Source organism: Polypterus senegalus, chromosome 7 (assembly GCF_016835505.1).
Source record: "Polypterus senegalus isolate Bchr_013 chromosome 7, ASM1683550v1, whole genome shotgun sequence".
Classification (NCBI taxonomy): Eukaryota; Metazoa; Chordata; class Cladistia; order Polypteriformes; family Polypteridae; genus Polypterus; species Polypterus senegalus.
Genome location: NC_053160.1, coordinates 185,770,075 through 185,842,163, shown reverse-complemented (window position 1 = coordinate 185,842,163; position 72,089 = coordinate 185,770,075).

The window sequence follows — 72,089 nt, the reverse complement described above, 5'->3', positions numbered from 1 at the left end:
TTCAGACTGGAGTGAATTCCAAATCTCCCATTAAACCAAGTGGCACAGCATTGGCTTACGGGTAGACAGCCCACCCCTGACACAGACAGAGCCCACAGGCTACCCCCAGAAAAAGTGCCCAGATTTGAACCCACGAACCCCATAGGCTCTGTCCCATCTAATGATTTCATACCCGCTCGAATGTTTCCAGACTTTGAAGCTTTTCAGTCAACGTTTATAAAATAAAATGAAAATTGATTTGTTTGTCTGCTTATATCTTTTTGGTCTAGACTGATAAATTAAAAGTTTTCGACTCCAAGAAGCATTTGCAGCCAGGCAGAGCAGAAAATCAGATGCCTAATTCATCGTGCCATATTATCCATGTGGCATTTGATGCTAAATATAGCATTTTAATGACTTTGGCCACATTTTTTTTCTTTTTAAAGTTGGCATTCGCTTGCAGTCCTTCAATGACTTTTCCTTTAACCTAAAATTTCTGCATGCTACTGTTTACCACATCTGCCAACTCCCTGTTTTTATGTTTTAGAAATTAAACTCACTTTCCAGTAGCTAAAGCGGCCGCTACAAGTGTGCCGGCTCGAAGAAAACCACGATAATGCCGAAGGGTCTGTAATCACATTTAAGTATCGGCCTCCACATATGGAGCCAATGTACGACGAGGCCACACAAGCTTGGGGCCCATTTTTCCATGAAACAAGTTTCCAAAGTGGGCTTCTCCGTGTCTTCTGCAATGCGTTTGAAGTTTCACAATAGCCGCCCTATTTTCTTTTATGATTTCCAAAACTTTTTAGCCCTAAATAACTTCATTTTATTTCCACAGGTATGACTTTATTATGACTACTTTCTTTTCGTCATTAACGTGGTGCACTGTAACATGCCACTGATATGCCAACCCCCCCATCTTCCCAAACCCCAAGTTTTTTAATGAAGTGCAGATTGAACCGTAGCTTAAGGAAAATGTGAACAACAAGCCACGCTGGAGTGTGGGGGCCGTGATGCTCAAGTCAAAAGAAAAGCTGTATTGTGTGAAGTGGTGGGCCGCTGCAATTGTATGGTGGACTCCTGAGTGTGTGACACGTCCAAGCCTGAGGAGACAGCAAGTGCTTTCTAGGAACGGCTTTCTCTAAAGCATCCTATTTATATTTATATAGGCTTACCGAAAGTGTAACTGAGTGTCACGCCTGCGCGTCAGTGGGCTGCCTTCCAGATTCTACTGAGGTATGAAGTACCACCGCAAAAGTGAGAGTGGGGGCGGCACCTGTTTCTCCCCGAGAAAACGCCCACTCAGGGCAGTTAACTCCGCCCCCTGTGAGATTGAGTGGCAGGCACTGTTGCTAAACTCTTCACCTGTTTCTCCCTGAGGAAACACCCGCTCAGGGCAGTTAACTCCGCCCCCTGTGAGAATGAGGGGCAGGCACTGTTGCTAAACTCTTCACCTGTTTCTCCCTGAGGAAACACCCGCTCAGGGCAGTTAACTCCGCCCCCTGTGAGAATGGGGGCGGGCACTGTTGCTAAACTTTCCACCTATTTCTTGCCAGAACAAATGGCCACTGAGGGCAATTGACTCCACCCCTGTGAGAATGAGAGCCGGGTGCTGTTGCTAAACTTTTCACCTGTTTCTGCCTAAGAAAACACCCACTAAGGGCAATTGACTCCACCCCCTATGTAAATAAGGGGCAGGCACTGTTGCTAAACTTGTCACATATTTCTGCCTGAGAAAATGGCTACTCAGGGCAATGGATTCCTCTCCTTTCTGAAGAAATTCCTCTAAAGCCGTACATCCCTGGTCTCGGACTTCACAAATGAGGGAGTGAAAATGAAGCCCATGAAATGACAGAGCAGTGAATCGATAACAGTAGTTTGGCTTTTATTTATAAACTAGCAAAATACCCGCGCATCGCAGCAGAGAAGTAGTGTGTTAAAGAAGTTATGAAAAAGAAAAGGAAACATTTTAAAAATAACGTAACACGATTGTCAATGTAATTGTTTTGTGACTGTTATGAGTGTTGCTGTCATCAAGGATTTGATTATCATTTGTTTCAATCAGGTTCGTATTTGGAGGATGTGTTGTGTTCAAGTTACATTCCGTGCTTGTCTAGTCTATCCCTGACCATCTCATCTTCGTTGTCAACCGTTGTAAAGATAACAGGTTTCATTCACTGCAGTGATCACTACCCAAATCGGTACTCGTGAATCTAAGATGTTCAACAGGCATTCCCGGTATTAAGTTGTGGATTTGCCTGTGAATATTTAGCAGAAGCGTGTCTATGAACGTAAAAAAGTTTCTTTCGCACTTTCGCTGAGTTTGTGCCAAACACTATTCTATCCCTGACCATCTCATCTTCGTTTGCATAAGCTCAGTCCTTCACGAGCAATTTTATCTCCATTACAAACTGAACAAAAGTCTCGTTTATACCCTGCGTCCTCCCAGTAAACTTGTATCTCGCGAATATCGTATTCAGAATGGATGAATAGTAACTTTCTCAAGTTAAATAAAGAGAAAACTGAAATCTTAGTGATTGGCAATAATGGATACAATGAGGCTATTAGAAATAAACTGGATACATTAGGATTAAAAGTCAAGACGGAGGTAAAAGCTTAGGGGTAACTGTTGACTGTAATCTGAATTTTAAATCGCATATTAATCAGATCATTAGGACAACATTTTTTCACTTAAGAAACATAAGTAAAGTTAGACCGCTTATATCACTGAAAGATGCTGAGAAATTAGTTCACGCGTTTGTTGTCAGTCGACTAGATTACTGTAACGCACTCCTCTCAGGACTACCCAAAAAAGACATCAATCAGTTACAACGAGTGCAGAATGGAGCTGCTAGAATCCTAACTAGGAAAAGAAAATCCGAACACATTTCTCCAGTTTTAATGTCACTACACTGGTTACCTGTGTGATTCAGGATTGACTTTAAAATACTGCTGATGGTTTATAAAGCCTTCAATAATCTGCACCATCTTATATATCGGAGTGTCTGACATTTTACACTCCAAATCGTAACCTTAGATCTTCAAATGAGTGTCTCCTTAGAATTCCAAGAGCAAAACTTAAAAGAAGTGGTGAGGCGGCCCTTCTGCTGTTATGCACCTAAAATCTGAAATAGCCTGCCAATAGGAATTCACCAGGCTGAAACGGTGGAGCACTTTAAACAACTGCTGAAGACACATTACTTTAACATGGCTTTCTCATAAATTCATCTTAGTTTAATCCTGATGCTCTGTATGTTCAATTAATTATCATTACTATTCATGGTGGCTCCAAAATCCATACTAACCCCTACTCTCTCTTCTGTTCTTTTTCCGGTTTTCTGTGGTGGCGACCTGCACCACCACCACCTGATCAAAGCACCGTGATGTCCCTATACTGGTGGATCAAAGGCCAGAAGTCCATGTGACCGTCATCATCAAATCCTTCCATGAGAACCCTGAATACAATGAGGACTGATTGAGATCATCGATGTGAGGTAGAAGCCTAGAGGGGCTGGGTGGTCTCGTGGTCTGGAGTTATTTTTTTGTTTTTTCAGCCCTCCCTGACCATTGGACATTACTTTTATTCTATTTTAATTAGTGTTCTCTTATTTTAATTCTTACTTTGTCTTTTTTCTCTTTCTTCATCATGTAAAGCACTTTGAGTGGCATTATTTGTATGAAAATGTGCGACAGAAATAAATGTTGCTGCTTTCCATGGCGCTTCCTGTGTTGCTTTCTTGTATGCATTTCAAATGTGTTTGGTACAGTTTGACATTGACATGTGCATTTATTTGCCTGGCGGATGCTTTTTATCCGAAAGTGACTCACAATAGAGGTGAACATACATGAGTAACATCAGTCTGGAAGAGTGTTTGGGAACAAGTGCGACAGGACAAGGGGACAAAACTGATGACTGCATGCGAGTTACGATTCCCAGATTTACAAAACCTAGCAGGTGGTATCATATGGAATACCATGTGTGCCAAACTGAAGCAAATAAAATGGCAGTTGTGAATAAACATTTACATTTAAAAGTTCAGCAATATATATACTGTATATATATATATTGTGGTCCCCGGCCGGGGCTGGAGCCCGCCCGGGACGCCCAGGAGGACGAGAGGAGGGCTTGTGCCTCCTCCAGACCGCGAGGGGGCGTCCGTCCTGGTTCTGTTGGGAACCACGAGTCGAGGGCATGGAAGCCCTATCCTGTAGGGGCCCGTGGTCACCGCCAGGCGGCGCCCCGATGCCGGTTTATCCCGTGTGGCGAGTGCCTCCTCCAGACCGAGTGGGGTCGTCCGTCCTGGTTAGGCAGGGGGTCTCGGGTACAGGGCTTGGAAGCCCAGCCCTGTAGGGACCCGTGGCCACCGCCAGGCGGCCCCAGGGCCTAATTATCCCGGGAGCCCGGCACTTCCGCCACACCAGGAAGTGCCGGGGGTAAGACTTTGTGTGGCGTCCGGAGAGCTACCAGGAAAACAGCCGACACTTCCGCCACGCTGGGGCGTGGCCAAGGAGCGGATACTGGGAACACCTGGGGCTCATCCGAGAGCCTTATTTAAGGGGCCGCCTCCCTCCAGTCATTGGTGGAAGTTGGGAGGAAGCAGACGGAACTGGAGAGAGAGGACGGGAGGCGGCCAGGAAGGCACAAGAGACTGTGGGCCTGGACTTGGGGAAATCGGTGCAAGAGGGCACTGGGGGTGCACGTGAGAAAACTTTGTGTAAATAGTGTAAATAAAAGTGTGATGGGTGACAATATGATGTCCGTCTGTCTGTGCCGGGGCCAGCGTTCACAATATATATATATATAAACACAGTATATATATATACAGTGGTACCTCGGTATACGTCTGCTTTGGAATAAGTCCAACTTGGTATACGACCTTTTGTTTAGAATACGACTCACGTGCTAGAACACCGCAAGCCTCTCTCGAGACAAAGCCACGACTGCCCACGAGCGTCAGTACGCCAGTTTCTAGCATTTAGTGAACAGCCCGCGCTATAACTCTCTGTGAATTTTCATGTGATTTTGTGTTTGAATTGATTGTTGAAAAGTATGAGGGTGGCATGCGTATCCGGGACTTGGCTGCTGCATACCGTATGCCGAGAACAACGGTATCTGTGATTGTGAAAAACAAAGACGTTATTAAAAAGTAAAGTGACCTACACACCTAATTGCATTTGTGTTTATGTATTTTAGTATTAAACAGTGTTTAAATTATTTTAGGGTGGCGCAGTGGGTAGCGCTGCTGCCTCGCACTTAGGAGACCTGTGGGTTCGCTTCCCAGGTCTTCCCTGCGTGGAGTTTGCATGTCCTCCCCGTGTCTGCGTGGGTTTCCTCCCACAGTCCAATGACATGCAGGTTAGGTGCATTGGCGATCCTAAATTGTCCCAAGTGTGTGTGCGTGCCCTGCGCTGGGCTGGCACCCTGCCTGGGGTTTGTTTCCTGCCTTGCGCCCTGTGTTAGCTGGGATTGGCTCCAGCAGAACCCCGTGACCCTCTAGTTGAGATATAGAGGGATGGATGGATGGATAAATTATCTTATACAACCCCATCAGTGTATAATATGCCAATAGGACTTTTTTCAAGGGAACTGATTAATCATTTTCTCTTTATTTCTTATGGGAAAAATGTGTTTGGTATATGATGTCCTGTTTGGTATAAGTCAAAGGATCTGGTAGTACGTACGAGTCACATGGACAGGAGAAATGACGTACTTCCGGGGTGAATTAAAAGATTTTTTATCTGACCCAGAAGTGATAAGGGCATCATGGACTGAAGGATGCGAAACACTTCCGGGTCAGGAAATAAAAAAGGACTGTGGGAACTCCCAGACGGCGAGCTGAACTGGGTGGAAGGGTGGCAACGCATCTGGGAGTGGTGGATTGGTTATTGTATTGATTGTGAAGAATTTATGAGTACTAGCCAACCCACGGCGTACCATACGCTGCATAATCAGGCCGGTTTTTTAATGATTTTTAAGCACAGGGAGAAAATGAACATTTGAAAAATCGGTAATGTAATAAATCAGCAAGAAAAGCAACATTGAAACAATACACGGAACGAACCAACACACAATCGGCCGTGCGGCGCTCAGGCGCGGAGGGTGGAACGGGAGGAGAGGAGAAGGACGTCCACTCCGCTCCCTCCGTCATGCTAGTCTGCTGATTTCTTGTTCAGTATGCACTGCCCGCTCATGTGCCCACCTTCAACTCGTCACTGGAGTCGTTGTCGTCTTTGCACGGTCCAGATGCACCTGTGACTCACGTAGACTTTTCATTGCTCTGCCCGGTTTTGGCTGCCTTTCGATATATAATCCACCAAGACACGGTGGTAGCGAGGTGGGAGGGCGGTGTGTACAAAGTGCAGGAGCATCTAAGAAGATGCATGTTTGTCGCGGATGCGAATCGCTGTATGTAGCGTGTACAACACTTTGCTATGGTGCACGCGGTCGTGCGTCGTAACCGAAAACTCATTTTTTAAAGACTGCTCACTTCACTGTGTTTTAACCTCAGTTGTAAAGGAAAGTAAAGGATCCCATGGGATACCCCTCGCAAACCGTTTTACACACTGCATATGGCGATTCACCTTCGCGAGAAAACATGTCTCTATGAACAGTCAACGTGGCTCAGAGCTGCATGTGACCTCTACGACAGACGAATATAAATGACGCCGGTTTTTCTGTGTCGTCGCGTCCGAGTTGGTGGGCGTGGCTCTGTGAGTTGTTGTCGTATCCAATGGTCTTGGAGTTGGTGGGCGTGGCTCCTTCCTGCGTGCGCCATAGGTGTCTCACTTGTCGGCGGCTTAGTGAATCCACGCCCCTTCCGGCGTGCTTTCCATGGGTGTCTTGCCTTAGTGAATTATATATATATAGATAGTGAAGAGAAGGGTGCTTGTGCACTCTATTATAGTTCAAATAAATAATTATTGGACTTTTACCTGGTGTCTGACGTATAGTCTGAGGGTTCAAGGTGACGACAGGGCCCTAAACTGTCACAATATATATATACAGTATATATAAATATATACTTATATATATTCTCGTGGGTGGCCGGGGCCCTCGCCCTGTCGGGACGCCTCTTCCTTGAAAGGACGGGGAACAAATATGGACAGAGCATTACCTCCCCACAGAATGCTAGATGGAAGTCCCCCTGGGTGGCAGCACTGCCCCTGACTCCCACAGGGCTTCATGGGAGATGGAGTTGGGTACAGCCAGGGGGCGCTGCAGCTGTTCGTGAGCCTGTGTGGTGCCTTCTCCAAGGGGCCAACGGACATTACTCGGTGAGCCAGAGTCAGGAGGAGGGAGACAAAGCTTGCTGAGAAGGAGTGAAGGAGAATAAGAAAAAGAAGGAGCAAAGGAATTGCTTTATTGTGTGCTGTGCTTGGGACTGTGTGTTTTACTTGTGGGAAAGGGGAAGACGTTGCCCACAAGTCAAGACACAGTAATAAAAATGCTTGTGCTTTTGTAAGTGTGCCTCCTGCATCTGTCTGTGTCGGGTTGGGTGGCTGGCTCACCCCTTACAGATGTCACTATATATACATATATAAACTGCTCAAAAAAATTAAAGGAACACTTTGAAAACACATCAGATCTCAATGGGAAAAAGAAATCCTCCTGGATATCTATACTGATATAGACTGCGTTAGGAACGAAAGGATGCCACATCGTTTGATGGAAATGAAAATGATCAACCTACAGAGCCCTGAATTCAAAGACGCCCCAAAAATCAGAGTGAAAAAATGATGTGGCAGGCTAGTCCATTTTGCCCAAATTGAATTGCAGCAACTCAAAATTGTAGGGAGCACTTTGTATGGCCCCTGTGTTCTTGTATACATGCCTGACAACATCGGTGCATGCTTCTAATGAGATGACAGATGGTGTTGTGGGGGATCTCCTCCCAGATCTGGACCAGGGCGTCACTGAGCTCCTGGACAGTCTGAGGTGACACCTGGTGGCATTGGATGGACCAAAACATAATGTCCCAGAGGTGTTCTATTGGATTTAGGTCAGGAAAGTGTGGTGGCCAGTCCATGGTATCAATTCCTTCATCCTCCAGGAACTGCCTGCATACTCTCACCACATGAGGCCAGGAATTGTCGTGCACCAGGAGCCACTGTACCAGCATAGGGTCTGACAATGGGTCCAAGGATTTCATCCTCATACCTAATGGCAGCCAAGGTGCCTTTGTCAAGCCTGTAGCGGTCTGTGTGACCCTCCATGGATATGCCTCCCCAGACAATCATTAACCCACCACCAAACTGCTCATGCTGAATGATGTTACAGGCAGCATAATGTTCTCCATGGCTTCTCCAGACCCTTTCACTTCTGTCACGTGCTCAGGGTGAACCTGCTCTCATCTGTAAAAAGCACAGGGCACCAGTGGTGCATCTGCCAATTCTGGTATTCTATGGCGAATGCCAATCGAGCTGCATGCTGCTGGGCAGTGAGCTCAGGGCCCATTAGAGGACATGGGGCCCTTGGGTCACCCTCATGAAGTCTTTCTGGTTGTTTGGTCAGAGACATTCACACCAGTGGCCTGCTGGAGGTCATTTTGTAGGGCTCTGGCAGTGCTCATCCTGTTCCTCCTTGCCCAAAGGAGCAGATACTGGTCCTGCTGATGGGTTATGGACCTTCTATGGCCCTCTCCAGCTCTCCTAGAGTAACTGCTTGTCTCCTAGAATCTCCTCCATGCCCTTGAGACTGTGCAGGGAGACACAGCAAACCTTCTGGCAATGACACGTATTGATGTGCCATCCTGGAGAAGTTGGACTACCTGTGCCACCTCTGTAGGGTCCAGGTATCGCCTCATGCTACCAGTAGTGACACTGACTGTAGCCAAATGCAAAACTAGTGAAGAAACAGTCAGAAAAGATGAGGAGGGAAAATGTCAGTGGCCTCCACCTGTTAAACCATTCCTGTTTTGGGGTCATCTCATTGTTGCCCCTCTAGTGCATCTGTTGTTAATTTCATTAACACCACAGCAGCTGAAACTGATTAACAACCCCTCTGCTACTTAACTGACCAGATTAATATCCCAGAAGTTTCATTGACTTGATGCTATACTCTGATTAAAAAGTGTTCCTTTAATTCTTTTGAGCAGTATATATACTGTATATATATATATATATATATATATATATATATATGCAGGGAGATTCACTTGAAAGAGGCCTCAAATATTCTGTAATAACTCTCGCTAGGACGAATCAATGTGCAATGTGCTCCTCGGTACGTGGAGCAAGCCGGGATGCACCTGCGTCGGAGCGATGAGGTAGGCGCCGGAGAGCCGTCATGACGTTTAACCTCCGTTTGCAACTTCTGGGTGCGTACCGCCCATTCACCTTCACTCCGTCACTCGACTTCTCATCAGGATGGTGGTGTACAGCGCGTCTTCATGGTGCAAACCTATTCAGTCACCAATTCGATGTCAGAATCAACTGGACGATCATAAATTCACCGAAGGTGACTTCCAGCAAGAAGGAGCAACGTGTCACACATCAGCAAGGAGTATGGCAGAAATTGAGTCCCTCCTCGGCAACAGGGTCATTTCAAAGGGGCTTTGGCCACCAAGATCGCCAGATCTGACACCACCAGACTTCTTCTTTGGGGTCTGCTCAAAGGACAAATCTAATCAGAACAAGCCACAGTCTGTGGAAGATCTTAAGGAAAACATCCAACGTGAAATCGCTGCTATCAAACCAAACCCGAGACGCTCGCCAATACATTCAGGAACACGGAGCGCCCCGTCGAAATGTGTCTGGCGGAAAACTACAATCACTTCCAGCATCGCATGTCATGCAATCAATTATACAGACGTCAAGGCATAGAGCGGATGTTTTGGGTTCAGATCTTATGAATATATTATATTCAGAATATTCTGGGCCTCTTTCGAGTGAATCTCCCTGTAAATGTGTGTGAGTGTGTGTGTGTTAATAAAAAAAGTTCTGTATGGCGTGATTGAAATGTATGGAAATGCCCTTTAATGAAAGTCTGCAGTGTGCACGTTAATCACGATGTCTGAATTGTCTGATTTGTGATTTTAAACTGTGGAGCAGAGGGGGACATCGAGGACAAATGGGTCTGAGTCCCAAACCTTACGGAGGGCACTATATGGACTAACCCACCATACTCCAGCCCCACACACACACACACCAGACACACACACCGAGTAGCCATTGACATTGTGAAGGACAGACGGGTCCCATGCCCGGCAGGGACGCCCCTGCTGCTTATGTTCCGGGGGAGCCACCATGGGCAGTCCAGTACCTCCCCCGGGACGCTTGGTGGCAGCCTCCCTGGCCGACGGTGATTCGCCAACCACCCGCAGGGCTCCATGTGAGATGGAGTCCTCCACAGCCTGGTTGTGGGCTCGGATGGCCGCTAGGGGAAGCTGCATGGACTCAGCAGCCCGGCTGGTCGAACCTTCAGTCCCACCCGGAGGTGCAATTCGGACCAGGTGGTCAGGCACCTGGAACACTTCCGGGTGGGCTATAAAAAGGGCCAGCCACCACCACTCGAGGAGCCAGGGTCGGGAGGAGGAGGAGGAGGACTACGCTTGTGGAGGAGTGGTGGTTAAAGGAGAAGAGCGTTTGGTGCTGTTGTGATTGCTGCTTGGCACTGTGTTTGGGCTGTGGGTCACGGGGAAGACGTGTGCCCACGGGTGAAGAGAAATAAAAGTTTGTGTTGATTTTATATGTGCCTCTGTGTCTTTCTGTGTTGGGTCAGGTGCCTATATAGCGCCTTTTTGTTACAACATGAATTTGGATTGTTGGTGAAGGACCACAGGAGCACAGAGACAAACATGCAGACCAGCGTGGGGGTACAAGGACCCCACAGCAGTGGGGATGTCTTTCCTTTTTTTAGAAGTGTAGGATTTTGTATTTTTATTTAAAGCTCTAAAAGCAATTCTGATAGATCAATGTTCCAAACTTGAATGAGAACGACATTTATTGATAACTGAGGAGTTGTCCCATCAGACACTGCTGTAGAAGACAGGGGGCACCACTGAGCCCCAGAATCCCAGCACACAACACACTAAACAGTCCCAGGTGCAAAACAATTTTCACAAAATACCTTTGTACAGGCCAGGTCTACAATCTTATAATAAGCGCTCGTCCTTTTCCTCCTCCAGGTGAGCTTTGCCTTCTGCCTCCCGACTCCGACTTACCAGAGGAGGCTGGACGGCTCGCTTTTTTCGTCAGACGCAGGAGTACCCTCTGATAGAGGGGCCAGACTGAATCCCCCTAAAAACAGGGAGTTCCAAACCCTGCAGTGCCCTCTGGCACCATCCAAGGACCCCAAGAGAGTTGTCTCTCAGGACTGAAATTCCAATAAACCCATGCAGGCATCCTTAATGGGGTCCACAATAGCGGAGCACTGCCATCTAATATACTGGAGGAGGAACTGCTCTTGACATCCCAGCTCCTCCCTTACTGTCCACTAATTTACCTCTTTGTACGAGATGTTGATTCAGCCCCATCCCGGCCAGGTTATGCCTCCTCCCGTACTGTCCTTCCATTACTGTGTCCTGGCCTGGAAAGGGTCCTGCACGGCCTTCACACTGGTGCTGAATCCCCCAAACGACTTCCCGTTCGGCCCATGCAAGTTCTAGCAAATGACCGGATTCTGTCATTCTGCTGATGAAGGAGTTTGCTGTTCCAGGAAGGCCCTATGATAGACGGCCAAAAGCCTTTTGTAAATGATGATCTGCGGTTGGTCTGTTCACCCCCTCAGCGTGACTCACACCAGTCCGCTTTATTTGTTGCGCTTCAGCAACCTGCCTGAAGTCACGTCCATCCCGATCAGATCCCCGCTATCCCCGCTAGCCGCCATATGTCCTTTCGTTTACTTCTGAATTCCGAGATTCTCACTTAAAACAAACATTCCCACTCAAATCTACCAGCTCTCTCCTTAAAGTGTGACGGATGGGCCTTCTTTTGGGTCTCCCTAGAAGTCCATCCCTTCATTTTCAAATCCAGTAAGCACACCAAAGCCAGATGGGGTTTTTTTGTCCTTTGTAGTTCTGATAGCAAGTGCTCATTGTAATTTCACCAGTCAGAAACAAAAATTTAGGTTCATTATTACTTGCTCCATCCATCCATCCATCCATCCATCCGTCAATCCATGTAGCCTGCTTATCCAATTCAGTGTCTTTGCTTTAACAGTTCGGTTGCTAATAAATACTCCAAACATGGATGAAATGTCAAGCCCAGGGACATTCACACCCACAAATACAATCAGAGGCCAAAACACACGTCTTTGGATGTGAGTGTCAGCTGGAAAACAAGGAAAACACCAACACCGATGGGGAAAAAAAGGGGAAAGCGTGATGCATGCTGGGATTCTAACTTGAGTTCCAGAAGCCGTACGAGTTCAGGGCCAACTTCTGTCCCAATTTTGGTTTCATTCATTTAAATGCAGTAGGGAGCACAGTGACTAGCAGTGAGGCCTCATACATCCAGGGTTTATGGGTTTGATTCCAACAGGGAGGATAACATCCATCCATTATCCAACCCACTATATCCTAACTACAGGGTCACAGGGATCTGCTGGGGCGCAAGGCAGCAAACAAACCCTCTGGCAGGGCACCAGCCCACCACAGGTGACACACACACACCAGGTAGGATCGCCAACGCACCTCACCTGCATGTCTCTGGACTGTGGGAGGAAACCCACACAGACACGGGGAGAACATGCAGACTCCACGCAGGGAAGTCCTAGGAAGCGAACCCAGGTCTCCTAACTGTGAGGCAGCAGCGCTACCCACTGCGCCACCGTGCCACCCAGAATATAAATCCATGATGTAAAATGTATCTACTTATATAAATATATCTATATCCCTCCACCAAAGCAGCTAAGTGAAACAACGCCTGTACAATTACAAAACCTCCCTTGCAGGAAACAAACCCTGGACAGGGTGCCAGCCCACCGCAGGGCACACACACACACACACTAGGGACAATTTAGAATCGCCAACACACCTAACCTGCATGTCTCTGGACTGTGGGAGGAAACCCACGCAGACACAGGGAGAACATGCAAACTCCACGCAGGGAAGTCCTAGGAAGCGAACCCAGGTCTCCTAACTGTGAGGCAGCAGCGCTACCCAGTGCACCACCGTGCCACCCAGAATATAAATCCATGATGTAAAATATATCTATATCCCTCCACCAAAGCAGCTAAGTGAAACAACGCCTGTACAATTACAAAACCTCCCTTGCAGGAAACAAAGCATGGACAGGGTGCCAGCCCACCGCAGGGCACACACACACACACACACACACACACTAGGGACAATTTAGAATCGCCAACGCACCTAACCTGCATGTCTCTGGACTGTGGGAGGAAACCCACGCAGACACGGGGAGAACATGCAAACTCCTCGCAGGGAGGACTCGGTAAGCCAACCTGGGTCTCCTTACTGTGAGGCAGCAGCGCTACCCACTGTGCCACTGTGCCGCCCGGGGGATAACATAGTTCAAAAAAATCTAAAAAGTTGGGGCGCCAGCTGGGTCGTCCTGTTTAATTCCCTAATTTCTTCATTGATACCCTGAAGGACTCCAGATTAGAACAGGCCATTCAGGCCAACAAAGCTCACCAGTCCTGTCCACTTATTTCTTCCAAAAAAACATCAAGTCGAGTTTTGAAAGTCCCTAAAGGCTATCCCCGCACTGTCTCAGCTGTGGAATGGCCAATAGGGGGAGGCAGCTTGATGGCTGAGGTCTCCAGGACTCCGAACAAATCCAAATCCTATCATGTGATATCATCTGCTGTTAAATTCTGCTCCGTACTTGTAATATTTGTTTTTTTATACTGTATTGAGGATTACTTGTGTTCTGTTCGGTGTATTTTATTGTATTGGCCCCCTTTATTTTCTTGACACCCACTGCACGCCCAACCTACCTGGAAAGGGGTCTCTCTTTGAACTGCCTTTCCTAAGGTTTCTTCCTTTTTTTCCGTACTTTTTTTGGGAGTTTCTCCGTTGTCTTCTTGGAGAGTCAAGGCTGGGGGGCTGTCAAGAGGCAGGGGCATGTCAAAGCCCATTGCGGCACTTCCTGTGTGATTTTGGGCTACACAAAAATAAATTGTACTAGCCAACCCGCAGCGTACCATACGCCGCATAATCAGGCCGGTTTTTTAATGATTTTTAAGCGCAGGGAGAAAATGAACATTAGAAAAATCGGTAATGTAATAAATCAGCAAGAAACGCAACATTGTAACAATGCACGGAACGAACCAACACACAATCGTCCGTGACTGAAAACTGGCGGACCGCCATCGCACCTTCTCCTGCCAGACGGATGGATGGGGGTGGACGGCGCAGAGTGTGGAACGGCAGGAGAGGAGAATGACGTCCATTCAGCTCCGTCCATCATGCTAGTCTGCTGATTTCTCGTTCAGTATGCACTGCCCGCTCATGTGCCCACCTCCAACTCGTCACTTGAGTCGCCGTCTTTAAATAGTCCAGATGTACCTGTGACTCACATAGACTTTTCATTGCTCTGTCCGGTTTTGGCTGCTTTTCTAAATATAATCCACCAAGACACCTGACCGCGGTAGCCGCGAGGTGGGACGGAGGTGTGCACAAAGGATTGGGACGCAACCAGTGGGAGCGTATGAGTCGCACTTAGTGGGAATTCTACGGTTTGCAGGCCAAATGGGGTTCAACGGCTTACCCACGCCGGGTAGACACACGCTCAATGTCATGCATAATTATTAATTGAATGCTAAACACTTCTGGAAAGACACGGTTGTCTAAAACGGGTTGGTGTGAGAATACAGCAGTAAGTGAATGAAAAGATGGAACTCTGAAGAGAGCAAAATACAACACAACAGTGAACCCGCGGCATAACAAACGGCGCATAATTATTTATTGATGGTTGAACACTTCTGGAAAGACACAGTTGTCTAAAAAAGGAGGGTTTGAGGATACAACAGAAAGAGAATGAAAAGATGGAACTCTGGAGAGAGCAACATATAATCGTCCGTGAGTGAAGAAGACGCATGTTTGTCGCTGTATGTAGCGTGTAAAACAGTCTGCTATGGTGCACGCGGTCGTGCGTCGTAACCGAAAACTCGATTTTTAAAGACTGCTTACTTCATTGTGTTTTAACCTCAGTTGTAAAGGATTGTTTTAAGGATCCCATGGGATACCCCTCGCAAACCGTTTTACACACTGCATATGGCGACTCACCTCCGCGAGAAACACACCTCTATGAACAGTCAAAGTGGCTCGGAGGTGCATGAGGCCTCTACGACAGACAAATATAAAGGATGCCGTTCTTTCTGTGTCGTCGCGTCCAAGTTGGTGGGCGTGGCTCTGCGAGTTGTCGTCGTATCCAATGGTCTTGGAGTTGGTGGGCGTGGCTCCTCCCTGCGTGCGCCATAGGTGTCTTCCTTGTCGGCGGCTTAGTGAATCCACGCCCCAGTGCTTTCCATGGGTGTCTTGCCTTAGTGAATTATATATATAGATTGTAAGACACCCTAGAACTACTGAGCACAGCAATTTAAATTAGAGCAGCTAATTGTATTATTATTCAGAAGAAAGGACTGCAGTTCTGTAATTGTAGTAAAGAGTTTTATGACCACAAACAGCTGTCCGTACATTTCACCAGATATTACAGAGCACACAATGATTGCATATTTGTAGTCTTTTTAGTTAGCCCATAAAAGGGGGTCCTTGTGCCGGACTTCTCATCGCATAATGGCTAACACGGTACAACACCCCCTTACTATGAGCATACAAGGCAAATACGTTCAAACTGAAAACTGTTTGGAAAATCTGAGCCCCTTGTGTGACTCTGCTGAGCCTCTAAGGGGAGACACTTGGGAGACCACCAGGGTATTTTTTTTATTCCTCAGAAGAAAAATCTGAGAGGCATGAGAGAAAAAGCACACTCCTTCATGTTATATCGTTCTGATCTCATTGTACTCTAGTAGTAGAGTTTCAGTAGAAACTCCCAAAGCTTTTAAAGGTGGTGATCGGCATGAGCTCAAGTGCGTGCAGAAGGAACTCCGAGTCCAACTCAGGGCGACGAAAGAGCAGTACAGGAGAAAGCTGGAGCAGAAGTTGCAGAACAACAGCATGAAGGAAGTGTGGGATGGGATGAAGATCATCACTGGCTGCAGCTCGAAGCGGGGTGCCGCCATCGAGACAGACGTGGAGAGAGCAAACCAAATGAACAACTTCTTTAATAGGTTTGATCACAGTAACCCACTCTCACCTCGGAGTACTGCATCCTCCAACCATCCTTCTGCTGATACCAGCATAGGTGAGACATCCCCACCCACCATTAGAGCAGCCCAGGTGAGCAGAGAGCTGAAAAGACTTCGTGCCAGCAAAGCAGCGGGTCCAGATGGTGTATCGCCACGACTGCTGAAGGACTGTGCGCTGGAGCTGGGGAGACCTCTACAGCGCATCTTCAACCTGGGCCTGGAACAGGGGAGAGTCCCAAGGCTTTGGAAAACATCTTGTATCACTCCTGTCCCAAAGGTATCACGTCCTAGTGAGCTGAATGACTTCCGGCCTGTCGCTCTGATGTCACATGATGAAGACTATGGAGCGGCTGCTGCTTCACCACCTGAGGCCACAGGTCCGCCACGCTCTTGACCCTCTGCAGTTCGCATACCAGGAGAAGGTGGGAGCGGAGGATGCCATCATCTATATGCTTCACCGATCCCTCTCCCACTTGGACAGAGGCAGTGGTGCTGTAAGAATTATGTTTCTGGACTTCTCTAGCGCCTTCAACACCATCCAACCTCTGCTCCTTAGAGACAAGCTGACTGAGATGGGAGTAGACTCACACCTGGTGGCATGGATTGTGGACTATCGTACAGATAGACCTCAGTAGGTGTGTCTCAGGAACTGCAGGTCTGACATTGTGTGCAGCAATACAGGGGCGCCACAGGGGACTGTACTTTCTCCTTTCCTGTTCAATCTATATACATCAGACTTCCAATATGACTCGGAGTTCTGCCACGTGCAAAAGTTCGCTGATGACACTGCTATGGTGGGCTGCATCAGGAGTGGGCAGGAGGAGGAGTACAGAAAGTTAATCAAAGACTTTGCTAAATGGTGCGACTCAAACTACTTACACCTGAACACCAGCAAGACCAAGGAGCTGGTGGTGGATTTTAGGAGGCCCAGGCCCCTCATGGACCCTGTGATCATCAGAGGTGACTGTGCAGAGGGTGCAGACCTTTAAATACCTGGGAGTGCAGCTGGATGACAAATTGGACTGGACTGCCAATAATGCTCTGTGTAAGAAGTAAGGTCAGAGCAGACTATTTTTTCTGAGAAGGTTGGCATCCTTCAACATCTGCAGTAAGATGCTGCAGATGTTCTACCAGACGGTTGTGGCGAGTGCCCTCTTCTACGCAGTGGTGTGCTGGGGTGGCAGCATAAAGAAGAAGGACGCCTCACGCCTGGACAAACTTGTTAAGAAGGCAGGCTCCATTGTAGGATTAAAGTTGGACAGTTTAACATCTGTGGCAGAGCGACGGGCACTAAGCAAACTCCTGTCAATCATGAAGAATCCACTGCATCCACTGAACAGGATCATCTCCAGACAGAGGAGTAGCTTCAGTGACAGACTTTTGTCACCATCCTGCTCCAATGACAGACTGAGGAGATCGTTCCTCCCCCACACTATGCGACTCTTCGATTCCATCCGGGGGAGTAAATGCTAACATTAATTTTATTTTAATTTTTTTCATTTTTATTACTATTTAATTTAATATTGTTTCTTTGTATCAGTATACTGCTGCTGGATTATGTGAATTACCCCTTGGGATTAATAAAGTATCTATCTATCTAGTAACCAAGAAGATATGGGAAGCTGTTAACTTAAAATCTCCAGTTGGCTCAACAAAGAGTCTTTATAAACTCGGACGTGGGGTCACCTTGCGAAATTCAGTTGAAAATGGAGAGAGTGTTACTGGATTGCTAGCAATAGTAAAGTTAACAAATGACACCCTCTCTCGTCTGTTCTTTATAACGCTGATAATTTCCTACATTACCCAGCATCCTCCTTTTCGTTTGCTTAATCCTTGTTCACCTTTGCTGCCCACTGTCTAAAGGTTAAATGCAGTTAAGAAAATGAATGGATGGTTGTATTGTTTCAATTTCACACATGTGGGGTTGAACCATTCATGGAGGGGATACCTCGTTTTCCCCCTGGAATGGATACCTACAAACGAGGCGCCGCCTCTTTATGGATTTACTAAATGTATTTTCATGTGTTTCTAAGAATTTGAAAGGGTTGGCATGGCAGCTTGACCCACCCACCTGGGAAATCCCCTTGGTGTTCCCGATCGCCACTCCACCTCCGCTCTCATGCCACCCTTGCTCATAAAGTCCTGCTCTATCCCTGGTACCCCTCACCTCAGAGGCACGTCTTCTTTTATTAAAAGAATCACAAGATGCGTATTGTAACAGCTGGGACGTGGGCCGGTGGGTGGCGTGACGCATCTTTCTCACTCAGGGGGTCATTCATCTTCTGGGTTCTGAACTTGTAGACGTGGGATTTTTCCATAGAACTTCTTAGCCACCGTGTCACATGGCCAATTAAAGGAAACAGGAGTGACTCATAGGCAGTGGCCACCGGGCTCACCTGTGGGGTTGAACCATTCAGGGAGGGGACTGCCTCGTTTTCCCCCTGGAGTGGATATCTGCACATGAGGCGGGGTCTTACCGCTTTGAAAAGCTCCGCCTCTTTATGGATTTACTAAGTGCATTTTCACGTATTTCTAAGAATTTGAATGGTTTAGGGTAGGGGATAAAAGCCCAATGGGCATGCCTGGGCACACTAACCTCTAACTTAAAATTTTAAATAATTCAAGTAAAAATGGCCGTCTAAAACAAAGATGTATAAATCCTAAAAAATTAATTATGAGATTATAAAAGCAGTACCATTATATTTTTAAAAATGACCTATGCAGGACCCATTAAAAAGCTACATTTAAAAGTTAGGTCTAATAAATAGTAATACATTATAATATTTAAATAACTGTTTAATATTATCCTAAACTTACAAATCTTTTTAGAAATTTAGAAAAATATAAATTATAAATTACCGTCCCTTTTACTATTTTAACATCAGGGCAGTAAAAACTTAACATTACGGTTATTATAAAACTATTTAAAATTAGGCATAAGTAGGGTTATATTTAGACGAATACTATAATATTTAATAAAATACTAACTTAACATCAGAGCCCAGTTTACTGATGTTAAGTTTGGAATTTGGGCGAGGGGAACGCCATTCGAATTTTTTACAGTAAAGGATTCCAAAGGATCCATATACTCCAAACATTGTTGAAAAAACTGGGAAGCCAAAATTGGATGTAGAGTATAATGGTCTTGAATCCTCTCTTCCAAGTAACTATCCACCACTACCGCCATACCATTTAAAAGCACTTCATCTAAATCCAATTGCCAATTAGTTACTAAAATTATTTAGACTCTTATCAGTCGTATTAGGAGGCATAATAAAAACAGCATGGCAGCTTGACCCACCTACCTGGAAAATCCCCCTGGTGTTCGCTAAGGCCACTCCGCCTCCGCTCTCATGCCACCCTTGCTCATAAAGTCCTGCACTATCCCTGGTACCCCTCATCTCAGAGCAGGTCTTTTATTGAAAGAAACACAAGAAGTGTATTGTAACAGCTGGGACGTGGGCCGGTGGGTAGCATGACATGTCTTTCTCACTCAGGGGGTCATTCATCTTCTGGGTTCTGAACTTGTGGACGTGGGATTTTTCCATAGAACTTCTTAGCCACCGTGTCACATGGCCAATTAAAGGAAACAGAAGTGAGCCGTAGTCAGTGACCACCTGGCTCACCTGTGGGGTTGAACTACGCAGGGAGGGGACGCCTCGTTTTCCCCCTGGAATGGATATCTGCACATGAGGTGGGGTCTTACCACTTTGAAAAGCTCCGCCTCTTTATGGATTTACTAAATGCTTTTTTACGTATTTCTAAGAATTTGAAAAGGCTGGCATGGCAGCTTGACCCACCCACCTGGAAAATCCCCCTGGTGTTCGCTAAGGCCACTCCGCCTCCGCTCTCATGCCACCCTTGCTCATAAAGTCCTGCACTATCCCTGGTACCCCTCATCTCAGAGCAGGTCTTTTATTGAAAGAATCACAAGAAGTGTATTGTAACAGCTGGGACGTGGGCCGGTGGGTAGCATGACGCGTCTTTCTCACTCAGGGGGTCATTCATCTTCTGGGTTCTGAACTTGTGGACGTGGGATTTTTCCATAGAACTTCTTAGCCACCGTGTCACATGGCCAATTAAAGGAAACAGAAGTGAGCCGTAGTCAGTGACCACCTGGCTCACCTGTGGGGTTGAACTACGCAGGGAGGGGACGCCTCGTTTTCCCCCTGGAATGGATATCTGCACATGAGGTGGGGTCTTACCACTTTGAAAAGCTCCGCCTCTTTATGGATTTACTAAATGCATTTTCACGTATTTCTTAGAATTTGAAAAGGCTGGCATGGCAGCTTGACCCACCCACCTGGAAGATCCCCCTGGTGTTTGCTAAGGCCACTCCGCCTCCGCTCTCATGCCACCCTTGCTCATAAACTCTTGCACTATCCCTGGTACCCCTCATCTCAGAGCAGGTCTTTTATAGAAAGAATCACAAGATGTGTATTGTAACAGCTGGGACGTGGGCCGGTGGGTAGCATGACATGTCTTTCTCACTCAGGGGGTCATTCATCTTCTGGGTTCTGAACTTGTGGACGTGGAATTTTTCCATAGAACTTCTTAGCCACCGTGTCACATGGCCAATTAAAGGAAACAAGAGTGACTCATAGGCAGTGGCTGCCTGGCTTCCTTGAATTCCTTTTGCCAATCATCTCTTAGAAAGCTAAGAAAAAAATTTGAAATAAACCTAACATGCAATGAATTCAGAAAGACTTCGGACCCCTTCACTTTACTGCTGTAGATTTCATTTTAAATGAATAAATTTGCCATTTTGTGTCCCATTAGTCAGCACTCAATAACCTGTAATGACAATGTGACAACACGTCTTTGAAAAAGTCTGCAAAATTTATCAAGAAATGAAATCTCACCTTCCTGTAAGGATTCCGACCCTTTGTTGTGGCACTCCAAATTGTGCCTCCTGTTTGCTTGAATTCTCCTTGAGATGTTTCTAGAACTTGATTGAAGCCCATCTGTAGCAAACTGAATTGACCGGATGTCATTTAGAAAGGCACTCGTGAACCATGTGGACGAACGATCCCACTATTCACACTGTGTGTCGGTACAAACATCAAGCCGTGAAGTCCAAGGAACTCTCTGTAGAGCTCCGTGATCAAATTGTGGAGTGGCACAGATCAGGGCAAGTGGATCAAACCATCTGTAAAGCTTTGAGTGTCCCCAGCAGCTGTGAAATTGTGATATCTGGAACTACCTCGTCTCTTCCTACAGCTGGCTGTCCAGCAGCAAACTGACTAACCTGGTAAGAAAAGTCAGGGAGGGGACAAAAAACCCAATGGTCACTCAAACAGAGCTTCAGAGGTCCTCTGCCAATCCTGCTAGAAGGCAGCACTCCATTAATCAGGTGTTTATGGTTGAGGGACAAGATGGAAGCCACTCTTGAGTAAAAAAGCATAAGGACAGCCTGCTTGGAGTTTGACAAACAGCATTTAAAGATTCTCTGGTCTGATGTGACAAAATGGAACTCTTTGGACTAGAACCCCAAGCACTGAGTCAGAGAAGACCTGGCACTGGTCTACGGTGACACAAGGTGGTGGCAGCATCATGCAATGGAGGTGTATGGACTGGTACGACTGGTGAGAATCGAGGGAAGAACGAATGCAACCAAATCCATCTATGGACCTCGAAGAGAACCTGCTCTGGAGTGCAGACCACCTCACACTGGGGTGACAGTTCACCTTTCGGCACAACACTGACCTGAAGGACGCAGCCAAGGCAATACTAGAGTGGCTTCAGGACAAGTCTCTGAGGGTCTTAGAGTGGCCCATAGAACTCAGGAGTGAGGGGGCAAAGCTCAGACATTATAAGAGCTTCAGAGGGTCTGCCAGGAAGAACGGGATCAGCTGCCCAAATCCAGGTGTGTAAAGCTTGTAGAGGCTCAGCCAAGATAAACTCAACGCTAGAATTTCTGCCAAAGAGGCTTTTATAAATTACTGAATGAAGGGTCCCAATACTTTTTTTTTTTGTTAAATTTATTTTGCCTTATACAATTTCTCATATTAGGAATTTGTTAGTTTTCGCATTCCCCTTGGGGTCAGAGTGCACGGTCAGCCATTGTGCTGCGCCCCTGGAGCAATTTAGGGTTAAGGGCCCGGCAGAGTAGGATCTCTTTTGGCAGTGACGGGGATTTGAACTGGCAACCTTCAGGATACCAGCATAGATCCTTAGCCACAGAGCCACCACTAGGAAGGAGAGAGTTTTAACAAATTTGAAAACCTTTCTGAAAAAAAACACGTTTCCACTTTCTTATTATGGGATGTTGAATGAGGCTTGATGGCAAAAATGGTGAAACTCATGCCATGAATGTGTGTGTGTATACGGCATGTTCTACATTTTCTAACTTGTTCTTGTTGTCTCGTCTTCTTTATATATTCTAGTGCTTTATACATACGCCAGCAGGGAATGTTGACATTTCAGCCCGACAAGGAGTAGCGCATTGCATTTTTTTCCGTCTACATTAATGTATTTATTTACAAATACATGCACAATTTCGCACAATTAACCAAACAGAGTAGCCCATTCAATTGAAATCCGCACACATCAAGAGATGGAGATCAGGCTCGCCGGCGCCATTACCATAAATGCCTTAAGTTGACGAGCGGACGTTAACTGTTAGTTGAAAGTTAAGCCCTCTGTGTTTCAGTGAAATAAAATTTCAGTGCATTTTTGTGTGTGTGTGTGTGTGTGTTGTTTTCTTTCCTCTATTTCCTTTTCAGATGAAATGATTAGATGTCTAGCAGGAAAGGAGAGCCTTACTGAGAAGAGCAGAAGTCCACAATGTAGTACTTTGTGTTTGGTCCGGCGTGGAGGAACTGCACTGGTACGTCGACTCAATGTCTCAAAACAAAGGATCACATTTAGCTGTGAGACACAAATGATGGTCATCTCATCATTGGAGGGTCTTGATTTCTTTGTCAGGCTTCTCCACTAAAATAAAATAATTCACTTTTATGGTGCGCTGTTAGTGGTGCTGTGACTAGGTGCTGCTGGTTAGCTGATCCACCATCCTGGGTTCTAATCCCATGCTTTTGTGTGTATGGAATTCTCTGTCATCCATGAGTCATTTAAAGGTCCAGGGTGCCTCAGGTGCCTCAGTCAGTGGTCAGTCAGCCATTCACAGACCAGCAGAGGGACAGGAAAGCTTTGGGTTTAAGGCAGCAGACAACTGCCTTTGACTTGGTGCCAGGCCATTGCTGGGGTCCTCGTACACTCATACTGGGCTCTACCAGTCCACCCTTTCTACTTCCAGTTTGCCAAACTGTTCAAACTCTGTCAGGTGTCATGAAAATTGTGAATGAACAGCCATTCCAACTCCAGGCACAAACTGTCACTTAGATTAGATTAGATTAGATAGATAGATAGATAGATAGATAGATAGATAGATAGATAGATAGATAGATAGATAGATAGATATTTTAGCATAGTTGGCAGGATCAGATAGATAGATATGAAAGGCACTATATGATAGAAAGATGGATAGATATATATTTTAGCGTAGTTGGCAGGATTAGATAGCTAGATAAATAGATAGAAAGATAGATATTTTGGCATAGTTGGCAGCATTAGATAGATAGATAGATAGATAGATAGATAGATAGATGTGTAAGACACTATAGATAGATAGATAGATAGATAGATAGATAGATAGATAGATAGATAGATAGATAGATAGATAGATAGATAGATATTTTACAAGTTGGCAGGATTAGATAGATAGATAGATAGATAGATAGATAGATAGATATTTTAGCGTAGTTGGCAGCATTAGATAGATAGATAGATAGATAGATAGATAGATAGATAGATAGATAGATAGATAGATAGATAGATATTTTAGCGTAGTTGGCAGGATTAGATAGATAGATAGATAGATAGATAGATAGATAGATAGATAGATAGATAGATAGATAGATAGATAGATAGATAAGACCTCCACCTCCATGATGGTGCCACTCTTATAGGATTTGAATGACATGCCAGCTGTATGTGTTTCCCCAGAATGGGCACCTGGTTATGCCAAGGGTTCCCTCAAACACAGTCACCTGGGTAAATTCAGAGTTACCAGTTAGCAGAACCTGCACATCTTTGAGACATAAGGAGGCAAAAATGTAGCTGTTGTGTTGCCATCCTGCTCGATAATTTGTATAGCGCCTTTCTCCATTGTCTCCCCATCCCCAAACAAATCTCACTTTTTTTCCGTGTAGTCAGTGAGAGTCGACGAGTGAATTGGCGCTCACTAGTCCAGAGCCTTCAGCACTAAGCCACACAGCCCGCCGTATTGAGAGCTGATGGAGACCAAACAGATCTCCATATTTCATCCTCATTCCCGCTTTATTAAAGTTAAGCGACTGCGCGCTTTTTATGAGTTCTAAACCAAAGAAGCCCCACTCCGTTCTGAGAGCAGCCTGCGGAGAGGCGCTTTGCTCCTCTAGCGCTCTCAAGCCGCAGTGACTTCTCTTAATTAAAAGCAGACGCGCTTGTTACTTTGTTTTTCCAATCACTAACCAGCATTTTGTTTGAAATAATATAACATTGGGATTACTGCGCTCGCTGATCCTGTAGGAAAAAAAAAAAAAAACTTTGGAAAGGGGCCTCGTGTTTATTTTTTAAAAGCATAAACAGCTGCCATCTGAGATTCGATGGATCTCCTAACGGTTTGGTTGGAGCACAGCTGGAGGACACGAGATCACGAAGCAACTCTGGGGAAGGCAAAAAAAAAGAAAAATAAATCCAAAGCGACACGACGAGAGCTTGCCGGTTTGGATTGAGATTTGAACCCCTGCTTATGAGAGCTGTATATCGCCATGGCTGCCTTTACATGCAACACCGATGAGCCACGACATTCTGAGCATCCCAGATGCAGCAAATGACATCGACTGTCTGGTCACAACAGTCAGACGCGAAGCTCATATTAGGGACTTCCTAGTCGCTGTGTTCAATATAGAAGATGATGAAGCGGTCGCGTGACGGTAAGATTCACACATTCCAAAAACAGGGTCTTGTTTCTTTTAATTTCGAGGACAACCTAAGCCTTGCTACACACTCACACACAGAGACACCTATAAAGAAGCTCAATAAAGAATAAAATGAAATAAATAAAGGAAGGTCTGGTCAGGTTGGGGCTCAGTCTCTCGAGACCCCCAATCAGAGCATCCATGAAGTCAGAGAAGATCAGAGCATCATCAGCAAATTCAAGATCAGGGAATCTCTCCTCGCCAACAGATGCCCCACAGCTGCTGGACCCCACAACCCTGCACAACACCCAGTCCATGCCAGCAGTGAACAGAGTAGGAGCAGAACAGACCACTGACAGACCATAGAATCAACTGGGGGAAAAACACAGAGGGTCTGCCTCCACTCTGCAAAGCACTCGCAGTGCCAGTGGACAGCCCGGCCAGGATATCCAGCAACTTTGAGGGGATCCCGTAAAGTCTCAGTATGTCCGACATGGTAATTTGACCAACTGAGTCGAACGATTTATGAAAATCTACAAAGGCTGCAAAGAAACTCTGCTGATATTCGTGTTTGTGCTCCATGAGAACCCTCAGTGCCAGGATGGTAGACTTCTTAGGCATAAAACCAGACTGCTCCTGTCGTTGGTAGGTGAGCAAGTGATCACGGATCCTGTTGAGGATGACCCTAGCAAAGACCTTACCCCCTGTAAGGTGTTATTCCCCTGCAGTATGCCGCAATCCAGGTGATCCCCCTTCCCTCTTCAGATAGTCCTGTTTTCCAGTCAGTTGGGATGATGCCAGTCTCCCAAATGGGAACAAAGATTGCTTGCAATGCCAGGAGGACAGCCTGGCCACCAGCCTGGAGAAGTTCACCCTGATCCCTGCAGCCTTCCCTACCCTCAGCTGGTTCACCACCTGTGCCATCTCAGTGAGACTGGGGGGGGAGGTTCACAGTGAAATGGGGGATCAGCCTCCAGCACCATTGAACCCAGAGATATCCAACTTCCTAGCAGGAGGTAAAGAAAGAAAGAAAGAAAGAAAGAAAGAAAGAAAGAAAGAAAGAAACGACTAACACGTACATAAAAAGAAATGGTGTGCCATCAGGTCCATACATATTTGGACAGCAACTCAATTTTCATTATTTTGGTTCTGTACGCCGCCACAATGGAAATGGTGGTCAGGCTGTGAAGATAATTGGCTGTCATTCCTAAATGGCTGATATGATATTTTTGTTGGGCGGCACAGTGGCGCAGTGGTAGCGCTGCTGCCTCGCAGTTAGGAGACCCGGGTTCGCTTCCCAGATCCTCCCTGCGTGGGGTTTGCATGTTCTCCCCGTGTCAGCGTGGGTTTCCTCCCACAATCCAAAGACATGCAGGTTAGGTGGATTGGCGGTTCTAAATTGGCCCGTTTGTGTGTTTTCTGCGGTGGGTTGGCACCCTGCCCAGGATTGGTTCCTGCCTTGTGCCCTGTGTTGGCTGGGATTGGCTCCAGCAGACCCCCGTGACCCTGTATTTGGATTCAGCGGGTTAGAAGATGGATGGATGGATATTTTTGTTAAACCCCTTAAATTAAAGTTGAAAGTCGATACTTCAGTCACAGCATGGGCTATGTGACCATCATCATCAGGTCCTTCCATGAAAACCCTAAATACAAAGAGGACTGTTTCATTTATGTTAGGTAGATTGCCCAGAGGGGACTGGGCGGTCTCGTGCTCTGGAACCCCTACAGATTTTATTTTTTTTCTCCAGCTTTTGAAGTTTTTTTTTTGTTTTTTCTGTCCACCCTGGCCATCGGACCTTATTTATTCTATGTTAATTAATGTTGACTTATGTTTATTTTTTATTGTGTCTTCTATTTTTCTATTCATTTTGTAAAGCACTTTGAGCTACATTTTTTTGTATGAATATGTGCTATATAAATAAATGTTGATTGATTGATTGATTGATTGATCATAAAAATCAGCTGCTACCCTTGTGTCCTGTCGTTTCCCAAATTTCTCGTGGTCTTAACGTTTTAGAGAAGCAGCAGGCTGGATGGGACTAAACACTTCAATGGCAGTGGAGTGGGCGGAGCTAAACACTTGAGTGACAGCAAGCTGGGCAGGACTGCTGAAAACACATTACTTTAACATGGCCTTCTCATAACTTCACCTTAATTTAATCCTGATACTCTGTATATTCAATTCATTAAAATAACTATTCATGGTGGCTGTAAAATCTGTGCTTTCCTTACTCTCTCTTCTGTTGCTTTTCCCTGTTTTCTGTGGTGGCGATCTGCGCCACCACCACCACCACCTAATCAAAGCACCGTGATGTTCCTACATTGATGGATTAAAAGCCAGAGGTCTACATGACCATCATCAATTCCTTCCATGAGATCCCTAAATACAAACAGGACTGTTTCATTGATGTGAGGTAGAATGCCCAGAGTGGGCTGGGCAGTCTCAAGGCCTTGGTACCCCTGCAGATTTTATTTTTTTCACTCCAGCCATCTGGAGATTTTTTTTTTGTTTTTAATGTCCTCTCCGGACATCGGACCTTACTCTTATTCTATGTTAATTAGTGTTATCCATCCATCCATTTTCTAACCCGCTGAATCCGAATACAGGGTCACGGGGGTCTGCTGGAGCCAATCCCAGCCAACACAGGCCACAAGGCAGGAACCAATCCCGGGCAGGGTGCCAACCCACCGCAGAAAACACACAAACGGGCCAATTTAGAACCGCCAATCCACCTAACCTGCATGTCTTTCGATTGTGGGAGGAAACCCACGCAGACACGGGGAGAACATGCAAACTCCACGCAGGGAGGACCCGGGAGGCGAACCCAGGTCTCCTAACTGCGAGGCAGCAGCGCCACCGTGCCGCCCTAATTAGTGTTATCTTATTTTAATTCTTACTTTGTCTTTGATTTCTCTTTTCTTCATCATGTAAAGCACATTGAGCTATATTATTTGTGTGAAAATGTGCTATTGAAATAAATATTGTTGTTGTTTGTGCTTGATTGGCAGCTGATTGGATGAGGCCTGATGCATGAATGCATACAAGAAAGCAACACAGGAAGTGCCATGGAAAGCAACAACAACAACATTTATTTCTATAGCACATTTTCATACAAATAATGTAGCTCAAAGTGCTTTACATAATGTAGAAATAGAAAAAAGACAAAGTAAGAGAATAAAGAAGAGAACACTAAGTAACATAGAATAAAAGTAAGGCCCGATGTCCAGGGAGGACAGAAAGAACAAAAGAATCTCCAGACGGCGGGAAAGAAAAAATAAAATCTGCAGGGGTGCCAAGGCTATGAGACCACCCAGCCCACATTCTACCTCACATAAATGATCTCAATCAGTCCTTATTGCATTCAGGGTTCTCATGGGAGGACTTGATGATGATGGTCACGTGGACTTCTGGCCTTCAATCTAATTAATTTAGTTAACAAACTACCTTCTCCTGGAGCTGAAGCAGAAACTTTGAGAATCTTTAAGGAGAAACTGTAGGAGACATGGCGGACAGTGTAGCTCTTAGCTAAACAAACGGACTTGATGGACTGAATGGTCTCCTCTTGTTTGTCATATTTCTCATTGCCTTGCGTTTTAGAGAAGCAGCAGGCTGGATCTGTGGACGGGACTAAACACTTCAGTGGCAGTGGAGTGGGCGGAGCCATTCACTTGAGTAGCAGAAAGCTGGGCAGGGCTTTGTGCTTGAGTGGCAGCTGATTGGATGGCGATTCAAGCATAAACAAACTACCGTCTAATAGAGTGGAAAAAGAAACCTTGAGAACTTTTGAGAAGAATCTGGAGGAGACATGGCGGACAGCTTAGCTATTAGCTAAACAAATAGGCTTGATGGGCAGAATGGTCTCCTCACGTTTTCTTCTGTTTTGGAAGAAATAAGAGGATAGGACTGGCGAGCTTTGTTGGGCTGAATGGCCTGTTCTCTTCTAGAGTGTCCTAATGCTGAAACACCTAAAATGTCCATATGCAGAATGGTGGGAAGAAGAAAAATGACAGCACAGTCCTCCACTCTGTGCAGCCTGCTAGGACTTGTGAACTGCTGGGGCTCAAACCTTGGACCTTGGGGGAACGAGAGGTCTACAAGTTTTCTACTTTTTTAATACATTTGCAAAAATGCCTAAAATCCCGTTTTCGTTTTGTCATTCTGAGGTGTTGAGTGGTGCAAGCTGTGAGAGAAAAATCGATTAAAAATGATTTTAGCTCAAGGGGTCTCAAGACATTTTGAAAGCACTGTATTATCTGAACTGTGTCAGTGAAGCACATTTTGGGGCAGATGTAGGCCGAAGCCAGCCACTCAAGTTGGGAGCAATGCTCTCTCTTGTGTTCAGTTTTTCTGGGATGGCTGGTGGGATTCTGACTTGATTCTTAGGGTATTTTTTTATTTGAAGCCATCACGTCACATTTGGCAACTAGTGAGATGAGATCATAACAACTGAGGGTGGCACTGCTGCCTGGCGTTAAAAAGCTCCGGGTTCACATCCTGGTGGACTTTGTTTTTTTTGGCAGCCGCCATCCCACCTGCACCTGAAGGTAAGCATGTTGTGGCCCAGCCAGTACTTGGATGAGAGACTGTTTAGGAAAAAGCTTGGGTTGCTGCTGGAAGAGGCGTTGGTGGTGGCTTAACCCTGTGGTCTGAATGTGGATCCCAATGCCCCCTAGTGCAGTGACGGGGACACTGTGCTGTAAAGAATGACACCGTCCTTCAATATGAGATCCTGACTCTCTGCGGTCATAAAAGATCCCTGGGCATCCTTCATAAAGAGTAGGGGGTATCCCAAGGTCCACCACGGCCTGCTCATTCTGGCCCCCTAATACAATACAATACAATACAGTTTATTTTTGAATATAGCCCAAAATCACACAGGAAGTGCCGCAATGGGCTTTAACAGGCCCTGCCTCTTGACAGCCCCCCAGCCTTGACTCTATAAGACGACAAGGAAAAGCTCCCAATAAAAACCTTGTAGGGAAAAATGGAAGAAACCTTGGGAAAGGCAGTTCAAAGAGAGACCCCTTTCCAGGTAGATTGGGCGTGCAGTGGGTGTCAAAAGTAGGGGGTCCATACAATACAATATACAGAACAGAACAATTCCTTAATACAGCATAATAATAAAAATTTTAGAAGTACGGTTTAACAGTAGATGATATGACATAATTAGGTTTGGATATTTTTAGAGTCCTGGAGACCTCATCCATCTAGCTGCCTCCCCATTTGGCCATGCCACGGCTGAAACGTTGCTCCGATGAAAGGACCCCTCTTTCCCATGATTCCTGTGATCCTCCATCAGGGGTGACTTTACCATAGGCAGGCAAACAACTTGGCAAGTTAATCATCCCCTGTCTCTGATTGGCTACCTATGTCACCTATTCGTCATCTAACACAGCGTTTCTCAGCCTTTAAGTATTTGCAACCCCAGTTTTCATAACAGTTTTAATTGTGCGCCCCCCCCTAACTTTTTTTGAAAGGAGCCCACTAATACCAATTTGTTCTTTTTTAATTAATGATATATCATAGATGAATATTTTACTAAGGGCGGCACGGTGGTGCAGTGGTAGCGCTGCTGCCTCGCAGTTAGGAGACCCGGGTTCGCCTCCCGGGTCCTCCCTGCGTGGAGTTTGCATGTTCTCCCCGTGTCTGCGTGGGTTTCCTCCCACAATCCAAAGACATGCAGGTTAGGTGGATTGGCGTTACTAAATTGGGTTTGTGTGTGTCCTGCCGTGGGTTGGCACCCTGCCCAGGATTGGTTCCTGCCTTGTGCCCTGTGTTGGCTGGGATTGGCTCCAGCAGACCCCCGTGACCCTGTATTCAGATTCGGCGGGTTAGAAAATGGATGGATATTTTATTATACCTACTTAACTTTTAGCAACATTTATCTAGCTCTAGGTTTATTTTTTTTTTAAGTTAGTTAATTTGTTTTGGTTTCAATAGATGTATTTTTCATATTTTGGATTCTTGTTTTCTTTTTCACATCTTCGCGCCCCCCTTTTTGTTACTTCGCGCCCCCCTAGGGAGCCCACCCCCACAGTTTGAGAACCACTGACCTATCAGCTCTGGTATGGTGAGCAGAGTGGCGCAAAAATGGCTGCCGTCACATCATCCAGGTAGATGCTGCACATTAGTGGTGGTTGAAGTGGCTCCCCACTTATTATGAATAGTGAGAAAAGTTCTGTATAAATGTAAACGATTATTATTATTACTATTGTAATTATTATTAGTGTAAACTGTGTTCTTAAGATTCATCACAGCAGCTGAAGGTGACATTAAATAATCCAAAATGATAAGGTGCCCCAGCAGCGTGGTACATGGGCTGGTATTCTTCTAGCACCACCCGTTAATCATCACAAGATATCTCCGAGTTTGACAGCATTATGAAAAAGCTTTTAATGTAAATAGACTTGATGACTTTAGCTGTGTTTCTATAGAAACAATAATTTGAGATACTAAAGCTGTGGTTGAGGAGCCATAAATTGCAAAGTTAACGTGACAGGATAATACATTGGAGTGTTTAGAAGGCTGCCAGGCAGTCATTTGGGACATCGCTCACAGCACCTTCTCATTTATTCTTATTGTGAGGAGCCGAGAGGTTCAAAAAACATCAAAATAATTGAGTCAAACAAAACAATGCAAAGGAAAGCTGGCAGGTTTCCTCGTTCGGCTGGTGTGAGACGTCTCCGCTCCGACTGGTGATTTCTGGTTTGTTTTTTTTGTCGTGGTGCAGCCAGGGCCCCCCGTACTCAAAGACTTCACAGTTCTAATATAAATAACCATTAAGCCGGCAAGATGTCATTTTTTTTTAGCAGGATAATACTAAACAAAGAAAAATAGAAGAATCAATCTCTTCATTTTGTCAGTAATGTGTGCTAAAAAAATGAAAGGAAAGTGAGGCATGAGTGAGCACGTCCTCGGTTTCCATGAGTGTGTCCTCTGGGGCTTTGCTTCGCTTCCACAGCGTGAAGACTCGCAGATCGGCGGATCGGCGACTTCAAGTTGACAGGTGGGAGCGCATTTAAGGGAGAACGGAGAGCTGGGATCAACCGACGTTTACTCTCCGTGTTCATGTGGAGACGCCAGTCAGAGATTATAAAGGCTTTTTGTTGGGCCACTTGGAGACTTTCAGTTAGCAGCGTCCCAGAAGAATGAAAAATCAAAAAACGAGATCGCTTAAATATTACACTTCTGTTTTTACCAAGACAAAAATGCAGCCAGACAGGAATAAAATGGAGCCTCATGTTCCTCAGATTCTTCTTCTTCTTCTTCTTCTTCTTCTTCTTCTTCTTCCAGCTATTCCCATTAGGGCAGCGTTTCTCAACCTTTAAGTATTTGTGACCCGAGTTTTCATAACAGTTTTTAATCACCCCCAACATTTTTTTGAAATGTAGATTACTTAATTTTTAGCGACATTTATTTAACTCTATATTTATTGTTCTAGTACCAGAATGTAGTTTAAGTTAATTTGTTCTGGTTTCAACAGATGTTTTTTTTTTTCGTATTTTTGATTCTTGTTTTCTTTTTTTCACATCTTCTCGCCCCCCTAGGGGGGCCCGCCCCACAGGTTGAGAACCACTGTATTAGGGATCACCACAGAGGATCATCTTCTTCCATATCTTCCTGTCCTTGTCATCTTGCTCTGTCACACCCATCACCTTCATGTCCTCTCTCACCACATCCATAAATCTTCGCTTAGGCCTTCCTCTTTTCCTCTTACCCAGCAGCTCTATCCTTAGCACCCTTCTCCCAATATGCCCCTCATCTCTCCTCTGTTCTTCTTCTTCATATTCTTCTTCTTCATCTTCTTCTTCTTCTTTCAGCTGCTTCCATTAGGGGCTGCCACAGTGGATCATTGGCTTTCTGTTCCTCTGTCACACTCACCATCTTCATGTCCTCTCTCACCACATCCGTAAACCTTCTCTTAGGCCTTCCTCTTTTCCTGGCAGCTCTATCCTTTAGATCTCTTTTTCCCAACATACCCAGCATCTCTCCTCTGCACATGTCCAAACCAACGCAATCTCGCCTCTCTGACTTTGTCTCCCAACCTGAGCTGACCCTCTAATGTCCTCATTTCTAATCCCCTCCATCCTTGTCGCACCCAATGCAAATCTTAACCCTTAAATTGCCGGAACCATCTATTGGAAGTGCAATTTGCCAGCACACAGGGGCTGATCTGTCTAAGCTGTTCATTCATGACCACCGGCGCCCCCTGCAGCATCACTGTCCCTGGGATTCAGCTGCTGCACTAGACTAGCCTGCAGGCATCAGCATTGGCCTCTCTGTGTGCAGTCAGTTCAAGTGCAGTTGATTTACTGAATTTCATCGATGGCGTCAGTTGCACCTTCTACATATTATAATAGATTGTTGCAGTACTTATTATAGTTTTTACAGTTAATTGGCAGTGTGTAAAATGATCAGTGTTGCAGTAATTGTGATATTCTTTGCATGAAATAAATATGTGATCCATTAAAATTTCATTTTTTCTTGGTGACTTGTGACGTTTCCTTAAAAAGTGCAGCAAAAAAGTATTTGGCATCCAAAGGGGGTGTATTAACCCCCCCAAGAATGTGGCAGCTTAAGGGTTAACATCTTTAACTCTGCCACCTTGCTGCAAGGACATCGAACTGTTGGCCATAAGTCTGCCTCCCTGCTACTTGCCCAGAGAGTTTGGACACGTCACTGTTGTTATTATTTACATCCCTCCTCGGGCGGAGATAGCGGGTGACGTCATCCATTTCATTGTAAAATTTGTGAATTTCCACTTGGGATTAATAAAGTATCTATCTATCTATCTATCTATCTATCTATCTATCTATCTATCTATCTATTATATAGTGCCTTTCATATCTATCTATCTATCTATCTATCTATCTATCTATCTATCTATCTATTATATAGTGCCTTTCATATCTATCTATCTATCTATCTATCTATTATATAGTGCCTTTCATATCTATCTCTCTCTCTATCTATCTATCTATTATATAGTGACTTTCATATCTATCTATCTATCTATCTATCTATCTATCTATCTATCTATTATATAGTGCCTTTCATATCTATCTATCTATCTATCTATTATATAGTGCCTTTCATATCTATCTATCTATCTATCTATCTATTATATAGTGCCTTTCATATCTATCTCTATCTATCTATCTATCTTTCATATCTATCTATCTATCTATCTATCTCTCTATTATATAGTGCCTTTCATATCTATCTATCTATCTATCTATTATATAGTGCCTTTCATATCTCTCTATCTATCTATCTCTCTATTATATAGTGACTTTCATATCTATCTATCTATCTATCTATCTATCTCTCTATTATATAGTGACTTTCATATCTATCTATCTATCTATCTATCTATCTCTCTATCTATCTATCTATTATATAGTGACTTTCATATCTATCTATCTATCTCTCTATCTATCTATCTATTATATAGTGACTTTCATATCTATCTATCTATCTATCTATCTATCTATCTATCTATCTATCTATCTATCTATCTCTCTATCTATCTATCTCTCTATTATATAGTGACTTTCATATCTATCTATCTATCTATCTATCTATCTATCTATCTATCTATCTATCTATCTATCTATCTATCTATTATATAGCGCATTTCACATGTATCTATCTATCTATCTATCTATCTATCTATCTATCTATCTATCTATCTATCTATCTATCTATCTATTATAGTTTCTTACACATCTATCTATCTATCTATCTGTCCATCTATCTATCTATCTATCTATCTGTCCACCTCCAGCTCTGTCTCCTGTGCCACCGTCTCCAGCCCATATAACACAGCTAGTCTCACTACCGTCCTGTAGACCTTCCCTGTCACTCTTGCTGATACCCGTCTGTCACCATTCACTCCTGACACTCTTCTCCACCCTGCCTGCACTCTCTTCTTCACTTCTCTTCCACACTCCCCATTTCTCTGTACTGTTGATCCCAAGTATTTAAACTCCTCCACTTTTGCCAACTCTACTCTCCTCATCCTCACCATTCCACTGACCTCCCTCTCATTCACACACATGTATTCTGTCTTGGTGGTCCTACTGACCTTCATTCCTCTCCGCTCCTCCTCATATCTCCACCTCTCCAGGGTCTTCTCAGCCTGCTCCCTACTCTCCCTACTCTTCTCCAATTTTTTTACTCCTGAGACGAAATACCCTGGTGGTCTCCTCTCAAGTTTCAGCAGAGATCTCAGCAAAGTCACACACGGGGTTCAGATTTTCCAAGTAGTGTCTTGATATTTTTTTGAAAGTGTTTGCATTGTGTGCTCAGTAATATCTGGTGAAATGTATGGACAGCTGTTTGTGGTCACAAAACACTTGACTTGCATTGAATTTCTTTGTTGGTCGTTGACTCTTTTTGTTCATAAACACATCAGCTGCACTTGCTCCTCAACAAACTATACACCAGCAATGTCTCAGGCAGGACTAAGAAAATCTAAACCAAAGAAAATACAAATTTAAATAGAAAATTCAAATATAAAATATAAAACGAAGCAAAAACGCTCGTACAAAAATGGTAACGTTTTCATGAATGGGGGGTCTCAGAGACCCCCAACTACTTTGTGCTACTGTAGCACTTCTTTGCACTAAGCTATTGAGAAGCGGATTTTTCAAGACAACACATAATGAAAAGTCAGAAAACTTCATGGCCGTCATATTACCTTGAATAGGAAAGAATTTGAAAATCTGCGACTGGGGGTCTTGGAGACCCCCAATTCATGGATTATGGTTAGCAGCAATTTCAAAACTTCAATCCTTGGTTCTAAATGATACGAGTATATCGCTTTGCTCCCATTAGATCTCACTCTTTGTGGAAGATAGATGTCATTAGACTTCAAGGCCTGAGGTTATGTGTTTAAATCCCACTGCTAACACCAGGAGACCCAAAGACACACAAGTCCCAAAAATACTTTCATGAGTTGCCTTCTCGCTGCTAGTTCCATCAAAATCCTGACTAGAATCCAAAAAGGGCCTTGAATAATCTGTTTAAAATTAGAGATTTATTTTTAATCAAGACATTCTGTGGCACCAGAAGCTCCTTAGTGCTTCTGAGAAGGCAAGGCAATCCAAATACAGAATCCAAAGTTGTAGTTGAAAACAGAGCACAGGTTCCAAAAGCACAGTAAACCGGAGGAACCCTGCACTCCTTAGCACGCTTGAAATGAACCACCAGGAACTATGGGAGGCCCTCCAATATGTAGGGAGGTGGGCGGTTCCAGGTGATGATTGGCAGAGAGCCCCGCCCCTCAAGGAGGGGGTATAACCCACAAAACACATGGAACACAATCTATGCATTTGTCAATTACAAATCCACACAAAGACAAATGTTCATAATAAACTTTAGTAAAGACATTACTAGAAATATACGGCACAAAATTAGGCAAAACAGACAAGAAGCATAATTTTGAAACTCAGCCAGAGGAGACACACTGGTTGAAACGTGACGCTGTGTAACTACGAGCGAGCCATTTCATCTGCCTGTGCTCCAACTGGAAAAACAAAAGAAATGTAATCAAGATGTTGGAAGTCACCTTAGATGAAGAAGCCAGTCTGATAATAAAAATATGAAGTCTTGAGAGAGAATTGAGCAAGACCAACATGTAACACACTTTTCAAACCAAATTCTCCATTTTGAATCCTTTAACCTCAGTTGCACCTCAGGTCACCTTTCTGTCTAAAGCGATTTCTTCTAAGAGATGAAAACAGGAAGGGAGCACTCGTTGGAGGGAGGTGGACAGAGAGAGAGAAAAGAAGAGAAGAGAAGAGAAGAAGAAGAGAAGAGAAGAGAAGACAAGAGAAGAGAAGAGAAGAGAAGAGTAGAGAAGAAGAGAAGAGAAGACAAGACAAGACAAGACAAGAAGTTCTACTTGTTCATATTGAATCCTTTAACTTCAGTTGCACCTCAGGTCTCCTTTCTGTCTAAAGCGATTTCTTCTGAGATGAAAGAAGGAAGGGAGCACTCACTGGAGGGAGGTGGACAGAGAGAGAGAGAAGAGAAGAGAAGAGAAGACAAGACAAGACAAGACAAGACAAGACAAGAGAAGAGAAGACAAGACAAGAGAAGAGAAGAAGTTCTACTTGTTCATAATGAATCCTTTAACCTCAGTTGCACCTCAGGTCTCCTTTCTGTCTAAAGCTATTTCTTCTGAGATGAAAGAAGGAAGGCAACACTCACTGGAGGAAGGTGGACAGAGAGAGAGAGAGAGAGAGAAGAGAAGAGAAGAGAAAACAAGACAAGACAAGAAGTTCTACTTGTTCATACTGAATCCTTTAACCTCAGTTGCACCTCTGTGACAACGCAGGTTCCTTGCATGCTCCCATCTTGCTTCCGAGAGCCCTTGAACTTGAATTTGCCGCGTGCCGAGCAGAACGCTGAGTCCATACCAATGAAGTGTGATGAGCCCCCCAGCTGTTTCGTAGATCCTCAGTCTCTCTCCGCCTCTCAACGTTCAGTTGAAAGAATCTACAATCATGAAGCCTCGTTCTTCAAAGCTTGACGGTTTTTAGCTTTCACCCTCCACAGATCCTGGCATTAGTATTATTGAGCCCCCTGCAAAGCGACAACATCCGAAGTCGAAGCCCACTACAGCCCAATAAAGTGTGCAGCAAGTGAAGGGTTCTGAATACTTTCTGACACCTCCACACCACTCATTATATAATGATTCTCAAACCTGCTTAATTTCATTTCGAGTCGTGTGGGGTTTGCAGGAGGGGGCACAGGGCATGAACCAACCCTGGACTGGATGCCACACATTGCCAGCCATGACATCAATGTCACATTCTGAAAGCCATTTAGTTACATTTAGGGTCACGAGGACCTCCAGAGAGTCCTAGCAGCATCAGTCACAATGCAGGAATCAGTGGTAGGCTCACTGCCAGGCACACTGTGGCACTACGCCTGGCACCCATGTAGTAAATACATGTGAACTGCACCATCTTAGCTTCACACTCTCTAATATGTTAAATAAAAACACATTAAGCATTTAAAAGTCACTGTAAACATCAGAAGGCGTTTGGGAGAACAAGGCTGAGGGAGGCCAGTGACTAATGCAGTTAAATATTTTAATTTTGGATAAATATTATTGTAAAGACTGGCTGTAAATTTCTGTCTCCCTGTGCTGAATATGAAAGTTATCAAAAATAACTGCGTATTCTTATTTTTTTAAATATGAATCAGAATAAAGGGAAAATGTCTTCTTTATACACCGACAATCTCTCCAGGGATGGTGCCCCTCTGCCTTGTGCCCAGTGCTGGCAAGGACAGACTTCAGTTATACCAGAACCCTGCTCAGGATTAAGTGGGTTTAGAAAATGGAAAGATGGATGGATGGAAGTCCATTAGTACTGCATCTCTGGTATAATCTCTCTCATTATTTTGTTTCCATGTAGCTCTTATAAACTGGACATCTGTCCATTCATTCTTGAGTTTTACTCTCTCTGACAATTGCTGAGTGCCAGGGCCTATTCCAGTAACATCTAACATGGATGGGTGGGCATCCATCGTCGGCAACCCAGACTCAGAGCATTCAGATAAACCACAAAAGGTTTGGTAAAACGATGCTTTCTGTTCAACCTTTTGAAATTGTGTGTGTTATAAAACAAAGTTGTGGGAACCTGTAGACAAACCAAGTGGGAACAAATATAGAAAGGGAGAGGAGACAGTCAAACATCCACGTCCATGCACTGAATCTCAAACTGGCACAACCCCATTTAGAGACACAACAGTGTGGCATCACATTGCGTGGCAAGGAGCAACAAAGCACGGAGCCAAAGGGTTAGGGTTAACAATTAATTAGGTATATAAGAATAAACCCAAAAAAAGTGGCAGCTGACAGATAGATAGATAGATAGATAGATAGATAGATAGATAGATAGATAGATAGATAGATAGATAGATAGATAGATAGATAGATATGAAAGGCACTATATAATAGATAGATAGATAGATAGATAGATAGATAGATAGATAGATATGAAAGGCACTATATAATAGATAGATAGATAGATAGATAGATAGATAGATAGATAGATAGATAGATAGATAGATGTGAAAGGCACTATATAATAGATAGATAGATAGTGTGAAGGACAGCCGGGTCCCATGCCCAGCAGGGACGCCCCTGCTGCTTATGTTCCAGGGGAGCCGCCATGGGTAGTCCAATACCTCCCCCGGGACGCTTGGTGGCAGCCTCCCTGGCTGACGGTGATTCCTCAACCGCCCGCAGGGCTCCATGGGAGATGGAGTCCTCCACAGCTTGGTTGGGGCCCGGGGTGGCCGTTAGGGGGGGCTGTCTGCTTCCAACAGCCCGGCTGGACCAGTCTTCAGCCCCACCCGGAAGTGCAATTAGGACCCGGTGGTCAATCACCTGGAATGCTTCCGGGTGGGCTATAAAAGGGCCCAGCCACCATCACTCGAGGAGCCAGAGTCAGGAGGAGGAGGACTAAGCTTGAGGAGGAGTGGTGGTCAAGGAAAAAGGATTGTGTTTGTTGTGCTTTGGGACTGTGTTTGGGCTGTGTGGCATGGGGAAGACGTGAAGAAAAATAAAAGTCTTTGTACTTTTTATACGTGCCTCTGTGGCTATCTGTGTCGGGTCAGTTGCCTATATAGCGCCTTTCATAATAGATAGATAGATATTATAGACACTATAGATAGATAGATAGATGTGAAAGGCACTATATGGTAGATGGTAAATGGCCTGTATTTGATATAGCGCCTAACTAGAGTTCAAGAACCCCCCTAGGCGCTTTACAACACAACAGTCATTCACCCATACATTCATACGCTGGTGATGATAAGCTCATGCAGGCAGGTCCGTTTATCAGCTCCGGCTCAGGCAGTGAGATGGGGGGCAGTGATTGAACTGGGGTTCAGAGTGCTGCCCCCCCACGCTCCCACTGCTAGACCACCCCACTTCCACAGCACGTCTCTCTGAAGTTATCACTGCTGTACATCCTGAAGAACAACAGCAGTTTCCAGTCTCCTTGTCCTCCCTCCGCGGTTCACTCACTGCTTTACGGGGAAATCTGCTGAGCGCTCCGAAGTTTATAGAGGCTGCTAATCCTGGACCCATGACTTACATCACCCAGCCCCTCGTCGGCTGATGTTTCGTCCTCGTACTTCATTTCCTCTTAGTCGCTGCAGGACCAATGGCAGCGCCCCTGGCTGTTTGTTTTCATTTCCTGACGTCCTTGGCTCCAAATTAAAGTGTCTGCTTCGCCTGCCCCCATACTTGGTGTGGGCTGAGGGGGGCTAACACGGGAAAACGCCAGCCAGCCTGCCAGGGAAGAGCGAGAGAACGAGAGAGAGAGAGAGAGAGAGAGAGAGAGGAGCCTCTTTTTCCTTGACTCGTAACCCCCACGTGATCAGGAAGCCTGGCACGGGTCCACTTCCCCTCCTCGCTGAAGGGAAACATTGTCCTGCGGTGGGAGGGCTTTGAGCGCCGTTACGTCGGAGGTTAAAAATAACTGGCATATTTAAAGTGGCTGAGGAATCCCAGAGCAGACAGAGGCCGGTCAGTCATTGGAGCGGCCGCAGCTTTCCCCCAGCTTCTCACATCATGCTGTAATGAGCCTGACATGATGCAACTGCTAAATGTCTTCAGCTGGGGCCGTCCGCCTGGCAGGCTGCACAAACATGTGGAGCGGTAAAGAAGCCCCCTCGAGATGGGGCCTCAACGCGCACGTGCTGCGTTTGATGGTCTGAACGGGTTTCGTTACACTGCACGGCCGACTCCTTTCTATGCTTTCTTCTTTTCTTTAGTTCCCCTCATTTCTCATTACCACCCATCCTTCCATTTTATATTCCGTGTGTCCCATGTAGGACCAGGAGGAGCTGCAGCTCAGTTCCACCCAAATAGTGACAGGAGTGTGTGGAGCTGGAAAGCATGAGGGCTAACCAGTGCCATTTCTTGAATAATCATCCAATGAGGTGGGCAATGTGGCGTAGTGGACAAGGCTTTGACTTCAAGACTGGGAGATGTGCGTATAAATCCCACCAACGGCAAACTAGCAGTAAATGGTTGCAGGAGGTGCTACACAGATCATCCAAGGGTTCCACCACTAGTCTTTGATATAAAATATATTCATAATGACAAGTGCCACCATCCCATTTCTAGAATGATAGTCAGGCAGTTTGGCATAGCGATTAAGACTTTGGCCTTCATATCCCACTGCTAACACCAATATGCCGACTGGATTATTTATCATTCCTTAACAGTAAATGGACATAATCTATATATGTCATCATGCTTGAAACTCCAAGGGTGCCAGCTCTTGTCTTTGATATAAAATAAATTCGTAATGGCATGTGCCACCATACCAGTCCTAAAATGATAGGCAGGCAGTGTGGTGTAGCGATTAAGACTTTGGCCTTCACGCTCTGAGGTTGTGGGTTCATATCTCACTGTTAACACCAATGGCATACTAGCAGTAAATGGTTGCAGGAGGTGATGTGACCTTAATTGCTGAAGCTTTGAATATCACCTACGCAGATCAACGTGCCTGAAACTCCAAGGAGGGCCAGCCCAGCTCATCAATACAATATAAATTTATCAAGCTAATCAAATCGGCATGGAGGGTACCAGCAAATATCTCTTTCCGCTTCAATCACTGAGTGACACAGTGTGACCATGAGAAAGTCACTTCACATGCCTGGCTGGTCAACTGTGAGATATCAGCACTAACCACTGGGCCGCCTTGCCATGTCTAGAATGAGATTAAGGTGGTGTGGTATAGCAGTTAAGACTTTGGCCTTCAAACCCTGAGGTTATGGGGTCATATCCCATTTCTAACACCAATATGCATTCCGGTTTTATTACCCTTCTTCAGCAGTAAATGGACATAATCTATATATGTCATCATGCTTGAAACTCCAAGGGTGCCAGCTCTTGTCTTTGATATAAAATGCATTCGTAATGGCATGTGCCACCATACCAGTCCTAGAATGGCAGGCAGGCAGTGTGGTGTAGCGATTAAGACTTTGGCCTTCAAATCCTGAGGATGTGAGTTCATATCCCACTTCTAACACCAATATGCAGACTGGCTTATTTATCATTCCTTAACAGTAAATGGACATAATCTACATTTGTCATCATGCTTGAAACTCCAAGGGTGCCAGCTCTAGTCTTTGATATAATTTGTAATGGCATGTGCCACCATACCAGTCCTAGAATGATAGGCAGGCAGTGTGGTGTAGCGATTAAGACTTTGGCCTTCACGCTCTGAGGTTGTGAGTTCATATCCCACTGTTAACACCAATGGCATACTAGCAGTAAATGGTTGCAGGAGGTGATGTGACCTTAATTGCTGAAGCTTTGGATATCACCTACGCAGATCAGCGAGCCTGAAACTACAAGGAGGGCCAGCCCAGCTCATCAATACAATATAAATTTATCAAGCTAATCAAATCGGCATGGAGGGTACCAGCAAATATCTCTTTCCGCTTCAATCATTGAGTGACTCAGTGTGACCATGAGAAAGTCACTTCACGTGCCTGGCTGGTCAACTGTGAGATATCAGCACTAACCACTGGGCCGCCGTGCCATTTCTAGAATGAGACGAAGGTGGTGTGGTGTAGCGATTAAGACTTTGACCTTCAGTCCCTGAGGCTGTATATCCCACTTCTAACACCAATATGAATATTTGCCTTATTACCATTGCTCAGCCGTAAATGGATATAATCTACATATGTCATCATGCTTGAAACTCCAAGGGTGCCACCTCTAGTCTTTGATATAAAAGGTATTCATAATGGCATGTGCCACCATGTCATTTCTAAAATAGTCGTCCATTTAATGGGACCTACTCCAACAGCAACAGGTGCAAGGCACAGATAACATGCACATCTTAAGAGATGCAGAAGAAAGAATGGAGAACCCAGAAAAAATAGAAAACAGGGAGAAATGAAAAACACAGGCTGATGATTGAACCCAGTAGCTGGGAGAGAGCAACGCTAATCACTCTGCCACCATGCCATTTCTAGAATGAGACACAGGCAGTGTGGCATAGCGATTAAGACTTTGGCCTTCAAACTCTGAGGTTGTGGGGGTCGTATCCCACTACTGACACCAAAGGACATACTTGCCTCATTTCTTTTCCTTAGCAGTAAATTGATATAATCTACAGTACGTCTATACAGTATCATCATACTTGAAATTCCTAGTGTGCCACTCCTACTCTTTGATATAAAATGTATTTATGGAGATGCTTGATACCAAGGAGTCAACAAAAACAGAGAGTACCTTTTGCTGTTTCCACTAAAGCGTCTGTGACCATGAGCAGGTCACTTCACCTGCCTGTGCTCTATCTAGAAAAGCAAAAGAAATGTAACCATTTGTATTTCAAATGTTTTAGGTCACCTTGAAAAAAGGTGTCAGCTTAATATTAAGTAGTAATAATGACTTAATGGGTGTGTGACACAAACCGGCAGTGGCTCTGTTCACTTGTACTCGGTGTTATATCTAACATGTACATCTTTAGGAGGTAGAAGAAAGAATGGAGTACCCAGAAAAAAAACAGCAAACAATGAGAAAAGAGACACCAGCACTAAGCACTGTGCCACCATGCCACTCCACACTTACTCACTGCAGTAGTCTCAATTTTCTCACTCAATTTGGTGATGTCACCTCCACATGGTATCAAACCCCAGACCAGACTCTTGTCATGTGTAGCTCCTGGCTGGTGGAACAGGCTGCCCACCTCAAAATTGAAAACTCCCCCAATGTGTTTCAGAAGCGTTGGAAGACTCTTGTGTTTGGCAAATTTCTGTCTAATTCATATCAGCCCCTTCGGTTTTGTAATGTAACCTGTGTTTATTTTGGTCTAAGCTCTTCACTTAGGATGTCACTTTGTCCTGTCACACTTGTTCCCAAACAGTCCATGGACTAATGTCACTCAATTATGCTGACCTCTTTTGTAAGTCACTTTGGGCAAAAGTGCCTGCTAAGCAAATAAATGTATTTTTGTTTTACTGTAACCTGCTTTAAGTCAACGATCCCATTGTCACTTGTAGGAAAAATTGTAAATGGTTCCGTCTACTTTCTCATATACTATCAATTTTTGATTCTATAATTATTTGATACTTTTCAGGTGTATCTTACCTTTACTTGTTTTTATTTCTTTCTCTTCTTCTCCTTAATCCACCTTAATAAAATGATTCAATGTCGGTTTGTCTGCCTGTGCGTCTGTCTTGTTGCTATGTCTCTGTCATTCCAACAGATAGGGCATCACAAACATTTATAGTAATGAGGTGCATTGCATTTGTCATTTTAAATGACATTTCATCAGAAATATTAACACTGCTTTTATGAATCCTATACCAAATGGCACATAACAGAGACATGTGCATTGCATGGTGCACTGCAAATGTTAATACTGATATCTACATTGAGTATTCCCATTTTTAACCTGTCATAGATGGCTAGCACAGTTAGTAAAAGGATAAATCCCTTATCCCATCCAGTTGCTATGTCACTCTCACTCCAACAAAGGGTGCATTACTAACGTTTAAACTACTTTTATGAATCCCATACCAAATGGTATATAATAAAGACACTACTTTTGTCTTTCCAACAGACGGCGCATCACAAACACTTGTAATAAAATGTGTTGCATTTGTCATTCCAACAGATGGCACGTCACAAACACTTGTAATAAAATGTGTTGCATTTGTCATTCCAACCAATGGCACATCACAAACACTTGTAATAAAATGTGTTGCATTTGTCATTCCAACAGATGGTGCATCACAAACACTTGTAATAAAATGTGTTACATTTGTCATTTCAACAGATAGCATATCACAAACACTTGTAATAAAATGTGTTGCATTTGTCATTCCAACAGATGGCACATCACAAACACTTGTAATAAAATGTGTTGCATTTGTCATTCCAACAGATGGCACATCACAAACACTTGTAATAAAATGTGCTGCATTTGTCATTCCAACCGATGGTGCATCATAAACATTTGTAGTAATAAAATCCACTACATTTGTTGTTTTTACTGATAAATGCATTACAGTTGTCACTTTTAGTGATAAAATGCATTACATTTGTCATTCCAACAGAGGGTACATTATAAACATTAAGACAGCCTCCATGCTGGAATGGCTACCAAAGGGGCTTCAGATAAATGCTGAATAAAGGGTCTGAATATTTGTGTCAATGTGATATTTCAGAATCGTTGTTGTTGTTTTTTTAATAACTTAATAACTAAAATCCTGGTTTCGCTTTGTCATTCTTGAGTATTGAGTGCTGCTGGATGAGAGATAAACAAACTGAAACGATTTAACACCATGCTACAACGTAAGAGACTGTGAAAAAATGAAGGGGTCTGAAGACTTGGTGAATCTTCATATGTCAAAACCACAAACTTGACCAGAATTATTAAAACTATTTTTGTGCTCACCTTCAGCACATTCCTTTTTCGGAGACATTTTCATTAGGATAACATCACACACACACACACACACACACACACACACACCTGTAAGCCTCGAGTCATTAAAGGGTGTTGCGGCTGCAGCTGTGACTGACCTTCTGCCTGCTGTCTTCTTACCTTTCTGTTAAATTGCTGAAACCTCAATTACATTTGACTTTTACCACACGGTGAATCTGCAAAAAATCACTGAACAAACGTAAGAAGCCCCGGGGTGATGTCACCTGCCCACAGGATTAGTGAGTATAGGTGAGCTGGAGCGGCACCTCCTCCATGTAAGAACAGAGATTGGAGGGAACTGACAGCCAAGCAATGGCATCAGACTGGACAGCCAGAAGATAATGAATTGAAAATGAATGGACATAAAGTGAAGACGTGAGGAGAAATCAGGGGTGTGAAAAAGTAAATGCACCCCATGGAGCATATATGAACAGGTAAACTGTAGATCTTCATGCCAACAGGGCGTACAGATAAAGGTGATCTACTTGAACAAGTGACTTGGTGTATTCATTCATGTGTTTTCATTCGAGTCAAGTCCATCCCTGCATTCATCGCCACTTCAGATCCACCAGATTAGAATCGAGTGTTCCAGATGAGGTGCCAACGATTAGAACCTCCTTATGGAGTCTGCAGGTGGAGCTGACTGTCTTTATAAAAACCATAGACATTGAGGGTCTGGTGTTCCCTTTGCTATTGACGTGTATGGCGTCTTCATGACAAGGACAAAAGAGCTCTTGAAGGCCTTCAGGAAGAAGATTGTGGATGCCTGGGAGTCTGGCATGGGATTTAAAAATATCTCCAATTAAATTGAATTCAGTCATTCTACTGTAAGCAAAATCATCTCGAGTGGCGAGATTAGTCCAGGACAGTTCCCCGGCAATTTCAGCCTAAGAGTTGACCATTTCTTACGAAAAGAAGTCTCCAAGAATCCCAAAATTTCATTGCAGGACCCAAAGGTGACGCTTGCAACAGTTTGTGTCAAAGTGCAGGCATCTACCATCAGAAAGAGACCAAACAAATCTGATCTACGTGAGAGGTATGCCAGGAGAAAGACTATGTTTTCCAAGAAGAACATCAGAGCAAGACTACAGGTGGCCAATGAGCATCTAGGCAAAGACTTCTTCTGGAGCAATGACAGATGAATCAAACATAAAGTTGTTTGGCCACAACAGTAGACATGTCTGGTAGCATTACAGGAGAAGAACTTCATACCAGCTGTGAAGCACGGTGGTGGAAAATGTCTAGTCTGGGGTTGCTTGGCTGCTTCAGGGTCTGGGCAGCTTGCAGTGATAGAGACCACCATGGGTTACCCATCACATCAAAGTGTGCTTGAGGACAATGTGAGGCCCGAAAATTGAAATTGAGCCAGAAATGGACCATAATGTTCTGAAGCTCCTTAGCAGATCCACTAAGGAATGGCTCAAGAATAAGACATAGAGGGTTATGGGTTGGCCATGCTTTGAACCCCATTGAAATGTTGTGTGGGGGATTTAAAATGGGCAGGACTTGCAAGGAACCCCACAAACATCTTACAAAGGGAGGGATTAGACATGGAGGAGAGGAGGAAAAAGTCACCAACTTGATGTTAGAGACTGGCGGGCAGTTATGCAAAATACCCACAAGAAGTCAATTCTGCTGAAGGCGGGCAATGCCATCTTCTAAGGTCAAGGGTGGACTTACATTTCACCCTGTAGACCATTACATCTATTGATATTTTCATTTATTTAGTGATTGTAAATGCAAATATTGGACGTGACATCAGCAGAGCCGAGTTATTTACTGGAGCTTTGGTTAAGCCGATGTAACACTTGAATCCGGGACTGTTGCCAGTGTTGTTGTGTCTGAGGGCTCACTGACGCCCCCTACAGTCCACAACCTCTGTATTCCTTTCTTTGTCCCCATTCACAGCCAGAAGCAAATCACATTTATTACAAACTAATCGTTTTAACCTTTTGTTTGTTGTTCATACAGTAGGTGTTCATGGTGGATGGACTGTGCAGACCCTTTTACGACTGATTCTTAACTGTTTTTACCCTGTAAGTATTATTGTTCATAGGTTTATTATGGCTTTTTTATGTTCATAGGGTTTATTAATTACTAGCTGTGCTAACCATCTAAGACGGGTTAAAATGTAAGTAATCTCAGAGCTGACGTTTGCCATGCACCATCTGTTGGAATGTACAGGGTAACATAGAAAAACGGGAACTTTTGAAATGCGTAGTGGCAGCCATGTACAGTTGGCAGCACTGCGGCACAGGGACCTTGAGCTTTAAACAATCTCGCCATTTAGTAATTGAGGAATCAATGGCAGCTGTGCGAGAATTGTTCAGTAAGCGTGTCATCTCAAGATTCAGTGACATTCCCAAGCCCTCAAGATCACCGGATTTGTCTGTTTGTGATTTTTTCTTGTGGGGCTACCTTAAGAGTCGGGTCTACACGAGTCGGCTAAGGACACTGAATGAATTGAAACAAAGAATTCAAGACAAAATTTGTGGAATCCCAGCTGAGATGTTGCAGCGGTCAATGGGGAACCTCAACAGCAGATTGGAAGAATGCATACGTACAGGAGGACGCCATTTCAGACATTGATCATTTGGATTACTGTCTCTAAAAAGTTGTAGTGGTTCAATTGCTGTCAATAAAATAATTTTGTTGGATTTCTTCTATTTTTATTGGGTTTTTCAAAAGTTCCCGTTTTTCTGTGTCACCCTGTATATAGTAATAAAATGCATTGCATTGGTCATTCCAACAGATGGCGCATCACCAACATTTATAGAAATAAGTGTTTATCTGGAGCCGGGGTCACTATTTTGGACCACTGTGGGGTTTGATGATGCAGAGCCGAGTTATTTACTGGAGCTTTGGTTAAGCCGATGTAACACTTGAATCCGGGACTGTTGCCAGTGTTGTTGTGTCTGAGGGCTCACTGACGCCCCCTACAGTCCACAACCTCTACATTCCTTTGTTTGCCCCCATTCACAGCCAGAAGAAAATCACGTTTATTACAAACTAATCGTTTTAACCTTTTGTTTGTTGTTCATACAGTAGGTGTTCATGGTGGATGGACTGTGCGGACCCTTTTTTACGACTGATTCTTGACTGTTTTTACCCTGTAAGTATTATTGTTCATAGGTTTATTATGGCTTTTTATGTTCATAGGGTTTATTAATTACTAGCTGTGCTAACCATCTAAGACGGGTTAAAATCTAAGTAATCTCAGAGCTGACGTTTGCCATGCACCATCTGTTGGAAAGTATGCAGTAATAAAATGCGTTGCATTGGTCATTCCAACAGATGGCGCACCACCAACATTTATACAAATAAGTGTTTATCTGGAGCCGGGGCCACTATTTTGGACCACTGTGGGGTTTGATGATGCAGATCTGAGTTATTTACTGTAGCTTTGGTTAAGCCGATGTAACACTTGAATCCGGGACTGTTGCCAGTGTTGTTGTGTCTGAGGGCTCACTGACGCCCCCTACAGTCCACAGCCAATGTAACACTTCATTGCGTTTATAGGAAGTCCATCTCTCTGGAAGATCATGAGAACCAGAAAGGACCTGTTGTAGGTGTTGTTCAAAGGTGCTGGAGAAGACAATCAGATCGTTGAAGTAGACAACACTGTAGGCCAGCGATTTTTAACCTTTTATGAGTCACGGACCCCTTTAACAATCCGATGAAAGCTGTGGACCCCCTTTCCCCAGAAATATTAATTTCTTTCAATGGGAAACTGTTGATTGGGACGTGGGGGGGGGGAGGGGATTAATTTGTATGGTGACCGCTATTTTTCTCGAGCAACACTTTTCTCTACGTTTTTTTTTTTCTTTAGGCTTGGGTGAAAAATAAAACGTGAGAAAAATAACGACGAGAGACGTAATGCGCGAGAAAAATCCCATGAATATAAATGTTAATTTTTACCTGACCCTCATGGACCCCCTGAAACCCATCCAGGGACAGCCTAAGGGTCTACGGACCTCAGGTTAAGAACCCCTGCTACCGGCACTGAGGGGCCACCAGATGTTGGAATGTCACCGGTGTCCCATGCTGCCCAAAATGAAGTATGTGGCATTAGGGGGTGCTACATGTGCTTTTTTTTTTCCTCTCTCTTCCCCATATGTGTCCACCACAAACCCATTAAATGCTCCCAAAGCTCTGATGTCTGACACTGGGCTGATAGCCACTGACTTTTAACACAGCATTGCTAATCACTGTGCCACCCTGCCATCCACCATCATCAAGTGAAAACTTTTTGCTCCTAAGAAGTTTCAAATGTTACTTGCGACCGACTGGTATGCTAAAGTGTGTCCAAGCGCCACTGGTTGGAGCGCTGACCCACCTGAAAAGTGAATCAGCAGAAACGCCGCAGAAGGCCTCGTTAAGGTATGCCCGCCACAAGAAAATCATTATCTCACTCCTCGTGTGCAGTCTGGCACTTCGTAATTACACTCACGAGCCTGTCAGATCTTGACAGGGCGCTCATCTGGAAAGGTAAATGGCGGAGCTGGAAATGAATTACACCCTCATTACACTTTCTGTAAAAGGGTTTTAATCCGCTCCTAATGCTAGGTTTTCTAGCCGAGGTCTGTCAAATTGCCAGATGCGCACAAACCACACCGTTAGTGTCCTTCGCAAACCCCGGCAATCACAAGGTGTGCAATTTTTTTGTGTTTTTTTTTTGTTTTCAAACCAAAGCCTAAAAAATGTGCATCAGGCAAATGAGAGTCAAATCCAGCGATACCTCGATGGCTGCCCTTTTAAAACAGGCACAAGGAAATAAGCTCAGTGAGGGCTGAAATGTCTCATTGTTTCCGACGGACACATTCGCCTTTGTGTTTTCACACAGTTTGAGTCACTCGAACATCTCGGGGGCTGACAAGCAGTAGGAAGCCCACTGGTGCATTTGAACCCGTGTTACAGATGTCCCGTTGCACGAGGGTGAACAGCAAGACACACACTTGGCCATCTTCACTCGAATGGTGGGGTCGGGGCAATTGAGAGACAACCAGTTAAACCAACACTCGTACCTTTGAGATCTGGTGGGCCGTGGTGAGGGGGACCCTCAGAAATGCAAACAGTCAGAACGCAGGGCACTGTTCCATAGGGCAGACTGGCGCTTGGTGTTTTGGTGGAGATGCTGATTCGCTTGGTGACGGGCGGCCATGGCCATTATGGAAGAGAGCATCGGTGAGGCAATACCTCCCCAGGGACGCTAGAGCGCAGCGGTCCTCCTGGCCAGGGTGTGGCACTATGGATTCCCACAGAGCATGCTGGGAGTTGGAGTTTGGTACAGCCCTGTTAGATTCTTTGGCGGGAGCTGCAGAGCCCTATCCTGGATTTCCACCACACACCTGGGAGCGATTCCAGGTAACACCACCTAGAGCACTCCCAGGAGCCGAATAAAAGGAGCCACCTCACTCCATTCGAGGAGTCGGGAAGAGGTGGGCAAAGTCGAGGGTGGAACGAGGAAGAAATGAAAAAAAGGGTACTGCATTGTATTGTGCTCGGGAACTATGAATTTGTGGGGTACGAGACAGAAGCGCCCCCCACAGGAATAAGCTTGGCCTCAGTGGTTTGGGGAGCTGCACGCCCCCTGGTGGCACCACTTGAGGGAAGCGAATGCAGCGGTTGAGAGACCGATTACAGGCGTGGACCTCCGCTGTGGACACTACTTTCTTCTCTTGTACCAACGAGTTCAGGTATGTGAAGTCTTGAACTTGCTCGGCTTGAGCGCCGTTGAGTTGAATGATAGCTGGGGAACCGTCCGGTCTTTCATCTTGTCTGCATTGATATTGAGGCCGTAAGGCTGGGTGACACGGGCGAAATCGTAAACGAGATCCGTGGCCTCAGCATCGTCGTCGGGCAGATGGGCGCTGCCATCAGCAAACATTCAATCTGTCATTGGCACTGTTATTCCGCTAACATTAATTCTGTCGTTGGCACTGTCATTCGGCGAACATTGAATCTGTTGTCATTGGCGCTGTCATTAGGCGAACATTGAATCTGTTGTCGTTGGCGCTGCCATTCGGCGAACATTGAATCTGTCATTGGCACTGTCATTAGGCGAACATTGAATCTGTTGTCGTTGCCGCTGTCATCTGGCAAATATTAATTCTGCCGTTGGCGCTGTCATTCAGAGAACATTGAATTTGTCGTTGGCGCTGTCATTCGGCGAACATTGAATTTTTCGTTGCCACTGTCATTCGGCGAACATTGAATCTATCGTTGGCGCTGTCATTCGGCGAACATTGAATTTGTCGTTGCCACTGTCATTCTGCAAACATTGAATCTGTCGTTGGCGCTGTCATTTGGCGAACATTGAATCTATCGTTGGTGCTGTCATTCGGCGAACATTGAATCTGTCATAGAATGGTCCTCGTCAAACCGGAATACTTTTCTCGTTATGGTGATGTTGAAGAGCAGTGGATAGACTATGTCTCCCTGGCACACTCCAGTTTGGATGGTAAATGCCTCAGAAAGCTCCAGATCCATATTTGAGTGGACAATGGAATGTAGTTCACCTGGAGAAGCGTGATCACTTCCTGAGGGACAAGTTCGGTCTCGAGTCCATTGCCAAGTCAAACATCGATCAAAAGTCGATGAAAATGATGACCATTTGTTTCCCTCATCGAATTCTTTCCTAATCGTCCCAATCCTCCTCTATGGATTAGAAACTTGGACACTACTCAGATCAGACCTGACCACACTGGAGGTCTTCCAAATGCGCTGCCTATGCCAGAGTCTGCGAGTCTCACTTCAAGACCGCCTTTGAAATGAAGAAATTCGCCACAAATGTGAATACCAGCTGAAGATCGAAGAGCAGATTCCGAAAACGACAGTTACGATGGTTCAGCTGTGTTTGTAGAATGGATAACATCCTGGCTACCACACAAACTCCTCTGGCGAAAACGACCCATAGGAGTGGAGAGTCCAGTGAACGGCGCCAAACAGAAACGTGGATCGGTGGGTCGAAGAAGACATAAAGAATCAACAACTCACCCATGATGATGCCAGAACAGCGGCCATGGACCGCCAGCCATGGAAAACACCTCGTAAATGAAATCTGGCACCGACAGCAGCGTACGGGCTTAGGAAACGACCGAAACCAAGCACCAGCTAGGAATCAAAAGGAGGACAGACTGGCATTACCTATTGTAAAAAGAAACACCTGGACACCACAGAAAGGTTTGGGGCAGCCACCCCGTATACTTGAAAAAAGCAAAAAGAAATGAGAGTCCAAAACAGAAGTGACAGGCAGAAGGAATATGGCGGGTTTTTAAAGTCAGACAGGGGAAATGACGTCATCTGGACAGGAACTGGAAGTGAGGTCATCGGGACAGGAACCAGAAGTTACATCATCGGGCCTGGAACCGGAAGTGACATCATCGGGACAGGAACTGGAAGTGATGTCATCGGTGTTGGAACCAAAGGTGACATCATCGGGACAGGAACTGGAAGTAACGTCATCAGGATTGGAGCCAGAAGTGAAGTCATCGGGACAAGAACTGGAAGTGAAGTCATCGGGACAAGAACTGGAAGTGATGTCATTGGGACAGGAACCGGAATTGATGTCATCAGGCACAAGCAGAATTTCCCGTGTTTGGTCTGCAGGGGTAAAAGAGAAAGGATTAGTGTACTCTGCCTCCCCCGGTCCTTCTTTTGAGCGCTTTAGCTGCCTCCCATGCGCACGTGTGTGACACTATTTAGTAGGCCATGGCACCCAAGACCAGCAGACGCTCTTAACTTCAGCTCAAGTGTCGGTTGAGGACATGCAGCCTCTGGCTCTTATCTGTTAAAATGATCAATCAGAGAGTGACACCTACAAGAGCACCATCTAAACACGGTCACACAGAGGGTCACCTTCCGGGCTCACCTGAAGTAAGTAATACCACCCCAGGACCAGAGGGGGCGCTGCCGCTAACAGACTTGTCTCCTCCATCCCTCACAACCTGGAGAAACCGCCCCCTTGAGGGCAGCGAATTGAAAGAAGCCCCGCCTCTTCCAGTCCACAGCATATAAATGAGTTACACAAGCAGCAGCATCTGGAAGGCGTGTCCCTTAACGTTCATAAATGGCGTCCTACAGTGGGCTGCCAGTGTCACCTCATGGATTGACCGGCTCTGGATATGCGCTATGAGGGTACGTTACAGAATCTGAACCTTTACAGTAAACAGAGATTAAGAGGTGATGTGATTGTAGAGTTTAAAATTAACAATGGAGTCGGACCAGTGGGTCCCAGGTGCTCTGCAACAAAAACACGAGGACACAAAGGACAGATGTGGCCCAAAAATGTTAGGAAGTTTCTCTTCACTCCAAGGACCACAGCCACATGGAATACGTGACCAGGTAGGGTGGTGGGGTGCAGGACTTCAAAGCCCCACCTGATGCTATTTTGAACAACTTGAATGTGAAGGACATGGGTGAGCTTGTTGGGCTGAGGGCCCTGTTTTTGTCACAATATTTGTAACATCCTAATGTTCCACTGCCATCTTTCTTTAAAGGTGGAAGAGACAGGAACCTCCGGGGTGCAAACCAGACGTGGCTGCGGGTGAATGAGAAGCAGACATTATAGTTGGGCTCTTGGACAGGTGGGCTTACGTTAGCAGAGCCCCACAGACACTCGCCAAGCGCACGGTGTAAATTTAGAGGTGCTGAATACGTCCAAAAATAGCAGACGTCCTTTGTCAGGGGTCTGGACACTCTTGTGAGTTCATTCATTTTTTGTTTTGCATGTCTGCTATAAAATCTTTGTCATCCTGCTGCTGTAGGGAAAATAAAAAACCAAATCAAATAAAAAGCGCATGAAGTTAAAGCAGCTTCTCGGGCTGAAGTAGCTGCTCCTCTGTTTTACATGTCATTTGCAAACGAGACACATTTTGTTAACAGGTATTTGGAGGAATCATGCAAACGCTAAGCAAATGTCCGACTGAAGCAGAACCACTGCAGCAGTGGGCCGCCCGATTTCAAAGGATGCCGCGCATCCAGTTTGTGTTCCGCCAAATTCATGACAAGCTTCACGAGCAATTATGTAAATGATGCTATACAGCAGCCTGTATGTCACATTTGCTTTGGTGACAGTAGTTTTCATAATGTATGTGGACGTGTGGATTTTTTACATTCATTTTATTACAGGGCAACATGAAACACGAGTGCAAACTCAGAGGGCGGACGCTGGACCAGAATTTGAACCTTGGGCTCTGAAGTTGTGTGGTGACATCCACTAAGAACTGAGCCACCATGTCGACCAAAGGAACATTACAATAAAAATGTAAATAGTTCATTCATTCATTCCTTTATTATAATATCTATCAATCTATTATTCATTCTAAGGATTAACTGCACCACTAACTTACAAATGAGAAAGACACATAGTACTACACCGTACTCAAATCAGACCAGACCCCGCCTTCTTTTACCTACTCTTTCATTCATTCATTTATTCATTCATTCATTTATTCATTCACATTTACAACCCATTTTACTGATGTACTGTAAATTAATGATGTATGCTATCAATCTTAATAAAAGGATAAGAGTCTGTCTGGATGTGTATGTCTGTGTCTGTGTGTCCATCTGATTGCTAGGTCTCTGTCACTCCAGCAGATGGCATTTCTCAAATATTTGTGGTAATAAAGTGCATTCCAACATAACAAACAGTAACACGGCTTTTACAATTCTCATACCAAATGGCATATAACAGAGACATGTGCATTGCAGTTGTCATTCCAACAGATGGTGCATCACAAACATTTCTTGTAAGAAAATGCATAACATTGGTCATTCCAACAGATGGTACTTTATTAACATTAACACTGCTTTTACATCTCCCATACAAAATGCCATATAACAGTCTCATATGTATTGAATTTTTCATTTCAACACATGGTGCATCACAAATATTTGTAGTAATAAAATGCATCACATTTGTTATTCCAGCAAATGACACAAACATTAACGCTGCTTTTACAAATCCTATACCATATGACACATAACAGAGACATTTATATTGAATCTGCCATTCTAACAGATGGTGCATCACAAACATTATCACTGTTTTTATAAATCCCATACCAAATGGTGTATAACAGAGACAAACGCATCGCATTTTCATTCCAACAGATGGTGCATCACAAACACTTGTGGTAATAAAATACATTGCATTTGTCATTCAACATTTAACGCTGCTTTTACATATCACAAATCAAAACCAATACCAAATGGCATATATCAGAGACATATGTATTTGTCATTACAACAAATGGCACATAACAAACATTAACACTGCTTTTACAATTCTCATACCAAATGGCATATAACAGAGACATGTGCATTGCAGTTGTCATTCCAACAGATGGTGCATCACAAACATTTCTTGTAATAAAATGCATTACATTGGTCATTCCAACAGATGGTACTTTATTAACATTAACACTGCTTTTAAACATCCCATACAAAATGCCATATAACAGTCTCATATGTATTGAATTTTTCATTTCAACACATGGTGCATCACAAATATTTGTAGTAATAAAATGCTTCACATTTGTTATTCCAGCAAATGACACAAACATTAACGCTGCTTTTACAAATCCTATACCATATGACACATAACAGAGACATTTATATTGAATCTGCCATTCTAACAGATGGTGCATCACAAACATTATCACTGTTTTTATAAATCCCATACCAAATGGTGTATAACAGAGACAAACGCATCGCATTTTCATTCCAACAGATGGTGCATCACAAACACTTGTGTTAATAAAATACATTGTCATTGTCATTCAACATTTAACGCTGCTTTTACATATCACAAATCAAAACCAATACCAAATGGCATATATCAGAGACATATGTATTTGTCATTACAACAAATGGCACATAACAAACATTAACACTGCTTTTATGGATGCCTTATCATGTGGCATATAGCAGAGACATATGCATTTCATTTGTGATTCCAACAGATGGTTTTATGAAACCCCATGCCAAACGGCATATACCAGATACACAAACGCTACTTTTGTCATTTCAGCAGATGGTGCATCATAAACAGCTACAGTACAAATGGCTTATAACAAACATTAACACAGCTTTTATGAATCTCATACCACATGGCATATAGCAGAGACATATGCATTGCATTTGTGATTCCAATAGATGGTGCATCACAAACATTAACTCTGCTTTTACAAAACCCATACCAAATGGCATATATCAGAGACATATGTATTTGTCATTACAACAAATGGCACATAACAAACATTAACACTGCTTTTATGGACCCCCTACCATGTGGCATATCACAGAGACATACTGTATGCATTGCATTTGTGATTCCAACAGATGGTTTTATGAAACCCCATGCCAAACGGCATATACCAGTTACACAAACGCTGCTTTTGGCATTCCAGCAGATGGTGCATCATAGACATCTACTGTACACTAATGCATTTTATTACTCCAAATACAGTATACTGTAGTTGTGATGCACCATCTGTTGGAGTGACACATGAAATACATTTCATTACTACATGCAAATTCCAGTAGCTGAGGTCTGTGCTGATTAATTTGATGTCAACTCGTCTTAGACAGGTAGCACAGCCAGTCATTTGATAATTTCTTCACATATTTGTGTACAGTATCTTCAGTAAGTTTTCACGTTTTCTTGTGTTGCAGCCTTGTGCTAAAATCATTTAAATTAATTTTCTTCTTCAGCAAACAAACAACAATCACAAGCACAGAATGGCAAAGTAAAAAAAGAAATGTCAACATTTTTGCCAGTTTATTGGAAATGAAAATGTGAACTGCCCCGTTGCCAGAGGGAGGCGTTCTGCAGCACTTAGTTGAAGCCCCCATGGCAGCGATTCCAGCCAGGAGTCTTCTTGGGTTTGAGGCGACAAGCTCCACACCCCTGAATTTGGGGATTTTTCTGCTCTTCTTCTCTGCAGATCCTCTCAGGCCCTGTCAGGCAGGATGGGGACCGTCGGTCGGCAGCTATTTTCATATCTCACCAGGGGTATACAGGTGGGCTCACATCTGAGCCCTTGCTGGGTCATTGAAGAGCATCTCCAGAGTTGTCCTTAAGCCACTGCTGTGGTGTCTTTGTGTTGTGTCCTGGTGTAAGGTAAGTAAACCTGTCTGGGGCTCTGAAGCAGGATTACATGAAGGGTATCTCTGGACTTTGCTCTGATCAGCTTCCTCAGAACCCTGACTAGTGTGCCCGATCCCTGCCACTCAATGCCAACCACACAGCGTGATGCTGACACCACCATATGTCACCGCTGGCCTGGTGCTGCACAGGTGATGAGTAATGCTTGGTTTCCTCCAGATGTGACACGTAGAAAATGAGGCCAAAGAGTTCAATTTCAGTCCATCATCAGACCACACAGTCTTGTTTCTCATAGTCTGAGGGGTCTTGAGGTGACTTCTTTGACAACTCCAAGTGGGCTTTCATACAGTATGTCATCTGGCCACTCTGTCATAAAGCCCAAATTAGTGGAGTGTTGCAGTGGTGGTGGCCCTTCTGGAAGTTTCTCCCATCTCCACACACTCTGTGGAGCTCAGGCAGAGTGCCCACCGGGTTCTTGGTCATCCTTCTTCTCCAATGATTGCCCTTGGTGGCTGTGTAGACACATCTGGAAAGAACTGTGGTTGTTCTGAGCTTCTTCAATTTAAAAAATATATGGAGGCCAATTGGGTCCTGGAGAAGCTTCAGTGCTGCAGATCTGAGCCTCCACAAAATCCTGTCTCTAAGCTCCGCACGGCTTGGCTTTTGATCAGCTGTGGGACCTTCTGAACACAGACGTGTATGTGTGTGTGTCCGTGCGTGTGCGCGTCTGTGTGTATTTGTGTGCGTGTGTCCGTGCGTGTGCGCGTTTGTGTGTGTTTGTGTGCGTGTGCGCGTTTGTGTGTGTTTGTGTGCGTGTGCGTGCGTGCGTGCGTGTCCGTGTGTGTGCGTGTGTGTGCGTGTGTGTGCGTGTCTTTACTAATCAATCCAATCAAAAGACTTCACCACCAAACAAGTGTGTGTAGAAACATCTCAACGATGAATAATAAATACAAATGATGACAAGCGTCATAGCAAAGGGTCTGAAAACTCGGGTCAATGGGGTATTTCAGAGCTTTTTTATTTTTAATACATCTGCAAAAAAAATTTAAATCTTGCATGATGAGGGAAATTAATGAAATAATAATAAATAATAATACATTTATTAAAATTATTTTAGCACCAGGCTGCAGCACAACAAAGTGGGTTAAAAGAGAAGACGCACTGAAGGCGCCGCAGGACGAGCTAAAGAAACTCGAGCTTGGAGTGTTGTGAGCAGCCGAAGCCTCATCGTCAGGATTGCAGTGGCGTTACTGTACATGTCCCTTTCAAGATGACGCTCTGACCACAGTAACTCAAAAATGAATCACTCAGTCCGAAATAAAACTTGGCACAGCTGTTAGTGTTGCAAAATATCAGAAGATTCCAGATTTTGAGCAACAATTGCGACGGAACTACATGAGTAGTTCACTTTTGGATTGTGTGTACGGGACAGAAACCTGCAGACTGTTACTGGACCATCACAGAGAGAAACACAAGAGCTGCACACGGAAGACTTTATTCGTTTATTTTGTAAATTCATTTTTGCATTTGTATAAAAGACAGAATATTTTAAATAGTTGTTCTATATTACATACAATATAAGTCATAAATACTCTCTCCTCAATATACTTAATCAACTAGAAGAACACAGCAAAGCTAAAAACCCACTCTGAATAGGCTGTTCTTTCAAATCTGTGTATCCATCTAGCTATCTATATAGTGCCTTTCACATATCTATCTATCTATATATTATATATTGCCTTTCATATCTATCTATCTATTAAATAGTACCTTTCACATATCTCTCTATCTATTATATAGTGCCTTTCACATATCTATCTATCTATATATTATATATTGCCTTTCATGTCTATCTATTATATAGTGCCTTTCACATATCTATCTATCTATCTATCTATATATTATATATTGCCTTTCATATCTATCTATCTATCTATTATATAGTGCCTTTCACATATCTATCTATCTCCAGTTCACAATTGGCTGCAGGTCTCTCTCTCTTCCCCATTCAGTCCATCTTCTTATCTTGAACTGGCTCAGAGTGGTATTGCTTAACTTTCTTTGGAGTCCTGCCAATGTCCCTTAAGCACTTGTGCATGATAACATTAAATGGCAAATATGTAATGTAGAGTATATAGTTGTGCATAATATGTTGCAGGCTATGTATCAATGTGTGTCTGTCTGTGGGCATCTTTGTTCAAATTAGATTTTTATGACACGTGACAATAAAGTTGAACTTCTATTTTGAGCGTTTCTGTTCATTTTTATGTATTTGCCCATATACTATAAAAACTGCTCAAAGAAATTAAAGGAACACTTTGAAAACACTTCACATCACATCTCATCTCAATGGGATAAAACAAATCCTGCTGGCTCTCTCTACTGCTATGGACTGATATGGTGATATGTGAGGAATAGAAAGGATGAAAATGAAAATGATCAACCAACAGAGGGCTGAAGTCAAAGACACCCTGAAAATCAAAGGGAAAAAATGAGGCAGCAGGCAGGCGAGTCCATTGGGCCAAAATGTCATTGCAGCAACTCGAAATCATACGCAGTGGTTTGCATGGGACCCACCAGTTGAACCATTCACTCCTGTTTTGGGGGTCGTCTCTCTCATTGTTGCCCCTCTAGAGCACCAAAGCAGCTGAAACTGATGAACAAGCCCCTCTGCTACTTAACTAAGCAGATCAACAGCCCACAAGTGTCATTGACTTGATGCTTTATTCTCAATAAAAAGTGGTCCTTTAATTTTTTTGAGCTGTATAATACAGCATATATATATATATATATATATATATATATATAGTACTACTGAAGACAAGGCATGGTGGTGGTTGGGGGGCATTGTGGGGGGGTCTAAGACTTTGACAAAAGGCCCTTTTGCAGCTTTCCTTTGCTCTGGCAGAAGACGGTGGGCGATGAGAGTCTTAAGGCAGTGCGTGTTTTTGGGATAGATAGATAGATAGATAGATAGATAGATAGATAGATAGATGTGAAAGGCACTATATAATAGATAGATAGATATGAAAGGCACTATATAATAGATGATAGATAGATAGATAGATAGATAGATAGATAGATAGAGATCACTATATAATAGATAGATAGATAGATAGATAGATAGATAGATAGATAGATAGATAGATAGATAGATAGATAGAAGGCACTATATAATAGATAGATAGATAGATAGATAGATAGATAGATAGATAGATAGATAGATAGATAGATAGATAGATAAGGCATTATATAATAGATAGATAGATAGATAGAAAAGGCACTATATAATAGATAGATAGATAGATAGATAGATAGATAGATAGATAGATAGATAGATAGATAGATAGATAGATATGAAAGGCACTATATAATAGATAGATAGATAGATAGATAGATAGATAGATAGATAGATAGATAGATAAAAGGCACTATATAATAGATAGATAGATAGATAGATAGATAGATAGATAGATAGATAGATAGATAGATAGATAGATAGATAGATAGATAGATAGAAAGGCACTATATAATAGATAGATAGATAGAAAGGCACTATATAATAGATAGATAGATAGATAGATAGATAGATAGATAGATAGATAGATAGATAGATAGATAGAATGAAAGGCACTATATAATAGATAGATAGATAGACACTATATAATAGATAGATAGATAGATAGATAGATAGATAGATAGATAGATAGATATGAAAGGGCACTATATAGATAGATAGATAGATAGATAGATAGATAGAAAAGGCACTATATAATAGATAGATAGATAGATAGATAGATAGATAGATGTGAAAGGCACTATATAATAGATAGATAGATAGATAGATAGATAGATAGATATGAAAGGCATTATATAATTGATAGATAGATAGATAGATAGATAGATAGATAGATAGATAGATAGATAGATAGATAGATAGATAGATAGATAGATAGATTATGTAGGCTCTTCAATATCCATTTCTCTCTGTGTATTATTTACTGACTTTCATACCCATCTATAAGTGTGTTTGTGTAAAATAAAAAATACTTAAAGGTTAAGTTCCATGTTGGAAAAGTGAAACATTTTCAGCTGCTGAGCCTTCATCTGGTATTTCATCAACACTCTTTCTTTCTTTCTTCCTTTTAGTTTTTCAGCTTGCTGTTATAACCTTTGCCTCATTTTTCTTTTGCATCAGTAGAGTGACTCAGCTCCTCTTTAAAATGACACACACACTGAGTATTATTAGTAACAGATGCCATGGTGGCACTTTGGGTTTCAAATCTCAGTTCATTCATAATCTGTATGTACTTTGCACGTTCTCCACACAGATAACATTCACACATACATGACAAGTTGATTGGAGACTCCAAATTGACCCTCTGGGAAGCAGTGTGGGCATCACTAATGAGGTGCCCAGGATGAACTGGCATCTTGTCCGGAGATGGCACCCAAACTTGTTGCTGCAGGGATGGGCACCAGTCGTCTGTGACCTTGAATTGGGTGACTCAGGTCTACAACTTGCTGAATGAATGTATTTGTCATTTTATAAGTAAGTTATAATGTGGTGGCATTGTGGCACAGTGGTGTTGCTGTAGCCTCACAACAAGAAGACTGCAGTTCAAGTCACAGATGCTCACCTTGTGGAGTTTGCATGATCTCCCCAAGTTCATGTAGACATCTGGGTGCTCTGAGTGACTCCTCAGTTCAAAGACATGTAGGTTAGGTGGACTGGTGGTGCCACATTGGCCCCTGATGTGCCGTTGGACTGTCTATAGACTATAAATAAATACACACACACATATATATAATTTTTAGTGTAATAGTGTGTGTGTGTGTGTGTGTGTGTGTGTGTGCGTGCCCTGCAGTGGGTTGCCACCCTGCCCGGGGTTTGTTTCCTGCCTTGTGCCCTGTGTTGGCTCCAGCAGACCCCCGTGACCCTGTAGTTAGGATATAGCGGGTTGGATAATGGATGGATGGAGATAGATATATATATATATATATATATATATATATATATATAAAAGGCTTTGCCTCTGATGCTGACCCCCAAGGTTCGATTTCCGAGAGGGGGTGCAGTGAGTGTGTACGCCCGATTAGCCCAGAATTAGGGCGAAACACGTGTCACATACTCTTTGCATTATTTGACAGTAAAAAACTATATATATATATATATACGCACACAAGATAGGCAAAAATAGGTTTAAAATTGTTTAAAAAGACATGCAGGTTAAGATTGCTACGTTCAAGTACATTTTAATAAAATAAGATTAAGACAAATAATACAAATAAATAATACAATAAATAAATACTACAAGACTAAACTCTGTGTTTCACATATTCACAACTGTAATTCTACTGTTGCCCAAACACACACACACATTACATATATACTGTATACATATTATTGTTATTTTTTGACCACTAGGGGCATTATTGCACCCTGAATTAAAAGACTAATGTCCCAGTTTAAAAAGTTTGAATAGAATGTTTATTGTGCACAAATAAATCATCTATCTATCTATCTGTCTATTATATAGTGCCTTTCATTTCTATCTATCTATCTATCATATAGTGCCTTTCATTTCTATCTATCTATCTATCCATCTATATATTATATAGTGCCTTTTTTTTCTATTTATTTACCTATCTATCTATCAAATCAAGTGAAGTTGTATTAATTGAAAAGAATTTTGTGTTCCTCACGATGACGTTTTGCAGGCCGATTACAATTTGCACATTTCAGTTTCACTGCCCTCCAATCGTTTATTTGTGAATCTTAATGACTTTTTCTTTCTTACATTTCCTGGCACTTTCAGTCGTGGGCCCAGATATAAAAATGCTAGTTAAGTGAAAACATCAGTAAGATGAGCCAGTGGGGCCTCCCATCAGGACACTCTACTTGTGAAATGTGGCGTCTAAAATATCTTCATGTCAATGTTCGAACGCTGCGCTCTGTTTAAATCCTGCTCTCAGCACTCTTTTTGTTAGTCAGTGCTCCCTTATCTGAAAACCCGAAGAAGTAAACATGGCAAAGCCTGAATGGCTCAAAGGTTCCTGATAAAAGTCCTCAGCTGTGCGTGTGTTAGTGACAGACAGAGAGAAAGAGAGAAAAGCTCATGAGCGAGACTAATAATAATAATCTCAATAGCCATCTTCAGTATCGTCCAACTGCAATTAAAGGAACATTAATAGAAATCGGGCCCTCTGAGCCTGGACACCAAAGGAACCTGACGGACTGAGCACTCTCCTTTAATTCAGCCACACTATTAGGTTTTCATATAAGAACAGCAGTTTCAAACTGAAGCCATTCTCTGGCCACACTAAAATGACCAAAGATGCCTGTGGCGTAGCTGTATGCCTACACTGAGCGCGTGCAATGTGCACACCAGCAGAACAGGAAGAGGAAGTGTCCTCCATGCTAGACATTCGTTAGTAGCTTGTGTTTACACATAGAGTAATCCCCTCTGGGGACAAATCAAGTTCTATCTATGTTTCTATCTATTATGTAGTGCCTTTCACAACTACCTATCTATCTATCTATTATATAGTGCCTTTCGCATCTATCTATCTATTATATAGTGCCTTTCACATCTCTCTATCTATCTATTATATAGTGCCTTTCACATTTATCTATTTATCTATCTATCTATTATATAGTGCCTTTCACATCTATCTATCTATTATATAGTGCCTTTCACATCTATCTATTTATCTATCTATCTATTATATAGTGCCTTTCACATCTATCTATCTATTATATAGTGCCTTTCACATCTATCTATCTATCTATTATATAGTGCCTTTCGCATCTATCTATCTATCTATTATATAGTGCTTTTCACATCTATCTATCTATTATATAGTGCCTTTCACATCTATCTATCTATTATATAGTGCCTTTCGCATCTATCTATCTATTATATAGTGCCTTTCACATCTATCTATCTATTTATCTATCAATCTATTATATAGTGCCTTTCACATCTATCTATCTATGTATTTATCTATTATATAGTGCCTTTTGCATCTATCTATCTATCATTATATAGTGCCTTTCACATCTATCTATCTATATATCTATCATTATAGAGTGCCTTTCACAACTATTTATCTATCTATTATAGAGTGCCTTTCACAACTATTTATCTATTTTATAGTGCCTTTCACGTCCATCTATCTATCTATTCCAATCTGCAGAGTACACGTTTGGAGTCAATGGGTGCGATGGTGTTCACAGGTTCTTTGGGCTTCATAATAACATTTCAGCTAAAAAGTACATACGTCTGTTAGCCAAGTCCATGGCACAAAATATGGCAAAACCAGCATAAGCCAGAATGGATCCTTTTAGGAGAAAAGTCTCTATTTGTTTATTTATTGAGCTTCTGTAAAAAGCCATATTTGCCCATGAGGACAAATTACTTTTGTTCTATCTATCCGTCTATTATATAGTTCATTTTCTTTCTGTCTATAATTAAGGTCTATCTATCTGTCTACCTTTTCTATTATATAGTGCCTTTCATATCTATCTATCTATCTATCTATTTAATCCTGCCTACTATACTACAGTTAAGATCTATCTATCTATCGTGGACCCCCAAGGTGGGCACTGCCTCCCCTAACTCAGCACAGACAGATGCAGAGGCACAACTCCAAAGCACATAGGGATTTTATTGTTCTTTTCCATTATTGGAAATGTCATCCCCGTCTCCCAAAAGCACAACAACACAGTCTCAAGTACAAGCACAAGCACAATACACAACACAATTCTTTTCTTTTCTTTTTCTCCTCTACTCCTCCCAACTCTGGCTCCCCGAGTAGTGTCTGCTGGCCCCTTATATGAGGCACCTGGAAGTGCTCCAGGTCCTCGTTGTTTCACTTCCGCATGTGGTGGAAGAACCGCCCCCATTGGCTCAGCAGTTGCTGCAGCACCCCCTGGAGGTGCCCCCGCTCCCTAACATGGCTGTATCAAACTCCAACTCCCATGGAACCCTGTGGGGGTCCTAGGCACCACTGTAACCCAGGGGGGGCTGCCATCTAGCACTCCAGAGGAGGTAATGCTCTGACCACACTTGCTTCCCCGATCCTCCCAGTGTGGAGGCGTCCCAGCTGGGCAAGGGCCCTGGCCGTCCACCACACTATCTATGTTATCCTGCCTACTATACTATAATTAAGATCTATCAACGGAGAACAGCAAAGGCGAATATGAAATATAAAAAAAATAAATAAAATAAAGAAAAGAGATTGTTTGGTTTAGACTGACGATGAGAAGAAACCCTTCTTGACAGTCACACATGAGTGTATGGCGAGCAAAGTGGCTAGGAATGCAGCCTGTGATGTTGGAGGAGAGCTCGGAAACTCATCCGGAACTGAACGCCGGAGCAGTGAAGCATCGGACTCCACCATTGTGGCAGTGTGCAGCTCTTCACCATGCAGGCTAACCCTGAGCACGTCACCTCAGTGTCCCACACCAGGGGTCAGCCTCCTAGTGTCCTGTACACTTCTTACCCGAGCCGTGTATTCCGTCCCAAGTCCATTTCCGGTTTTTTTTTTTTTTTTTTACCTGTTACCTGTGTAAACACTGAGCGCTATCTGAGGAGGCCGGGGGTGACTGAGTTGATTATACCTGTTCAAACAGATCCTGAATCTTTAACATTCATTCCAAGAAAAAAAAAAAAAAAAAAAAAACAGGCGGATATTCCATATAAGGAGACGCCAGATTGGCAGACCTGTTCTTCCACATTATCATTCCTGCGGTTCCTTAAAATGAATAAGAACTGAAAATGCCTGTAGCGGTATTGTTACAGGACTCAACTAACTTGTTGGAATTAAATGCTTGCTGTTTAACTTCTTAAGGCTCCTTTAAATAAAAAAAAGAAAAGAAAAGAAAACCCGACAAACAAAAAACGGTCACCATACTGACCAAGAAAACAGTTTGATCGGTCACACGCCCCTCGATTAAATGAAAGACCGATTCAGTCGAATCGCGCTCAGCTCACTCGATCGTCACATCCTGCAGCATTTGGTGCAAAGCATCAAGCGGCGGCGAGTTCGTCGTATATCTCTGCGCGTTCACTGAAACGCGGTCAACGTATCTGAGGTTAAGAGGGACACCCGCCGGGAACCGGGAGAAGGAAACTCCAACACGGGCAGCAAATCAGCAAAGAGTCGGTTCAGTCCGGGAAAGTCGCGCCTCGCTAGTATAGCGCCTTCTGACGCGTTGTTTAAAAAGATAAAATAAAACATTTTGTTATGTTGTAGCCTTGTGCGGAAATCAATGAAATTTTACACCGTAAACCCTCCCAATCAAACAAAACTCAGTAAGCCAGAATACCAAAAGTGAATTGTTACACATCTGTTGAAAATAAACTGAAATATCCCATTGTTACCAGCGTTCAGACGCTGGGCTGTGACAAATGACGTTCCGCTCAGGTGCATCCCTTTCCATTGATCATCAATGAGATATTTTTATAGACTTTGCATGGAGTCCAGTAACTGTAGAAGGTCCAGCAATTGAGCAAAGTGTATTCGAACAGGTGAGCAAAACATTTTGAGACACTTTGGTATGACACTTGAAATTTGGCTCAGGTGCCTCTCATTCCATTAATCATCAATGAGATGTTTCTACATCTTGTATGGAGTCCACCTATGGTGAATTCAATTGTTTGGGCAGGATAAGGAAAATCACTCACCCCTCTGTTGAAGGTTCACCAGTGGAGCAAAACATATTCGGATCTTTTGCTGTGATACTTGTAGTCATTTGGCTCAGGTGCATCCCATTCTGTTGATCACCGTTGAGATGTTTCTACACCCTGCTTGGAGTCCACATGGGGTCAATTCAACTAATTAGACCCGATTAGGACAGGACTTGAAATTTGGCTCAGGAGCATCCCATAACACACCACAGATGGACTCCATACATGTTGTAGAAACATTTCAGCGAGGATAAATAGACTCCATACATGGTGTAGAAACATTTCAGTGAGGATAAGTAGACTGGGATGGTCCTGAGCCAAATTTCAAGTGTCATAGCAAAGTGTCTAAAAATGTTTTGCTCACCTTCTGGACCCAATTTATCAAGGTGAGTGTCTTTTGTAAAAGGCCCGAATACACTTTGCTCAATTGCTGGACCTTCTGCAGATAAGTGTGGTAGTGGACCTTCTACACCAAACAAGCTGTAGAAACATCTCCGCAAGGAAAAATAGACTGGGATGTTCCTAAGCCAAATTTCAAGTCCTGTCCTAATCAGGTCCAATTAGTTGAATTGACCCCAGGTGGACTCCAAGCAGGGTGTAGGAACATCTCAACGTTGATCAACAGAATGGAATGCATCTGAGCCAAATGTCAAGTGTCATAACAAGTGTCTAAAAAAAACTAACTTTTTGCTCAGCTAGTAGACCTTCTTTACAGAGGTGTCTTCCTTTCGTAATCCTGTCTAAACAGTTGACTACACCACAGGTGATTTCCATACAAGATGTAGAAACATCTCAGCAAGGAAAAATAGACTGGGATGTTCCTAAGCCAAATTTCAAGTCCTGTCCTAATCAGGTCTAATTAGTTGAATTGACCCCAGGTGGACTCCAAGCAAGGTGTAGAAACATCTCAATGGTGATCAATAGAATGGGATGCCCCTGAGCCAATTGCCAAGTGTCACAGCAAAAGATCTGAATATGTTTTGCACCACTGGTTGACCATCTACATAGAGGTGTGGTGGTGGACCTTTCACACCCAACAAGGTTTAAAAACATCTCAGTGAGGATAAATAGATGGAGATGCTCCTGAGCCAAATTTCAAGTGTCATAGCAAAGTGTCTGAAAATGTTTTGCTCACCTGGTGGATCTTCTTTACCAAGGTGGGTGTCTTTCGTAAAAGGTCAGAATACATTTTGCTCAACTGGTGGGCTTTCTATAGAGATTTGTGTGCTTTTCGTAATCCTGTCCAAACAATCGAATACATCTCAGGTGGACTCTATACAAGGTGTAGAAACATCTCAGCAGTGATCAATGGGATGAGATACACCTCAGCTACATGTAAGTGTCATAGCGAAGTGTCTGAAAATTTTTGGTGGACCTTTTTTACCAAGGTGTGTATCTTTCGTAAAAGGCCCAAATTACGCTTTGCTCAATTGCTTGACCTTCTACAGAGACGTGTGGTGGTGGACCTTCTATATCAAACAAGGTGTGGAAACATCTCAGTCAGGATAAATAGACTGTGATGCACCTGAGCCAAATTTCAAGTCCTATCCTAATCAGGTGTAATTAGTTAAATTGACCCAAGGTGGACTCCAAGCAGGGTGTTGAAACATCTCAATGGTGATCAATAGAATGGGATGCCCCTGAGCCAAATGACAAGTGTCACAGCAAAAGATCCAAATACGCTTTGCTCAACTGGTGGACCTTCAGCAGAGAAGTGTGGTGGTGGACTTTCTACATCAAACAAGGTGTAAAAACATCTCAGTGATGATCAATAGACTGAGAAGCCCATGAGCCAAATTTCAAGTCCTATCCTAATCAGGTCTAATTAGTTGAACTGACCACAGGTGGACTCCAAGCAAGGTGTAGAAACATCTCAATGGTGAGCAAAAGAATGGGAAACCCCTGAGCCAAATGACAAATGTCACAGCAAAAGATCTGAATACGCTTGGCTCAACTGGTGGACCTTCTACAGAGAGGTGTGGTGGTGGACCTCCTACATCAAACAAGGTGTAGAAACATCTCAGAAAGGATCAATAAACTGAGAGGTCCATGAGCCAAATTGCAAGTCCAGTCCTATTTCGGTCTAATTAGTTGAGTTGACCACAGGTGGACTCCAAGCAGGGTGTAGAAACATCTCAACGGTAATCAACAGTATGGGATGTGCCTGAGCCAAATGATAAGTGTCACAGCAATGGAGCTGCATACGTGTGTGAATGGAACATCTGAGTGTTTTATTAATAATACGTTTGCAAAACTTATCAAAATTCTTTTTTTTTTTTTTGTCATTCTTGGGTTTTGAGTGTTGTTCGAGGAGAGAAAAAATGAATTGGAATGATTTGAGCACCAGGCTGCCCCCGTAACACAATGTGTAAAAAGTGAAGGGGTCTGAAGACTTTCTGAAGGCGCCACATGCTGGAATTCAATGATGAAGCGACAGAAGCACAGAGTAAGAGAGGTGCATTTGTTCTTTCCATCCATCCGTTTCTTTGGCCCGCTTAGCCAGGGCTGGGGTCTCGAGGAAGCTGAAACTTATCCTGGCAAGCACTGGGCGCATGGCAGGAACTGCTCATTCTGTCTTCTTCATTCTTCCTTTTATGTCGCGAGACGGAGTGAATTACTCCAACTACAATTTGCATGAAAACAAGCTGGGTTTGTTAGTGATGACACAGCAAACAGCAGAAGAAACAAATAAGCTGGGCATTGTGCATCCATTTATTCTTCTGTCCATCTATTGCTGGGACTTCATTATTCCTGGTCATGGTCGCGGAGAGCCTGAGCCTATGTGGCACCAGTAGGTACAACCAACCCAGGGGTAAGTGCAAATCTATGTCTTAAAATGTGACAAAAGTCTGTGTAGTGGGCACAAAATGATAAAGATGAGGATTGAATGGAATGGGTTAGGCAGCTTGGTGTTGGGCATCGCTACACACACACACTGCTGGAGACCCTGGAACTGGCCTGCCAGGCTTTGTATAGTGTCAGGGGGTGATTTTTCTTTTTTATTTGCACCCTTGCTATCATTATCCTTATTATGTATATTTGAATCCTGTTCACAAATAAAAAAGAGTGGGCATGGTGGTCAAAGGGGGCACAGACACATTAACACATGTGTTGTACACAAGTAAACAAAGAACATGATTGGCTGACATAATAGTTAAATTTATCCATCCACTTTGTAAACTCAATCATCCCGATCAGGGTTGTGTGGGTGCAGGTGCCCATCCTAGCAAGCTTTGGGCACAATGGCAGAAACGATCACTGGATGAGGTGCCAACCCATCGCTGGGTGAACACACACACACACACACATATATTTCAGAGGTCAGTTTAGCATCACCATTCAGTTACATGTAATTGCTTTCATGCAAAGCGACTTACAAAACGGGTCAACATAATCGAGCAAACATTAGTCTGGAGGGACAGCTTGGGCAGAAGTGTGACAAGACAAGGTGACAAAACTGGTCCTCACTAGTGAAAAGCTCAGAACGAAATGCCAGCAAGTACCTTCCTATACGTTTCTGTTTGGTTGAAAGTTTGTCTTCGGGTGGCATTAAGCTGGAATACAATTCTCATGGGAAAGGTGCTCTGTAAATAAAATGTATTATCATCATCATTATTATTATTATTATTATTATTATTATTAAAAAAATAAAAATTGAATCCTAACTACCATTACACGCCGTTTCGTAACAGAGACACAGCTCTGGATGGACACACAGACACTTGTTCTTTATTAAGGTGGATTTGGTATGACAGTCGTAAAAGCAGAGCTAAAGATTGTGATGCACCATCTGTTGGAATGACAAATGCAATGCATTTTATTGCTACTTGGATTACAAAATACATTCCAATAGATGGTGCACTGCAAACGTTAAAGCTGAGATCTGCATTGATGTCTTAGATTTCAACCCATCTTAGATGCGTATCACAGCTAGTCCACCTTAACAAAAGTACTATTGTCTGTGCATGTGTGTATGCGTGTGTGCGTGTATGTGTGTGTATCTGTGTGTCTGTCTGGTTGCTATGTCCAGCCCGCCTAAAATAGGCTGAAATATAAGTAATCGATGTAGACTTCAGCATATTCAGTGTTAATGTCTGCAGTGCACCATCTATTGGAATGTATTTTGTATTGCATGCAGTAATAGAATACATTGCATTTGTCATTCCAACAGATGGTGCATCACAAACATTTGCAATAATACAATTCATTCATTCCTACAGATGGTGCATCAGAAATATTACTGCTGCTTTGACAAATCCTACACCAAATGGTATTTTACAGAGACATATGCCTTGCATTTGTCATTCCAACAGATGGCACATCACAGACATTAACCCAGCTTTTGCAAATCCCATATCAAATGACACACAACAGACATGCCTTGCATTTGTCATTCCAACAGATGGCACATCACAGACACCTGGCTTTTACAAATCCCATACCAATGGCATAAAACAGAGACATACTGTATGCATTGCACTTGTCATTCCTACAGATGGTGCACCACAAACATTTGTATTAATGCATTTTAATTGTTGGAATGACAAAGGCAATGCATTTTATTACTATGTCCATTACAAAATACAATCCAACAGATGCCGTGTACCTTTAATTCCAAAGGACGGCATGTCACAAACATTTTTAGC